Source organism: Castor canadensis, chromosome X (genome assembly GCF_047511655.1).
Source record: "Castor canadensis chromosome X, mCasCan1.hap1v2, whole genome shotgun sequence".
Taxonomy (NCBI): domain Eukaryota; kingdom Metazoa; phylum Chordata; class Mammalia; order Rodentia; family Castoridae; genus Castor; species Castor canadensis.
Window position 1 is genome coordinate 20,290,246 of NC_133405.1, and position 70,618 is coordinate 20,360,863.

At 43.0% G+C, this 70,618-nt stretch overlaps 3 protein-coding genes and 1 pseudogene across 3 annotated transcripts; 1 reads left to right on the forward strand and 3 right to left on the reverse strand.

Annotated features, from left to right (window-relative positions):
- Window positions 1-8,965: 8,965 nt before the first annotated feature.
- On the reverse strand, window positions 8,966-36,754 carry LOC109679919 (cancer/testis antigen 55-like). The gene is made up of 5 exons (XM_074062206.1): window positions 36,622-36,754; window positions 32,839-33,029; window positions 19,841-19,916; window positions 9,906-10,018; window positions 8,966-9,160 (listed from the first exon to the last, which is right to left on the reverse strand). The coding sequence occupies exons 1-5, from the start codon at window positions 36,752-36,754 to the stop codon at window positions 8,966-8,968; spliced, it is 708 nt and encodes a 235-aa protein (XP_073918307.1).
- On the reverse strand, window positions 25,542-26,065 carry LOC109674302 (calmodulin-alpha-like). The gene has a single exon (XM_020151296.2). It carries the CDS (start codon window positions 26,001-26,003, stop codon window positions 25,554-25,556), a length of 450 nt encoding a protein of 149 aa, XP_020006885.1. The 5' UTR covers window positions 26,004-26,065; the 3' UTR covers window positions 25,542-25,553.
- LOC141420084 (U6 spliceosomal RNA) lies at window positions 36,115-36,212 on the reverse strand (annotated as a pseudogene).
- Window positions 36,755-47,212: 10,458 nt separating the features above from the next.
- LOC109674303 (small integral membrane protein 10-like protein 2A) lies at window positions 47,213-50,994 on the forward strand. The gene is made up of 2 exons (XM_074062633.1): window positions 47,213-48,047; window positions 48,977-50,994. Exon 1 carries the CDS (start codon window positions 47,446-47,448, stop codon window positions 47,677-47,679), a length of 234 nt encoding a protein of 77 aa, XP_073918734.1. The 5' UTR covers window positions 47,213-47,445; the 3' UTR covers window positions 47,680-48,047; window positions 48,977-50,994.
- The last annotated feature ends 19,624 nt before the right edge of the window (window positions 50,995-70,618 follow it).

The following is a 70,618-nucleotide window of genomic DNA, read 5'->3' on the forward strand; positions in this document are numbered from 1 at the left end:
CACAGCAAGTCTGTGAAATAAAGGCAAAATCAGGTTCCTGTCCTCCAAAGGCCACTGTGCAGTCTTGGGCCAACAGCAGTTCAGCCAGGCGCACCTGCTGTTTCCTCATTTTAAGATCAAACACGACCTTAGGATCATGCATAGGATGGTTCGAGAACAGCATTTACACAAGCAAGGTGATCTGACTCAACACGTGGTTACACAAAGCACAACACTGGGTCCCACATGACTAAGGACTGTCCCTGTCATCAATCTCGAAGACCACAGGACACATTTGATAAAGACCATAGTACACACCATATACCTGCTTTGATCAAACATCACAGCACAAATCACCAATTAAAAGTTAAAATTAATTCCCCTTATAGGCATGTGATCACTGGAGGGTGAGGACGTTAGGATCCCACAACCATCTATGGAAGCCCAGAAGCACATCCACCCTATGATGAATATGATCACTTCAAGAGATTAAGCATCAACCTATAGCTCTTCCTCCAAACATTGTCATTGGAGGGTCTGAAATGATAGACAGGCAAACTGTCTACTCTCTCTAGGTCTAAAAGCTGTAACTCCACCCACATCTCAAAGCCCAGCTAAGTAATTCAACTTTGCACTTGGTAGTACTTATACCTATGCCCATCACTTAATGTCCAAATCTACTACCGAGTTTTGGAGTACCACACATAAATCTATGAGGTCAACATAATCAAACCCACCAGATACTGTTTGAAAAAGGAGCTGGGCGGCGGGGGGGGGGGTGAGCTAGAAGGAGATGCATGAAAATATAATGGAGGGGATGACCCTATTCAAAGTATATGGTATGCATCTATGAAATTGTCACAATGAAATCCCTTAGTATATTAAAATAGGATAATTCAAAAATAAAAACTGGGGCAAATGGGCTAAGAAAGAGTAATAGAGACAAGGTGAATTTGATCAAAGTACATGGTACACATGCATGTAATTATCACAGTGAAACTTCTGTACAATTAATTGATGTTAATAAATATTTTTTAAAAAGAGAATGAATGGAGAGGACTGATTTCTCATTTTAAGCAAACAACATAAAAGTTGTAAAGAAACAGAAAACTTCACTCAAATGCTAAGATACAGACATGTAAACAAGGCAGGTGCTGGTGGCTCACATCTGTAATTCTAGCTACACAGGAGGAAGAGGACAGGAGGATTGTGGTTCAGAGCCAGCACAAGCATACAGTTTGTAAGACCCTATCTCAAAAACACCCTTCACAAAAAAGGGCTGGTGAAGTGGCTCAAGGTATAGGCCCTGAGTTCAAACCCCAGTACCACACAAAAAAAACAAAAGAGATGGAAAGATTAGCAAGCCTTATTTGATCAGATGTTATCCCCACAAGTGGGAATATCATACCGAACCTGTAAATATGTACAATAATTGCATGCTATTAAAAAATGAACAATTCAAAAACAGAGGAAGTAATGAACAATATTAAACTCTTTTAGAAGCATAAACAGTTGACAAACTGATAAGGAAAGTAAATAAAAATAATTCTGAAACAAAAATCAGGAATGAACAAAGAAACAGTTTAATAGCTTGAGAAATTATATATACACATATATATAAAACAATACACATAATCCTATCAGAAATGGAAAGGCTCCTTTAAACATAAATTCTACAAAGAAAAGAGCATAAACACATATAAAGCCAAAATAGATCATTTATGATATGAATACAAATATTGAATCAGTAATCACAGAGCCTCCAGTAACGAACAGCCAGTGGCCAGAAGGCTTCACATATAAGTTACACCAAATATTCAAATTGGTGCCAAGGCTCACAAAACTCTTCATTTGGCAATGTCCCTTTCTCATTAACTTGGGGTCAGATATCCAGCCTGGGCAGCATGACTTCATTCTTTCTCCTCTGATTTGTCCTCCAAATGCTGAGGATGGTCCTTTGAAGGAGGTTCACAAACAATCCAGCCTAAGTACTTGTCTCAGAAAACCTACACAATATACTCTGACAAATTTACTGATAATGTTAAGTTGACTGTCCAAATATAAATTATAAAATAACCACGGCAAAAGAGAAACTATCCAAACATGACCTGAGCAATAAGGGCTGGATGTGTGGCTCAAGTGGAAAAGCCCCTACCTAGCAAGGGCTAAGCCCTGAGTTCAAACCCCAGTACTGGGGAAAAAAAGAAACAGAAAACTTCACTCAGAAGCAGCTACCAACCCACAGCACTGTGTGACTTTTCTCCTTTTCAAGCCCCAAATGATAGGGATATGGTCTCTGATAAGAAGTATCGTGAAAACAGCCAAGGCCAAGATTTAAACGAATACACATGGACAATGTTCACCCAACAAGTCTGTGAAATAAAGGCAAAATCAGGTCCCCGTCCACCAAAAGCCACTGTGCGGTCTTGGGCCGACAGCTGCTCAGCCAAGTGCACCTGCTGTTTCCTCATTTTAGGATCAAACACGACCTTAGGATCATGCATAGGATGGTTCAAGAACAACATTTACACAAACAAGATGAGCTGACTCACCACGTGGCGGTTACCCTGGACCCCACGTGACTAAGATCCGTCTCTGTCATCAATCCCGAAGTCCACGGGACACATCTGATAAAACCACAGAACACACCATACACCTGATTTGATCAAATATCACAGCAAAAAACACCAGTGAAGAGTCAAAATTGATTCACCTTACCCTTATGTGATTGCCGGAGGGCGGGGAGGTCAAGTTCCCACAATCCCCTACAGGAACCTTCTACGGAAGCCCTGATGCACAGTCCACAATATGAGGAATATGATCGCTCAAGTGGTAAAGCTTAAGCGCCAAGTTATAGCCCCGCCCTCAAATAGTGTCATTGGAGGGTCTGAAGTGGTTGACAGGCAAACTGTCCACTCTCGCCAGGTCTACAAGTAGAAACTCCACCCACATCTCAAAACCCAGCTGAGTAATTCAACTGTATGTGTCCTTCAGCTGTGCTTCACAGACCGTTCCTGTCCAATTCACCAGTCCTCCTAGGACAATGTCCCGGGCTTCAACCTGTCTGAGAGGAACTAGCCCTCACTACCAAGTCTACACTGTATGATGGCTTGTGGTTACAGATACGAATTGGAGCTATGGGGCTTGTAATCACTTCACAGCTCCTACCAGCTATGTAACTTTGGGTTTGTTAGGTTAGTTGGTTGGGTTTTATCTATCTATCTGTCTATCATTTACCTATCTTCATCTATCTATTTATTCTCATTTATTTTGCTTTTTGACACAAAGTATCGCCATGTAGCCCAAGTTGGCCCGGAACTTGCTATGTAGCTGAGATACTCTTTGAAATCTCCATTCTGCTGCCTAGGCCTCTTAAGTAGCTGGTGGTACATGCATGTCCCTCTAGGCCCAGCTTCATATCTTGTTTTTCATGTTCTGGGGATGGAACCGAGAGCCTTGCAAGTGTGCTAGGTAGGTGCTCTACCACTGAGCTACACCCCAAACCCCTGTTGCTATACAACTCTGGATGATTTACTGCCTCAGATTCTTCATCAGTTAAATAAGAGGGAAAATAAGAACCACCTCTGCACTGTCATAATACAGAGTGACTTAATACTTGGTTTCCCTTGTGCCTGGTACATACCAAGCATTCCTGTACTATTGTTACTTTGTTGTCAATTTCCTTTATATTCAGATCAAAACTTCCCTTTCCTGGAGATTTTCTGCACTATCAGAGACTGTATATACCTGCATTTTCCCATTCATTATCAACTTTTCATAACACATAATATGCATCAGATGAAGCAATGTACAATTTTTTTCCTTGACATTATCGTTTTTGTTGGTGGAGTGGCTCAAACGGTAGAGCACCTGCCTAGAAAACATAAGGCTCTAATTTCAAGCTCCAGTACCACCAAAAAAATTATCATTTTCATCTGTGATAAAGTCTCTTGCTCATTAATACATTATATTATGAATTTTCATATGTTTATGGACTTAATGTCTTATTACTCTTCTCCCAATTTACAAACATATTTTCACTGGACAGCTTAGCTGCTTCTTCTGGTGAAATGAAATAAATCTCAGTACATAGCATGACATTTTCAGGATTCAATAAGTGCATAAGCAAGTACTAAAACTAGACTTCTCATTTGAGAAGTCTCCAGAAATATCCTCCCTTCAGGAAGTCACAGTGTCTGTTGGTCCACTGACTGTCGTTGCCAGATCAGGCAGAATCTGTGTGGTAGAACAACCAGAAATTGGCAAAGGATTTTTGGAGGATGGCTTGGCTACTACTGTGAGAAAAGGAGGCACAGGACTGCCATGTGCAGTGCATGATGGTTGATGTAGGTCACAGGGGAGAGCAGGTACATTTAAGGACAAGGGAGCAACAGCACAAGCAGGAGTGGGAAACACATTGCCTCTCACAGAAGAATGCGTACTCTGGTCAGATTGCACAGGACAGTGAAAGGTGTCAGTATAAAGAGATGGCAGAGAAACCAGTCTAGGACAAAAACAACCCAAGTTTGATGCTGAAGATAAGTTGGAGGTTTAAGGGTTCCCATAGCATGATCAAATTGACTTATCAAAGCTGTCATTTTCACAAACAGTATGTTCTACTAAAGCATAGAGAGATAGTATAAAAAGGTGATTTAGCTAAAAGAAAGGCATTAGGGTCCAGTGGGTGCTAATGAATTCCTGAGTGCCTACAGCAGCAATGAAGTTGACCCTAAGCGGCCAAGTGAATCAAATTCCCAGCTGTTTGATCCTCACATTTCTACATTTCCAGAGTCTCTGTTTTGGAACAATGACATATTTATCATTTCCTGTTTAAATTGCTAACCCCATACACTGAATTTTGGTACCCAGTGTGACCAGCTTCCCTCTTAGACAATCCTTCCCCTGTTCTCTTCAAGATAGTTTTATAAAATGGCCATCCAGATTTCCACCCACTCAAAATCCTTTTCTGATTTATATCTGGAATTGCGCTGTATTCATTGATTAATTTAGAGAATAATGGAGACTGTTTCAAAGTTAGTCTTCCTTCCCAGTAAAATTGGTGTTTTAAAATATTATTTTAGTGTCCAAATTGGAAACTCATAGAAGTCTCATGAGTATTTTCCTTATATTTTGTTCATAATATTCATTGAGTTTTGTAATGTTTTGATCAGTGCCAGTAGGATTTTTATTGTCCTGCATCCTATAGTTATTAGAAGGGTATGCATTTTTATACATTTAACTTATATCAACCAAACTCTCCTGGCCTACTTTCTAGGTGATTGTCTCAGTGTTTGAGGAAAGGAAACAAAGCTGCAAGAAGAGAAAGACTACTAGCCACTTCCTGTTGTTAACTAAATACCCTACACTAAGTCATAATCCTTTTCCAATTTGTTTCAGATACTGAACACAACTGTCATGGCGCTTTTACATGCTTCTATGTGAGATAGGGAGCAACGCAAATGACTGGACCTTCCCTGCCTCTCATGAAAGGGAGTGTGTGACTTCGGTCCCTCTTGTACGGGCATCTATGTTTCAAATTCCTCAGTTGTTACATGAGATTGAGTGGGTACACCAGTGTGGGGGTACACCAGTGTGGCGATACACTGCATCTCCCCACAATGGCTATTTTGTTTCCCCAGTAGCACAGCACAATCAAAACTACAAAGCCCTATTCCCACCACTAACCATCAGACAGCTTGAAGTCCTGAGCTGCCTCTAGACTGTACCCACATGGGTCACACTTTAGTATTAACCACAAACTTCTATAGAAGAAACCTGAGAAGTACTATAGCTTGAAAAATACCACTATTCATAGACATCATTTACAAGAATTGTGTATTACAGCAGTAGCTTCAGACTCGTGACCAGGGCTGGATCCAGAGACACTGCAATAGTTTTGAGTTTGTTTGTCCTAGACTACCACACATTTATTAACTCACAGTTTCTGTGGGCCTGGAATTTGGGCATGGCTTAACTGGATCCTCTGCTCCTGGTCTAACAAGGCTGAAATCAAGTTTTTGGTCAAAATTAAGAAATCAAGATGTTTTTCTCTAGAAGCTCAACCACAGAAGAATCCACTTCTAAATTCACTTGGGTTGCTGAAAGAATGTTGGCCCTGACTTCTTGTTGGTTATTACCTGGAGATTTCCCTTTTCCCTTAAGAGTTTGCCTGAAGTTCCTATAGGCCACTTGCGTTCCTATCAAGGTAAGCTTTCCCTACGGTGAATTTCTTTTATCAAGCCAGTCAAGAGAGCCTCTTGAAGTCTGGTAGCAAGATGAAGTGTTACGTAACTCAATGTAGTCACAATTAGAAGTATGACATCTCATTATCTTTGCCATAATCTAGTGTTGAGGAGCAAGTCATAGGTCTCAGCACATTCAGGGGGGTAGGGATCACACAGAGGTGTGAAAACACAGCACAGCATTCAAAGGGGGCAACCTTAGAGTCTGCATTCCACAATAGGGAGAAGATATATGGCAATAGATGCTACCTACCTCTTGAGGGTGTCTGACTCATTGTGTCTCACCTGCAATGGCACTTTCCCCAGATCCTGGCCCCCTCCATACAAGCTGGACCCCTCTCACTACCACCATCTTTCTGAATAGATTAGGGTGCCAGGGTAAACTTGCCTTAAGTACTCTGTTTTTGGAAGATGATAACTCACAGAACTTCCAGTTTTATACCCTTCATATAAAATAGAGCTGAGCTGATAGAAGATACCACACACATGTGGTGTGCAGCTTTGCTCCGTCTGCATTTGACAAAGATGTGTCACTGGACAGTCATCACAAGCTTCAGAATGGCTGACCTAGTGCTGAGATGGGGTCAGGTTAACGGTAATACTCCAAATGTGAACGGTCATTGCTATTATCTGCTCACCTAAACAGCCTCATAAAAGCTCCCAAACACCCAAAATAGCAATTCAGAGAGTCCCTAAACAAAGGGGCACATATTACATAAGATATTATGCTGATTCAGCATATAGGTGAAAGCAGCTGTGTGGGAATGGTTCACCACCAAATATAGAAAACTCATTCTGTAATAAAAGGAATATGAAGAAATTTTCAGCCTGTACAGAACAAGATTAGTTCCACTCAAAAAGCCTCGTATGACTATTTTTCACTTAAATCTTTGACTAAACTTCTTCGATCCTCTGGAGTGACATCTTCTATTACTAGTTCAAGTCTCTATTTCACATTTAAATTTGCTTTTAGCCTGAAATAGGGTGGGATTTTCACAGGCAATGATGTATTTTTAAAACTATAGAGATGGAATTCTTAAAAAGAATGAACAGCATGAACAAGAATAAATCAATAGAAAAGTGACAATGCAACATTTGCATTGTTGCAAGGCCAGTTCACGTTCCCTTTGGATGAAGAATTTGGTGGTCCTAGTCATTAAAGCATAGCATAGAGTGAATCCAAGGTATGGGCCCAGACATGGAAGGTAAAAATTTGTTTTCAGACGGTTGAGTCTGACCCAAGATACACTGCAATAGGCAACTGGTTATGCATTTAAGGAACCTGAGCAGCACACCCAAATAGGAACGGAGATTTGACATTTGGATAGCAAATGACATCTGATGCCATTTTCACATTCATGTGTGAATAACTCAGTGTAGCAGTTCGCAATGAGGCAGGGCTTCAGAACCACTCAAAGAGCTGAATTTTAAAATATAGGCAAGGGAAGGAATGTGTTTCTAACTATCCAAATGATTAAATGTAGAATCTTCTTGATATTCCTGTTGCAGAATGTTTTGAAGTGGGAGTGAAAATGTTCTAAAAGTAAGATTGTAGTAATGATTGTATAACATGGAAAATATACTAAAAATACTGACTTGTGAAATTTAAATGGGTGAATTATATATAATGTGAATTACCTCTTAGTAAAACTGTTTTAAATAAGTAAACAGGCCAGATTTGGCCAAAAAGATGAACTTTGTCAACCCCTGGTCAAGCTTTTTGCCTTATTTCCTTTTTTATTTCATGTATCCTTAAATGAGCTGAGGACATTTATATAATCAGCCCTTCTATAACCCATTCATAGCAGTTGGAAACACAACAGCAAAACACTGGGATGCCAGAATCTTGTGGTGGCAGGAGGAACGACTTTCACAAGGGCCTGGTGCTGCCCCAGCTCCCACTTGCCCTTCTTCTCCTAGGAGCTACTGCTTCCTGGGTCAGGAAGAACAAGGGACATAAGAGAAGAAAAATTCAACTAGGGCCTGAAAATTTTTTTTAAATTTCAGTGCCTAGAACAACATCTGCCACATAAAATGGAACCGTGGTAAGAATTCATGGATTGAACCAAAGAGCAAAAGCCCAAACTCTGAAGCTATTCTTCTCTGCTAGTGTCCTTTATTATAAAGTGTGGCACTAAACACTGAGTGGTTGGCAAGGCTCACTGGACCTGTAAAGCAAGCTCAAACTCTAGGGAAAAGCCACTTCCCATTCCTGCAAGCAGCTCTGGGGTTGCCTCCTGATTCCAGTCTGAAGATGGGATGCACCTCTCCCACAAAGTGGCCCAAGGAGGCCTACGTACACTACATATGGCAACGTTTTTGTTTAAGGGTCATCTGAGGTCTTCATGGGATGATGGGACACTGAGCATTAGACTCATAGGAACTGAATGATGAATTGACCACAGGTAAGCTCTACTGATGCCCAGATAATTCATTTATTAAAGTTGGTAACATGTAATCTGCCCCTATATCTACCAGGCACTAGCCTAAGAGCTTGCTGATGGATTAATAAAACACATGAAAGACACACACACACACCTGAAAATACCCTATCTTTATGGCATTTAATTTCTAACATGGGACAAGAGTCATAGATAAACACTAGTGATAGGTGGAAAAATGCTATAGGTAAATAAACATTAGACATAGCATAAAGGAGACTCAAAACTGAAGGCAAGCTGTAACTTTAAATCATGCCTGTAGTGTCTATAGGACTAAAGACGAACAGTGAATACAAGGTTTGGCTACTGCGACATTTGCACTGGGGTCATGGAAACCGCTCTCCAGGTATAGCAGGACTGAGCGCTCTCCACTATGACCACATTGACAAGGTCATGTAATTGAGGAACGTATCCAGGAGGAAGTTTCAGAGAATCCAAAGTGAAAAAGATAGCATTGTCCACCACCCCATGTCTTCCATGTATGCTAGTAATGCAGACCTGCGATGAGAAAAGATGAAAATTATTGTAAGCAAGCATATCCATTGTAACAGGTCTCTCACTTCCTCACTCTGGCTCTAACCTGCAGATCGCGTCCCCCATCACTTATTCCCAACCTGCTTGGCACATTGCTAATGCCAGGGTTGCTTTGTAAACATGTTTGTGCCCAGATTCCACATCACACCAATTAAAACAAAATCTCTGGGAATGGGTCCTGGATCTCTGATAAGATATCTAGCTTTAAATATCACTCACAATGGCTATTAACCTCTAATTAGGGTTGAGAGGTATACTAATATTTTTCCTACTTCCTTGGTCATATTCCAGGCTCATTCCTTTGATTTTTTTATTGTACAAAATGCATTTAGTTTACCAACTCATATTCCGTTTCCACTACCAAAATCATACCAGCTATTACTGGTATCCTCAAATCCCACTTCACCATTTTTTCCCAACAATTCCCTGAAGCCCAAATGCTCTCTACTTTTGTTTCTCTTAGAACATTTAATACCTCCCAAATAAGCTTCATAATTTAGATCTTAATTATATTCATGTTCTACATTATTCTCTAATTATTTCTTTCAGAACTGCAGTCTTTTCAATGAGAAAATCAGTTCCCTTTTGGCAAATAACATATTTTATTTTAGGTTTACCAACACACCCAGTAGAATTCTGGGAATCAGAAATTATCACTAAAGAAGAATATGCAGAAACAAAGGACAAGTACAATGTGCAAACAAAATACCTCATTCACATGCTTGTGTGCCAGAGGCTTCACGGAGATGGCCTTTCTGTTCTGTGTGCCTGGCTGGATGGAAAATTCAACTTCTACCAGGTCACCATGATAAGGCTCAAAATCTAAATCAATCACGGAGAGAAATCAAATTGGAATAGGTTTTTTTGGTAATGTTCTATTTCATAAGTTACTTTGACATAATCCCTAAAATAGTTTCTACTACATCCTAGATACATTTTGAGTATCTTTTGTGGTACTGGGATTTGAACTCAGGACCTCACACTTTCTAGGTAAGTGCTCTACCATTTGAGCCACTTCCCCAGCTCATTTTGAACATTTTAAAGCAGTTAACTTATAAATTGTCCTGTCAGAAAAAGGAAGTTTGTAATCCTTTAGTCATTGATTCTTCTCTACTAATTTGACTAAGTCAAATGAGGAAAAGTGTCAACTGTGCATTACCAATGTCTTTAATGAGTAGCAAAGGGCTGATTAGACAATTGGTCATATATACAACTCCTTTTGGAGAGGCAGTCAAGTACATAGGTAAGAGCACAAGTTTGAACACGGCTTTCTGTTTCCAAATCTTGAAACTGCCACTTAGTTTGCAAACTTCATCAAGGTACTTAATCTCTCTTGACCCCAAAATGAGAAGCATAATACTAGTACTTACCATCTAGGTTTGCAGGGACAATTAATCAATACATATAAAACTCCCACAATGGTACCTGACACCTAATCAGTACCAAATAAATGTTGATTGCATTAGTAGTAACATTTGCAGTAGGACATGTTGCTACAGAAAGAAACAATTTCATCAGGTGTTTTGGATAAGTAATGAATACTACATATTGAATGTCTTACAGTTATAAACAAATATTTACATATTTTGTAATAGGTATCAGGAGAATTTGGAGCAAATGTAATTCTCTCAAACAATACTACTTAAAATGTAAATCGGTATGACCACATCAGAGAACTGGCAATATCTACCAAATTTAAACATTTCTGCACAACATGACACAGAATTTCCTAGTTCCTTCATAGTCTTTTCCTTGTTTCTGTTCAATTCCATTATGACTAAATTTTAGTGTCCTCCATTTTTGTGTTGGTACTGGCATTTGAATTCAGGTCTTCATGCCTGCTAGGCAGGCACTCTATTTCTTGAGCTAATCCTCCAGCCCATTTTATTTCTAAATTTTAGAATAACCTGTGACATGCATTGAACCTCCTCTCTCTTGCTCTTTTACATTTTTCTCTTCACATTCCTTTCCTGTGGCTTTCTGTGATATTCATAGGCTGAAAACTCCAAAATGTATGTACCTGAAGTTCTAATCAACCTCAGATTCATATTTCCAAATGCTTACCCAAATCATTATGCCCGAGGCTGAGTTCCTGCTATTCTACTCATGAACCTTACTTTGCTTCTCATGAACCTTACTTTGCTTCTCATGAACCTTATTTTGCACATCTGAAAACTGGGACCTCTTTCTTTACTGTGGTCCAAATTTTAAAAAACCTGAGGACTAACTCATGACTCCTCTTTCCTTCACGTGTATCAGTAGTTGAATGATGTCAAATTCACCATCCAATACTTTCACATCTACCTCTACCTCCAGGATCAAATCAGCCTTACCTTTTACTAACATTGTCTAAGTCTCCATCACTCTTTAGGACTATTGCAACAGAACCCTAACCTGTCTTCCAAATCTACAATCCACTTAATATCACAATGTTAAATTGAATTAAACTTGGCCTAAATCAGACTCCATACTTGGCTGGTAAATTATGGCCTAAAAAAAAGCCTCCTTAGTCAGTGAGCTGCAACATAGCTTGAGTTGTAATTTGTAACCTAACAAAACAGTATACCTTGGTAACCAAGCAATTGAGCCTCAGCCAATCATAGCATCTGAAACCTCAGCAAACCCAGGCTGAAGGTTGCCAAATTATACCCAGCTATGGTAAATACTGTATTTCACCAATCAGGCAATCTCTGTACTCATTTCTTACGTTGTTGGTTATAAATGTAGCTCATCATATCACAAATAGAGGCATTGTGAGCCATCTTTGTGTACAAAATTCTCATAGTTATAGAATCTTTTTCTTGCTAAAATAAGTGTTGTTAAATTTAACTGATCTTAGGATTTTTTTTTCAGCAACAGAATTGCTTACACCCTCTCTAAAAGCTAAATCCTTACAATGACCTATAAAGCCCTATGTGGCTCAGACATTTACTCTCTTTTTTCAGCTCTTTACTGAAATTTTACCTTTTCATAAAATCTTCAGTGGACACACTATCTAACATTTCAACCTCTAAACTCAACTATCTAAAAATTTCAATGGCTCCTTAGATTTGTATTTTTCCATGAGCTAAGACTCAGCAGTTTCAATTCCAGTCCTAAATACATTATCTATAATAATAAAACCAAAGGTCCACAGACAGACTTGTACAAAAATGTTCTTGGCCTCTTTCTTCATAATAGCCAAAAGCTACTAAACAGCCAACATGACCTTCAAGAGGAGAATGGAAAAACTGTAATACATTTGATATAATGAACGATAGACACATACAAAAACATATGCATCTAAAAATATTCTTCTTAAGAAAAAAAAACTCCTACATAAAAGATTATGTGTGTCTGATTCCATTATATAAAATTCTCAAAAGGACTAATTAAATCCATGGTAGGGAAAAATAGAACGTTTGTTTGCCTGGATGATGTGAACAGGGATTGAGTAGGGAAGGGCATGAGGGCAATGTTTCAGGGCATGCACTTGTCAAAACTAAAAAACACAAACAAACAAAACTGAACAAATATTTATCATAAGAATTTTTACACCCAGGCCTAACCTCTTGGGTCTCATTGGTCAGGTCTAGCCACTTGCCACAACATGCCAAACAAAGAGACAAGTAATGACAGAGAAAGATGTAATTAATGAGACACAGGCATACTGCGGGTAGAAGAAAGGTATGAATTTTGACCTATCTACCCTCATAGACATTTGCTTTAGGTTTAAATAGGAGAAAGAGCTGGGGTTAGAGGGAGAGATAGGCATATTTATTAATCAGTCCTAGTCACAGGTGTGTTCTAGTGGTCTTAGGTGGCTGTCACAAGTCGTCAAGCTCATTGTCTGAGGATTGGTCAGGTTGGGCCTTGTTACAATAAGTCATTGCGGACTGGTAGGTGATCTTTGTCCATTGTCCTGTCCTTTCTGGACTCCACGATGGCTGCAAAGTGACTGCAGGATAAAACGACTCAAGGCAAAGGGCACAGACACAAATGGAAGCTAGAATGCCAAGCTTTTATCTTGTTTTCAGTTAACTTATGGCCCAAGTAAGGAGTCAGTGCTTTTTAGCAAAAGCAGCTTTCAAGTACCTGTTATATACTGAACTTGAGTTGTTGATATAAAAATGAAACAAAGCAAGTTGACCTCATCATTTTGTCAAAACACAAACAAAAACAAAGCCCTTTAGGCACCTATAAAATACCCAATCATACAATTTCACCCACTTTGTGACAGCATTCAATTTAAACCTATTTCCCTCTTCCTTTGACCCTCCCCCAAATCACCCTACTACATCCCAAATCCTATAATAGGCTCTTTCTAATATGTTTTTACTGAGCTATAACAGGTTCCCTCACTGAAATAAGTAATAAACCTAACTTGATCTATTGTCTGGAGAGCATTCACAAAGTTAGGAAAGTTATTTCTAGCAGAGGTTAAATATCTCTGCCAGAAAATATGAATGCTATTGTAAATTCAGTTTTTTTTCCTTTTATTATTCATATGTGCATACAAGGCTTGGGTCATTTCTCCCCCCTGCCTCCACCCCCCTCCCTTACCACCCACTCCGCCCCCTCCCTCTCCCCCCAACCCCCTCAATACCCAGCAGAAACTATTTTGCCCTTATTTCTAATTTTGTTGTAGAGAGAGTATAAGCCATAATAGGAAAGAACAAGGGTTTTTGCTGGTTGAGATAAGGATGGCTATTCAGGGCATTGACTCACATTGATTTTCTGTGCATGTGTGTTACCTTCTAGGTTAATTCTTTTTGATCTCACCTTTTCTCTAGTTCCTGGTCCCCTTTTCCTATTGGCCTCAGTTGCTTTTAAGGTATCTGCTTTAGTTTCTCTGCGTTAAGGGCAACAAATGCTAGCTAGTTTTTTAGGTGTCTTACCTATCCTCACCCCTCCCTTGTGTGCTCTCGCTTTGAACATGTGCTCAAAGTCCAATCCCATTGTTGTGTTTGCCCTTGATCTAATGTCCACATATGAGGGAGAACATACGATTTTTGGTCTTTTGGGCCAGGCTCACCTCACTCAGAATGATGTTCTCCAATTCCATCCATTTACCAGCCAATGATAACATTTCGTTCTTCTTCATGGCTGCATAAAATTCCATTGTGTATAGATACCACATTTTCTTAATCCATTCGTCAGTGCTGGGGCATCTTGGCTGTTTCCATAACTTGGCTATTGTGAATAGTGCCACAATAAACATGGGTGTGCAGGTGCCTCTGGAGTAACCTGTGTCACAGTCTTTTGGGTATATCCCCAAGAGTGGTATTGCTGGATCAAATGGTAGATTAATGTCTAGCGTTTTAAGTAGCCTCCAAATTTTTTTCCAGAGTGGTTGTACTAGTTTACATTCCCACCGACAGCGTAAGAGGGTTCCTTTTTCCCCACATCCTTGCCAACACCTGTTGTTGGTGGTGTTGCTGATGATGGCTATTCTAACAGGGGTGAGGTGGAATCTTAGCGTGGTTTTAATTTGCATTTCCTTTATTGCTAGATGTAAATTCAGTTTTAAAGTCACACTCTGGAGATAAAATTATTTGTTTTGCAGTGCTAATACAAATATAAATTTGGAACAAAGCATCATTGTAAACATTCATCCTTAGAAATTAAGAAACCGATAGAGTAGACATGTTCTTGGGATTGGTTTGAGTGCAAATATAATTTATAACTGCATACAAATATGCTATTATATTCAATCAATTCAAGTTGAAGCTGTAATAATCATGATTTATAAGATGTGTATATGTACTTATTATTCAAAATCACCAAAAAATTCTAGGGATTGAATGCAAAAGAAATTCTGACTTACCATGACCACACTAGTTTTCTCTTTTCTTTGTCCTGTTGAAACAGATTTCAGGCATACCTGACCCTCTGAAGGACTACTGTGTAAATCAACCCAACTGCCCAAGCATGAGAGTGATTTTTTTGATGAAGTCTTTCAGTTTTTGTTACAGTTAGAAAATCAGTTGGAAATCTTTTTTTTTTTTTTTTTTGTGGAGTTTTACATCAAATGCAAGGCCTTGAGCAAGTTACACAAGCACAAGCATTCCTTTGGGTATATCCCCAGGAGATGGATTGCTGGATCATATGGCAGGTCTATATTTAGATTTTTAAGAAGTCTCCAAATTTTTTTCCAGAGTCTTTGTACTAGCTTGCATTCTCACCAGCAGAGGATTAGGGTTCCTTTTTCCCCACATCCTCACCAACACATGTTGGTGGTGGTGTTTTTGATGATAGCTGTTCTAACAGGGATGAGGTGGGATCTTAGTGTGGTTTTGATTTGCATTTCTTTTATGGCTAGAGATGGTGAGCATTTTTTCATGTGCTTTTTTGCCATTTGAATTTCTTTTTTTGAGAAAGTTCTATTAAGTTCAGTTGCCCATTTTTAATTGGTTCATTAACATTAGGAGAGTTTAGTTTCTTAAGTTCCCTGTATATTCTAGTTATTAGTCCTTTGTCTGATGTATAGCTGGCGAATATTTTCTCCCACTCTGTGGGTGGTCTCTTCACTTTAGAGACCATTTCTTTTGTTGTACAGAAGCTTTTTAATTTTATGAAGTCCCATTTGTCCATCCTTTCTCTTAGTTGCTGGGCTACTGGGGTTGTATTGAGGAAGTCCTAGCCTATAACTATTAGTTCCAGAGTGTTTCCTGCTCCTTCCTGTAGTAACTTCAGAGTTTCAGGTCTGATATTTAGGTCCTTGATCCATTTTGAGTTGATACTAGTACAGGGTGATAGACATGGCTCTAGTTTCAGTTTCTTGCAGATGGATAACCACTTTTCCCAGCAACACTTGTTGAAGAGGCTGTCTTTTATACATCATATGTTTTTGGCACCTTTGTCAAAAATGAGGTGGGTACAGTTGTGTGGTGAATAATACTATTTTAAAGTCCAACTATAAAGCCAATCTGTCAATATATAAATACTTCGAAACCAGGTTTAGAGTTGGGGGTATAGCTGAGAGGAATAGCACTTACCTACCTTGTGAGAGACCCTTGCTTCCATCTCTAGCACTACAGGTCAAAAAATGGATTTAATGTTAATCAGTTATAACATCCTCTTTAGTCTTAAGAAAGTCTTAGGCTAGACAATGGAAGATATGATTACTCCAAGTATAGCTTAAGCTACAGGAGAGTTTGCCCAAAAGAAGCTATGGTCTTTGGTAGAAGTGTAAAGACACAGCCAACCTGCAAGCCTGGCAATGAGATAGCTAGGGAATAAATATCTCAACATCTCCCCTCTCACCACAATGTTCTGCTTGTGCTTCTCATTATCTAAATTCAACCATCATAATGTTAGCAGCTAAAAACCAGTATCTTTAATGACTTTATTAGTCACTAAGAGGCATATTGAAACAGGGAAGCCATCTTAGACCGAGTAAGATGCTGCTATTGGTCAAGGCAAGACCCAAGAGTGTTGGATACCAGGCATGGACCTTGGGCTGGTAAATATTGGAAGATGCAAAGTCTCTCCAAAGTAGGAGCTTGCAAAGCTCTCCTATTCTCATTCTTCCCACATCTCCTTTGAAGAAAACAACCTGTTGTGACCACATACCAGCTCCCTGATGCAAACTAGATAAAGTACTAGAACTGTTTGGAGACTCCCTGATGCCAGATTAATCAATAGCTATAGATAAGGTGTCCTGTGTGCTCTGACAATCTCCAGACCAGATGTTTTCTAGTTAACCTTCAACAAGCCTGAAGAAAATAACCCACCAGACTCCATTCCTTTTACCTTTGATCAAAAGAATTGCTGACGTATATTTCACCTGATTCCTTCCCTTGCACTGACCTATAAAATAAACACTCTAGCTTGGTAGGCATTCACGTGTCCCACCAGGAATGTGCAGCCCTCCTGACCCCAGCTCTGTGTCTTTATGTCTGTGTGTCTTTATTTCTCATTCCACGTCGCTCCCAGTTGGGTTCAGCAGCTTAGCCACGCACAAGAGAAAGCCCACAAAGTGATAAGAAGGCTACATAAAGCTTCCTTTTAATTTTTCAAGTGAGTACTTGAAATAGTTTATTCTGAAAAGCAAAGAAATAACCTTATTTGTGGTCCCAGGCTTCTAACTCAGGATACACAGGCTGAGGCAGGAGGATAATAAACTTAAGGCCAGAATGGGTTACATTTCAAGTTCAAGACCAGCCTGGACTACATAACAATACTCTGTCTCAAAAAAATACATACTCAACCCTTCTATCTCACACATTCTACAAATACTCATCTACCCTTTATTCCTCAAATTACCTACAATTGCTTGTATTCGTTTATACCATTCCATTGGAACTGACCACACCAAGGTTCTTCGATAAAATTCAATCTGATAGTCTAAACTATATATTTAACACAGGATCAGATTCTACACCACCTGGATCCTACTGGCATTGACAATTATCTTCTCATACCATCCCTCGTTTGAGTCATACCACACATACTCAGCACACTGCAGCCATTCTGTCCTCCCTTCAATTTCTAGAACATGCCACAAGTTTTTCAAGACTGTTACATTGGCTCTTCCTGGTTTAGAATATTTTTCCCCAGCTGGCTCCTTATTATCCTTCAGGTCTCAGCTCAAGTGAGAGGCCTTCCCTGATCAGCTGTCTACAGTAAGCCCTACCCCCGCCCCAGTTTTCCTATCACTGTACCTTGTGCAATCCTGAAGAGCAGAGCTTTTGCAGGGGAGGGAAGCCTTACATGCTGATTGTCAATAATCTGCCATATTAGAATGCAAATGTTATGAAAACAGTACCAGTGCCTATAATCCTAGCACTTGCAAAGCAGAAGCAGGAGGATTCTGACTTGGAGGCCAGCCTGGGCTATGTAGCAAGTTCCTGACCAGTCTGGATTACATAGTCTCAAAAAAAAAAAAAGAAGAGATATGGCCCAAGTGGTAGAGCTCCTTCTTTGCAAGTGAGAAGCCCTGAGTTCAAACCCTAGTCTCACCAAAGAGAAAAAAAAAGGGAGGAAGGCTCAAAACAGTACATGGAACAGAGTGAGGTACTCAAATATCTGTCCAGTGAATAAGGAAACAACATATATTGATTCCCCATTATGTGAGACAAAATTAACATAATTTTTCCTGGTTTTCTTCTTTTAGTTTCCCTTTTTGAAAATGGAACTGTGGGTTTTTTTTTTTTTTTGCCATTTTCACAACCAGATTCATAATAGCTATTCTGACAATTCTATGTATGACAAGTTACTAGTTAAGAGCTCAAGACTTCTTGTACTTTTCCAGTGATGGGCATCAGCAGGACTTCCTTTTTTAGCCACCTCTCTCTCTTTTACTCTACAGAGAGCTATTACTCTGACTGACTCAGTTTATTTTGTATACATTAAAACTTTCACCTATGCCTGTGTTTCTATCCTCTCCCTATACATCAGGTACTTTTTCTATCAGTCCTTCCTGCTCTCTTCTGCCGCTTCATTCATACCTTTGTCATTATTAACCTGTCCAAGCATCCCCATTGTGAGAAGAAGGTTTCAGTAAGACTACCATTGATGGTGACTTTCTGTTGGCATGGTTACAGAGATTAGGAAATTACTTTGGAGTTTAGCATTCAACATACCTTTCCTCACAGAATTGAGGATTTATGATGAAACAGGTCATAAAATTCAATCATTTTGGGAGACTTCCTGGGATACCAACTAAGGTCAAGTTTTAGCTTTTACATCCAAGAAAAGTAAACTAGAGAGCCACTTTGTGTGGCTGAGACAATGTCTCCCTTTGTCCCTATGTTAAATGGCAGCTGATTAGGGTTGAACAGGTACAATTTTTTTTATTTCTATACATCTTTCAAAATCCAGCCTGGCATGGATTGCAAGGACATGGAGTACAGCTCGGTACCATACTCAGTCCAGGCAGCCTTCCCCAATTCTCCCCATATTGGTCAGTCATGCTCATTGCTTTGCTCAATAAGATTGTCCTCATCATGTCATTTTAATGTATTCACACGTCTGACTCTCACAATTAGACTATGAGGTCTTTACAGGCAAGGCTTAATAAAATCTTCCTTATTTTGTGTTACCCCTATCTAGAATTCTCCATTGTGCTGAGTTAAATTCAAATACAATTTTTAAATTAATGAATTATTGCTTTAGGCATAAAACAACAAAAATGTTATATCCAATAATCACAAATAGAATTCAGCAATGGGCACACACACACATGGAAAAGTACAAAGCTATCTCTAAGTCTTATTTTAAAGCATTTGAACAGGAAATAAATAGTATTCTTTCATACTCTTAATACCATTAGTTAGATTAGAAACCCAAAACCTACATGGACAAAAATTACAAAAATATTAGTAACTACATCCAATAGGTGCAAAAATAACAGCATACGTTTTAAAAACATCATGTATCTCTCTGTGTTGTACATTATTTTCAAGCTCCAAGGGTTCACCTCAAACATAGCAGGCAAGTATATTGCAGAAGTAGTTCTAGTACTAAAATTCTCTCATCAAATAAATCTGTTCCAAATTTAACCCTGGAGATGATGCTTTTAACCACCTCCAAATCTAATTGATTATATTGATAATATTTTTTAAAGAGTAAAACTGAATTTTAAATTTAAAAAAATGTAAATTGTACCTGTACAAATAACATTTAAAGAGAAGTAAGCTGCATGATTAGTGTGGTCAGTACCACCCACTGCAGAGGTAAGAGTGTCTGGAGATACATCCACTCTGGTGTCTGATGGTTCATCACAGAAAGCATCCACCTGGAAGATAAAGAAACAGTTACTTCATAACAAAAGTTTTAAAAAGCACAAATATTGAGATTGCTGATGTTCAAGAGTTTTGAGCAACTCTCATAAACATTGGTGAATATATTTCAGTTGACAAGCACATCTTGACATGAGTTGATAAAATAATGCCTGAGCTTCACAGCTTTTTTATTTATTTATTTATTTTTATTATTCATATGTGCATACAAGGCTTGGGTCATTTCTCCCCCCTGTCCCCACTCCCTCCCTTACCACCCACTCTGCCCCCTCCCTCTTCCCCACACCCCCTCAATACCCAGCAGAAACTATTTTGCCCTTATCTCTAATTTTGTTGAAGAGAGAGTATAAGCCATAATAGGAAGGAACAAGTGTTTTTGCTGGTTGAGACAAGGATAGCTATATAGGGAGTTGACTCACATTAATTTCCTGTGAGTGTGTGTTGTCTTCAAGGTTAATTCTTTTTGATCTCCTTTTCTCTAGTTCCTGGTCCCCTTTTCCTATTGGCCTCAGTCGCTTTTAAGGCATCTGCTTTAGTTTCTCTGCGTTAAGGGCAACAAATGCTACCTAATTTTTTGGGTGTCTTACCTATCCTCACCCCTCCCTTGTGTGCTCTCGCTTTTATCATGTGCTCAAAGTCCAATCCCATTGTTGTGTTTGCCCTTGATCTAATGTCCACATATGAGGGAGAACATATGATTTTTGGTCTTCTGGGCCAGGCTACCTCACTCAGGATAATGTTCTCCAGTACCATCCATTTACCTGCGAATGATAACATTTCATTCTTCTTCATGGATGCATAAAATTCCATTGTGTATAAATACCACATTTTCTTAATCCATTCGTCAGTAGTGGGGCATCTTGGAAGAACTGGCTAAAACAAGAGATGAGGGGATTTTGGGGGGTGGATGGAAATGAGTGGCATTTTGATTGTGGTGGTGGTTACATGGATGTACAGCTTTGTCAAAGCTCATTAAATCCTACATTTAAAACAACAACAACAAAACAGGGCCAGCCAGTATCAAATAAGCATAAACACTATATTTTCTACATGTTAAGATCCTGACCTGGGTACCAGTGGCTCATGCCCATAATCCTAGCTACTACTACTCAGGAGACAGAGATCAGGAGGACTGCAGTTCAAAGCTAGCCCAGGCAAATCAAATAGTTCACAAGATCGTATCTCAAAAAAGCCCATCACAAAAAATGGACTGGTGGAATGGCTCAAGGTGAAGGCCCTGAGTTAAAGCCCCAGTACCACACACACACACAGGGCCAGGGGTGTAGCCTAGTAGTAGAATTGCTTGCCTTGCAAGTATAAGACCCCAAGTTTGATTCCCAACACTGCAGAAAAATCATAAGACTATTCTACTTCTTATTACACATGTCAAAAATTTATAGCTTTGTTGATTTTTAAAGTTATAGTGGCAGCTTATAAAAGAATATTCACATGCATGTGTTTGTATAAATTAATACAATACTGATAAAAGGGAGCAGAGACATGCATAATATAAATTTAACCAAATTCCACATGTTTCATGATATTGGTAAGTCAACAAAAGGTATAAGAATATTGTGCATATTATTCTTGTGTTTATGAAAAGAGGGCTTCTATTTCTAAAAGTTAAAAGTGGGTTGGTGGAAAAGCTCAACTGGTAGAGTGCCTGCCTAGCAAGTATGAGGGCCTGAGTTCAAACCCCAGTACTACCCAAAACAATTTAAGGCCCATGTAGTGGTGTGCACCTATAGTCCCAGCCATTCAGGAAGCTAAGGAAGGAGTAATGCTTGAACCCAGAAGTTCTGAGCCAGTTTGGGCAACATAGTGATGCTTCATCTCAAATTAAATTTAATGTAAATTTAAATTATTTACAACTATAAAATAAAAATTAAAACAACAAAAAGGTGTCATGTCTGAGCAATGAAAGTTGTCCAGGAGTGCAGGAAGGGTGAATTTTGTTTTCCATGTTATCTCTTTCCTAGAATTTGAATTATTTATGTATGATTTTATACATATATGAAACATTTCAAATTTAAAGAATTCAAATGCAGTTGGCATTTACTATCTAAATAAAAATGATTACGTATGTCTCAATTGTTTAAGAAAGGCACATACTTTAAAGCAACTGAGGCCAATAGGAGAAGGGGACCAGGAATTAGAGAAAAGGTTAGTTCAAGAAGAATTAACTTAGAAGGTAACACACATGTACAGGAAATCAATGCGAGTGAACTCCCTGTATAGCTATCCTTATCTCAACTACAAAAACCCTTGGTTCTTCCTATTATTGCTTATAATCTCTCTTCAACAAAATTAGAGATAAGGGCAAAATAGTTTCTGCTGGGTAGCGGGGAGAGTGAGGGGGCAGGGGGGTAAGGGAGGGGGCAAGGGGAAGGGGGGAGAAATGAATGACCCAAACATTGTATGCACATATGAATAAAATAAAAATTTTTTTAAAAAGGCACAAAGAAGAGTTCTGTAAGTTTGCAATCTTCCATATTATATAAAAAATATCCACACTGTACTATATGGGAAGAAGAAATCAGTTTGAAAATACAATATATAAACATATTGAGAACAATATAAAACTACCCTAAAATTAAAAGCTCACTTTAAAAGTTAAACAAATAATTTGAATAAAATTGGTTGTTAATAGCAGAACAAGAATATTAAAAATTGGGGAAAAAGTAGAAAATATATAGAATCTGTTCAAAGAAAAGTATAAAACAATTCCAAAGCATATAAAAGGAGAGAGACATTCTTAGGGCCGGGATCTGTTATTATGTCTTTTCTCCTTAAATTAAATCTATAAATTTAAAGTTATCCCAACTTTAAATATCCCAATACATTTTTTGTTGGGATTTTTGTTGTTGTTGGGATTGGGAGAACAACATGGTGTTTTTCAAATTGACAAAGAAAACTCAATATGTCGGAATATGCACGAAAATTCTCAGAACGTAAATAGGAGTGTTCACAGAGAAGCCAGGCTACCAAACATTGAAATATGCTGTAACGTTTCAATAGTTCAAACCATTTGATCATACTTGCCAAAGATAACAATCTTGTGATATTAGGCTGCCCCCACAATTTCAAATGCTATGAGATTGTGTTGAATGACACAAGTGGCATTTGAACTCAGTAAGGGAAAAGTGGACCTTTGCATTAAACATATGGGGCAGTAAACTATTAGCGAAACAAGATCCGGATCCTTCTTTCTTTAAAAAGATTGTTTGTACATTTATTCACATGTGTATACATTGTTTGGGCCATCTCTCCCCGCTACCACCGGACCCTACCCCCTCGCTTCCAGGCAGAACCTGTTCTGCCCTCTTCTCCAATTTTGTTGAAGAGAAGAAATAAGCAATAATAAGAAAGATATGGCATTTTTGCTAGCTGAGATAAGGATACCTATACAGAGAGATTCCTAGCATTACTTCCATGCACAAGTGTTTTACAACCTGAATTGGTTCATCTCTACGAGACCTCTTCACTTCTTCCTGGTCACTTTCCCATATTGACCTCTGCCAGTTTAAGATTACTATATTCACTCCTCTACAGTGAGCACATCAACCACATTCAAGTTTTAGGTTTCCTTCCCTTTCCCTATTCCTCCTGTACTTGTTCTCCCCTTAGTGTGTGACCCATGTCCAATATTACTGCATTTGTTTTAGGTCTAAAGTCCGCATATGAGGGAGAACATACGATTTTTGGCCTTCTGAGCATGGCTAACTTCGCTTAAGATGATGTTCTCCAGTTCCATCCATTTACTTGTGAATGACAAAATTTCATTCTCCTTTGTGGCTAAAATTCCATTGTGTATAAATACCACATTTTCTTAATCCATTCATCAGTAGTTGGGCATCTTGGTTGTTTCCATAACTTGGCTATTGTGAATAGTGCTGCAATAAACATGGGTGTGCAAGTGCCTTTGGAGTAACCTTGTTGCATTCCTTTGGCTGTATCCCTAGGAGTGGTATTGCTGGACCATATGGAAGATCTATGCTTTTTTTTTTGGTGGGACTGGGATTTGAACTTGGGGCTTTGCACTTGCAAAGCAGGTACTCTATCGCTTGAGCCATGTCTCCAATCCCAATGTTTATTTTTTAAAGAAGCCTCCATATTGTTTTCCAGAGTGGTTGTACTAGTTTACATTCCCAGCAGCAGTGTATGAGGGTTCCTTTTTCCCTGCATCCTTGCGAACATTTGTTGTTGGTGGTGTTCTTGATGATAGCTATTCTAACAGGAGTGAGGTGGAATCTTAGCATGGTTTTGATTTGCATTTCCTTTATGGCCAGAGATGGTCATGTGTTTTTTGACCATTTGGATTTCTTCCTTTGAAAAAGTTCTGTTTAGTTCAGTTGCCCATTTCTTTATTGATTCATTGATTTTGGGGGAGTTTAGTTTTTTGAGCTCCCTATATATTCTGGTTATCAGTTCCTGTCTGATGTATAGCCAGCGAATATTTTCTACCACTCTGGGGTGGTCTCTTCAGTTTAGAGACCATTTCTTTTGTTGTACAGAAGCTTTTTAATTTCATGTAGTCCCATTCGTCCATCCTTTCCCTTAGTTGCTGGGCTGCTGGAGTTCTATTGAGGAATTCTTTGCTTATACCTATTGGTTCCAGAGTATTCCCTGCTCTTTCCTATACTAACTTCAGAGTTTTGGGTCTGATATTAAGATCTTTAATCCATTTTGAATTGAAACTAGTACAGGGTGATAGGCATGGATTTAGTTTCAGTTTTCTGCAAGCAGATAACCACTATTTCCAGCAACATTTGTTGAAGTGGCTGTCTTTTCTCCATCATATGTTTTTGGCACCTTTGTCAAAAATAAGGTGGACATAGCTGGGTGGATTCATATCCGGGTCCTCTATTCTGTTCCACTGGTCTTCATATCTGTTTTTGTGCCAGTACCATGCTGTTTTTATTGCTATTGCTTTGTAATATAGTTTGAAGTTGGGTATTGTGATATCTCCAGCATTGCTCTTTTTGCTGAGTATTGCCTTGGCTATTTGTGGTCCCTTGTTTTTTTTTAATTATCATTTTTTAATTGAAAAACAAATATACAACTTGGAATGGATTTGAGGCAAATTGTGCCAGAAGCAGATTTTAAGTGGCTAAAACAAAGTTTAAAAAGCAAGTAACAATAAAAGAAAATGTTTCTGGTACAAGACCAATAGTACAAAAACATAGTGTACAAGTACCTGGATAATACAGCCATTTTGCAATAGTGCAACTTTTAAGTACATGTTGTTGACTGTCCATAGTCCACGCAGAGTTACAACTCCACACTTCAACAACAACATGCTGACAGTTCCTAAAAGTACTTTAAAAAAAGGCATAACCCAGATGTTCCCTCATTTGAACAACTCCATCTAAGTTTAGATGTGCAGAAGGGCTTAGATATATCCAGAGTAAGCCACATGCAACATGTTACTTGATCAATTTTCTAAAATAAGGTTTCAGGACAATGACAGTAAAATAAGGGAAGAAAACATGGAGGAATGAAGTTCTAATTACTATACATGCATATTTTTTTGACAGTAGGGGAAACCTTTTACAGATAAGTTACAAAGAAAAGGCAAATAAACAATTTTGTACGAGAAATTTAAAACATTCTGTACATTCTGTACAGTGTCTTCACATTGCTGTCCTCATTTGTTCAAACTCTTCATAGTTTACTTGCCCATCACCATCAATATCTGCTTCCCTGATCATTTCATCAACCTCTTCATCTGTTAACTTCTCTCCAAGGTTTGTCACCACATGGCGAAGCTCTGCTGCACTAACATAGCCATTGCCATCCTTACCAAACACACGGAATGCTTCTCTAATTTCTTCTTCGCTGTCTGTGTCTTTCATTTTTCTTGCCATCATTGTCAGAAATCCAGGAAAGTCAATTGTTCCATTACCATCAGCATCTACTTCATTAATCACGTCCTGTAACTCTGCTTCTGTGGAATTCTGCCCAAGAGACCTCATTACAGTTCCCAATTCCTTTGTTGTTATAGTTAAATCACCATCCTTGTCAAATAGTGAAAAAGCTTCTTTGAATTCTGCAATCTGCTCTTCAGTCAGTTGGTCATCCATGCTGCAAGCGCTACCGGTTCCCGAGACGCGATCACACAACCACTCAGCTTGCCAGCTCCACTCGGACTCTTGAGGTCCCTTGTGCTTCCAAATGAACTTTAGGGTAGATTTTTCAATCTCTGTGATGAAAGTCATTGGGATTTTGATGGGAATTGCATTAAACATGTAGATTACTTTTGGGAGTATAGACATTTTTACTATGTTGATTCTACCAATCCATGAGCACGTGAGATCTCTCCACCTTCTGTAGTCTTCCTCAATCTCTTTCTTCAGGGGTTTGTAGTTCTCCTTGTAGAGGTCTTTCACATCATTTGTTAAGTTTACTCCTAGGTATTTGATTTTTTTTTAGGCTATTGTAAATGGAATTGTTTCTAGTATTCTTTCTCAGTTTGTTCATTATTGGTGTATAGAAAAGCTAAGGATTTTTGTAAGTTGATTTTGTATCCTGCCACCTTGCTGTAGCTGTTAATGGTGTCTAGGAGTTTTTGGGTAGACTTTTTTGGGTCTTTAAGGTATAGGATTGTATCGTCTGTAAATAGGGATATTTTAACAGTTTCTTTACCTATTTGTATTCCTTTTATTTCTTCTTCTTGCCTAACTGCTCTGGCTAGGAATTCCAGGACTATGTTGAATAGGAATGGGGCTAGTGGGCACCCTTGTCTTGTTCTTGATTTTCTTTGCTTCTGTTAATGTGGTTTATTACGTTTATTGATTTTCATATGTTGAACCACCCCTGCATTCCTGGGATAAAGTCAACTTGATCGTGTTGAATGATCTTTTTGATGTGTTGTTGAATTTGGTTTGCCATTATTTTCTTGAGGATTTTTGCATCAATGTTCATTAAGGAGATTGGCCTATAGTTCTCCTTTTTGGAGGTGTCTTTGCCTGGTTTTGGGATAAGTGTAATACTGGCTTCATAAAATGTGTTTGGCAGTTTTCCTTCCCTTTCTATTTCGTGGAACAGTTTAAGGAGGGTTAGTATCAGTTTTTCTTTAAAGGTCTGATAGAATTCAGCAGAGAATCCATCAGGTCCTGGACTTTTCTTTTTGGGGAGACTCTTGATTGCTGCTTCAATTTCATTTTGTGTTATAGATCTATTCAGGTGATTAATTTCCTCTTGGTTCAGTTTTGGATGGTCATATGTATCTAGAAATCTGTCTATTTCTTTAAGAATTTCAAATTTATTTGAATATAAGTTCTCAAAGTAGTTTCTGATGATTTCCTGGACTACATGGTGTTTGTTGTTATCTCCCCTTTTGCATTCCTGATTCTACTAATTTGGGTTTTTTCTCTCCTCATTTTAGTCAGGTTTGCCAGGGGTCTATCGATCTTGTTTATTTTTTCAAAGTACCAACTTTTTGTTTCATTAATTCTTTGTATGGTTTTTTTGGTTTCTATTTCGTTGATTTCAGCTCTTATTTTTATTATTTCTCTCCTTCTATTTGTTTTGGGATTTGCTTGTTCTTGTTTTTCTAGGAGTTTGAGATGTATCATTAGGTCATTGATTTGGGATCTTTCAGTCTTTTTAACATATGCACTCATGGCTATAAACTTTCCTCTCAGGACTGCCTTTGCTGTGTCCCATAGGTTCTGGTAGGTTGTGTTTTCATTTTCATTGACTTCCAGGAACTTTTAAATTTCCTCTTTTATTTCATCAATGACCCATTGTTCATTAAGTAATGAGTTATTCAGTTTCCAGCTGTTTGCATGTTTTTTGTCTTTACTTTTGTTATTGAGTTCTAGTTTTATTGCATTGTGATCAGATAGTATGCATGGTATAATTTCTATTTTCTTATATTTGCTGAGACTTGCTTTGTGTCCTAGTATATGATGTATTTTGGAGAAGGTTCAGTGGGCTGCTGAGAAGAATGTGTATTGTGTAGAAGTTGGATGAAATGTTCTGTAGACATCAGTAAGTCCATTTGATCTATTGTATATTTTAGATCTAGGATTTCTTTATTGATTTTTTGTTTGGATGACCTATCTACTGATGATAATGGGGTGTTAAAGTCTCCAACAACCACTGTGTTGGAGTTAATATATGCTTTTGGGTCCTTCAGGGTATGTCTGATGAAATTGGGTGAGTTGACATTGGGTGCATATAGGTTGATAATTATTTCCTTTTGGTCTATTTCCCCTTTTATTAGTATGGAATGTCCTTCTTTATCTCATTTGATCATTGTAGGTTTGAAGTCTACTTTGTCAGAGGTAAGTATTGCTACTCCTGCCTGTTTTTGGGGGCCATTGTCTTGGTAAATCTTCTTCCAGCCTTTCATCTTAAGCCTATGCTTATTTCTGTTGGTGAGATGGGTCTCCTGTAAGCAACAAATTGTTGGATCTTCCTTTTTAATCCACTTCATTAAATGGTGCCTTTTGATGGGTGAATTAAGTCCATTAATATTAAGTGTTAGTACTGATAGGTATGTGGTGATTCCTGTCATTTAGCTGTCTTAGTTGTTTGAAGGTTTGATTCTGTGTACCTAAGTTGAGGTTACACTCTACTTTCTTGCTTTTTCTTTTCCTGTAGTTTGGTACTGCCTGTCCTTTCATGATTATGTTGGGTTTCACTTTCTGTGTGCAGAATCACTTGAAGAATCTTTTGTAGTGGTGGATTTGTGGTCACATATTGTTTTAGTTTCTGCTTATCATGGAAGACTTATTGCTCCATCTATTTTGAATGATAGTTTTTCTGGATAGAGTATCCTGGGGTTGAAGTTATTTTCATTCAGTGCCTGGAAGATCTCGCCCCATGGTCTTCTTGCTTTTAATGTTTCTGTTGATAAATCTGCTATGATTTTGATGGGTTTACCTTTGCATGTTGTTTTTTCTCTCTTCCAGCCTTCAATATTCTTTCCCTAGTTTCTGAACTTGTTGTTTTAATGATGATATGTTGTGGGTTAGTTCTATTTTGATCTGGTCTGTTTGTTGTTCTGGAGGCCTCTTGCCTCTGTATGGGAATATCTTTCTCTAGATTTGGGAAATTTTCTGTTATTATTTTGTTGAATATATTATGCATTCCCTTTGCTTGCACCTCTTCTCCTTCTTTGAAGCCCATAGTTCTCAAGTTTGGTGTTTTGATGGAGTCATTGAGTTCTTGCATTTTCTTTTCATAGGTCTTGAGTTGTTTAATTTTTTTTCCTTTAATTACCATTTCATCTTCAAGTTCTAGATTCTGTCTTCTGTTTGTTCTATTCTGCTGGATTGGCCTTCTGTTTTGTTTTGCAATTCTGTTTCATTCTTTTTTCTGAGGTTTTCCATATCCTGGGTCATTTCCTCTTTAATGTTGTCTATTTTTGTCCTGAGTTCACCTATCTCTTTATTAATCATGTTCTCTGTTTCACTTTGGTGTTTATACAGTGCTTTTATGGTTTCCTTTATTTCTTCTTTTGCTTTTTCAAATTCTCTATTTTTCTTATCTTGGAATTTCTTGAGTGTCTCCTGTACATTTTGGTTGACCATATCCAGTATCATCTCTATAAAATTCTCATTGAGTACCTGTAGTATTTCTTCTTTTAGATTGTTCTGTGGGCTTCATTGGGTTCTTTGGCATGGTTTATCTTCATTTTGTTGGAGTCTGGATCTGAGTATCTATTTTCTTCATTCCCCTCTGGTTCCTGTACTAATTTTTTGCTGTGGGGAAACTGGTTTCCCTGTTTTTTCTGTCTTCCTGTCATTAGTGTTGTTATTTTCCCTGTACTGTGTGGGGTTAGGTATTTTCTGGCTTGTAATAATAGCACTAGTGATATTTAGAATGGAAGGATGAGAGGAGATGGAAAGCAAAGAAGTTAAAGGAAAAGGGAAAAACAAAGAAGTAGAAAAAACAGAACAAAGAAACAAACAAAAAAAGTTTCAAAGATAAAAACAGGGAGAGACAGTGTACTAATCAACTGTAAGCTAAAAAGGCATTAGAGCGATAGAGAGGATTGAAAATAAAAAATAAAAAGAATAAAAGTAAAAAATAAGTAAATGAAAGAATATATATATAAATAAAATAAAATAAAAAATAAATAATAAATTAAAAAAAATCTCCAAGTTCAAATGCAACAAAGTTTCAGTCTTAATAATTTTGGTGTTCATCCCTCAGCCTCCAATCCTGGAGATGGTGCCTCAGTTGTTGTTCTGTAGTTGTCTCATCAAAGGGGAAAAATAAAGTAGAACAAAACTGCAGAAAGCAAAAAAAAAAAGGAAAAAAAACCCGACAAAGTGTCCCATGTTCAAATGCAATACAGTTTCAGTAAGTTTTACAGCATGCAAGTGTAGTTTGGTTGTTTTCTCTTCAAAGGTAGGGAGAGAGAAAAAAAAGAGTCTGGAGACAGTTCTGTGACTGGCTATCTGCGGCTGTGGTTTGGCTGCCTGCTGCTCTCAGCCTGTTGCTGGAAGCTTTATTTATGCAGATCTCTGGGGTGAGCTTAGCACTCACCTGGCCCCCGCAGGCTTTGTTTACTCAGAGTTCTCCTGTGCACGAGCCTCTGCTACAAGCTTTCCCCTTTCCAAGCACACTGGAGGAGGTGACACTGCACCCACTTTCTCAGGCCTGCGTGTTTATTTACAGTTCATGTGGGAAGTGTGTCTTCCCCCCTCTCCTGTGGAGTTTTCCTTCCACCGCTGCTTTTACAAGCTTTCCCACTCCTGATTGCTGGGCGTGTGCTGCTGCTCCTGCTGGCCAGCATGTTTGTTTACAGCTCATGTGGGAAGTAGGTCTCCCCACTCTCCTGTGGAGTTTTCCTCCCTCTGCTACTCTCACAAGCTTTCCTGCTCCTGGTTGCTGGGTGCGCGCTGCCGCTCCCGCTGCCACTCCCACCCTCTCCAGCCAGGCCTGGCTTGTTTATTTACAGTTCTGGGAGGGATTCCCCTCCCCCACTTCAGTGTTCAGGGTGCCCCACACTCTTTGCAACATGTCTTTATTGTTCTTATTGCTTATTACTCAGTTTCTCTTTTTTTCCTGTTTGGGGGTCGGTCTATCCAGGGGGCTATGCTGATCTGGCCCAGGGTTGTCTGTGGGAGTACTGCGTACTGCTTAGCTCACCTTGTCCACGTCTTCCCAAGCCATCTGGGCTCGAGAATCTGGCGGTGGCCCGGGGGCCCTCCTGATTTCTCCATTCAAGGTGAAGTGGAGATGCTCTGTGCAGGCTGGAGGTGTGGAGGGGTCAAAGTTTTGCCTCTTCTCGGTGGCCTTGCCTGCAAGGTGTGTGTCCAGCATCTCTCCAAGATTTCACTTTAGGAGGCTCACTTTCTGCTTCCTCCCTCTAGCTGCCATCTTGGAATCTCCTGTTCATTGTTGATGTATAGAAAGGCTACCAATTTTTGTGAATTGATTTTGTATCCTGCCACATTGCTGAAGCTGTTTGTGGTGTCTAGGAGTTTTGGTGTAGAGGTTTTTGGGTCTTTGAGGTATAGGATCATGTCATCTGCAAACAGGGACACTTTGACAATTTCTTTACCTATTTGTATTCCTTTTATTACTTCTTCTTGCCTAATTGCTCTGGCTAGGAATTCCAGGACTATGTTGATTAGGAGTGGGGAGGGTGGGCACACTTGTCTCATTCCTGATTTTAGGGGAAATGGTTTCAGTTTTTCTACATTTAAGTATGATGTTGGCTATAGGTTTGCCAAATAGACTTTACAATGTTGAGGTACTTTTCTTCTATTCCTAGTTTTCTTAGAGCTTTTATCATGAAGGTGTTGAATCTTATCAAAGGCTTTTTCTGCATCTATTGAGATGATCAAGTGGTTTTTGGTTTTGCCTCTATTAATGTGCTGTATTACATTTATTGATTTGCATATGTGAACCACCCCTGCATCCCTGGGATGAAGTCAACTTGATCATAGTGAATGTGGATCCTTCTTTCAATTGCTTAACTTAAATCAATTCCAGAAAGACTGAATATTTAGATATAAACAAATAACTTTCAGAGTAAAAATCTAAGTGATATTTGTGTGAATTAGGAATTATTAAAGACCACTGTAAGAATTCTTATTGAACTCAAAAGCCATGTAGATTAGATGGATGTGTGTATAGCACATATAAATTAAACTCCATAAAACAAAGCTGAAAGGTGACCTTGGAAGAAATACTTACAAAACATTCATACCACAAATGTCCTAACAAAGCTCTAACTTTCCTAACAAATAGATCTAATGTCTCTGACAAATAATTAATTTTAAGAAAAGCTGCTCTACTCTCAACAACAAACTTAAAGAAATGCAAGTAAAATTATGAGGCTGCTTTTCACTTCTTAGATGGTCAGAGATTTTAAGGATTGATGGGTTTTCCATTCTTGCCAAAACTGACAAATAGGCAGTTTCATACACAGCTGATGACCAGGTCAATTAGCACAACAATAATAATAAGCATAATTTGAGTATACACATTAAAGTAGTAAATATTTGAACTGAGGTGCTGCCTGCACAACTCTGTAAATGTACTAAAATGTCATTGAGCTGTACTTTTAAAACTGCCTGTAGAAGGCAAATTACACCCCAATAAAGATATTTTTAAAAAATTATTAAATGCATGTCTGTTTATTTAACAGTTACACTCCAACAAATATAGAAATGCATTAATTGGGTGAAAAAAGCAAGTTACAGAATAATATAAAAGTCTAATAATTATCACTGTTAATTACATTTTAAATGCTGGAGAACAGATGATAGATATACAAGTCATACTTTTATCAACAGATAGCACTACAAAAATAAAAATGGATGTCTCATACATTCCCATAAGTTAGACTTTAAATTCCAATCCACATTCACTTTAACAGGTCACCTCAGAGAAGTTGAAAAGATAGGTTGAAAGAACCCAAGAATATAAACAGTCCCCAATTCACACAACTCTTACTTTAATTGCTGCCAATTCATGAGATGTTTCATCTTCTTCCACAACTGCAATAACTTTTTGTCCCACTTTCAGAGGCACCTTGCCAGTAACAATATTAATATTGAAGAAGATGGAGTCATCAATCCATCCATAATTACTGCAGGAGCTTGTCACAACTCCTTGCACAGTTTTTAACTTGCTATCATCTAAAAGATGAGTAAATAAAAGGTTATATTAATTATTTTTCAGTGTACTCACACAGTAAAAATAAGCAGTACCAGTGGAAATAAAGTGAGCTAGATTTGAGATACAGGTGGCAATGACAGTAGAGAAATAATGACTACATATGCAGGGTCTGGAGGCAGAGTGCCCAGGTTGAAATTCTGGTTACTTCATTACTCTGTACAGCATAGTGACTCCCTGCCCAAAGCAGCTGGGTGCTGAATTAAAGGGCCCTGGCTCTGGGGCAGGACTGCCTGGCTATAATCCAAAGCTCTTCCCCTTATCATCTTTGTAAGCACAAGCACACCTGTTAACCTCTCTGAACTTGTTATCATCTATAAAACCAGGACATTAACAATGTCTTCTTGGCTGAGGATGGAGCTCAGTTGTACAGTGCTTGCCTAGCATGTACAAGGCCCTAGGTTCCATCCCCAGACTGCAAAAAGAGGAGAAGGAAGAGGAGGAAGAGGAAGAAGAGGAGAAGGAGGAGGAGAAGTAGGAGGAAGAAGAAGAAGAAGAGGAGGAGGAGGAGAAGGAGGAGGAAGAAGAAGAAGAAGAAGAAGAAGAGGAGGAGCAGGAGAAAGAGAAAAGGAAAAAAAGAAGAAAGAAAAAAAGAAAGGAATAATGTGTGTTTAATGGGGTAATTAAAATATTAACTGTAAATGGCTTATAACTGTGAATGTCTCCCATGGGTTAGCATGTAAGCAGTAGTTGTTAGTCCCATCTGCATCTAGAAAACCTCTAAACAACTATTATTGTTATACAATTTCATCATTATCAGCATCCAAAGTAGCATCTGGAGATTTTTAAACATTTCACCAGATAAAGCACAAAACAAGATGTGGCAATTAAAGTCCAGCCCAAATGTGCACCCAGATCACTCTGGTTTATTTATTTATTACTAAACAAACACAGCTCAGTAGGGTTTTTTATGGTTGTTACATGTTTTTTTTTTGTTTGTTTTGTTTTTGTGGTGCTGGAAATGGAACCCAGGGCCTTATACATGTTAGGGAAGTGCTCTACAACTGAGCTAAACACCCAGCTGTTGGTTGTAATTTTTGACTGAACAAACAATACTCTCTGGGTATATGAACCTAGAGAGTCAGCCTGCATATCTTGGTGCTGTGAACTTCACAGTGAACTGCCTTAGTCACCTCCCCAAAGATCTGGGTAAATAGACAGGATGGCCAAGAGAAGTCTTTGTCATAATGGATTAAAGAATTAGAAGCCAAGAAAATGTTGAATATTTGAAAAAACATCAAATCAAATTTGTTAGCTGAAATCATGAATTACCACAAAATGGAAGGGACATAGGAGACAACTGCCACTCAGGCACATGAAAACTGCCCCAATTACATCCACATAATGAGAGGCAGCAGGAAATTCCTTAACTTCTCAACAGAATTAGCACTAGAAGGTATCAAGGATTTAAGTTTAGTCAAAAAATGCAGCCAAATCACTAGGGAGTTTGTTTTCATCTGAACAAGCATAAGTGGTATTTTGGGATCTGACCCCAGACAGTCAGACTGCAGAACTGAAGCGCTGAGCCTCAATGCCACAGCTACCTACTCAACAACTTGGGTAGACTGAAAGAATGACTGAAAAAGTCTTTATTAGATGATGAAAATAAAAATCAATAAAATCTGACAAATTGAAAAAATGCGTTAAATTTGTTGGTCGCCTTATATTACAAAAGAAAAGGGACATAAGAGACATCTGCCACTCCGTCAAGGAAACTTGACAGACTATGTTTCCCACCAGACAAAAGTACAGGTAATGCTGGATGCTGCTCTGGGAGGTTTCAGCTAAACACAAAGAACGGCCTTCTCCAGCAAACATTGCTAAGAGCCAGCCCCGCTCTACCCTGGGGGTCTACACTCCTCCAAAGAAGCCAGGAGATTCCAGTGCCAGGAAGGCAGGTCCCTGTTCTGGCTGAGAGTTCAGTGGTGACCAAAGGGGAGTCTCTTGTCCCTTCCCACTCCCCTCAGGAAGACACCGATTCTACTCTTGTGGAAGGCTGTTGGCTCTGAGTGTGGTGTGTGAACTCTGCTGAGTGGCAGACTAGCTGTGGGCCCTCTCTTTTCTGTTGGCCTCCCTGACTCAGCTGTGAATTGACACGACAACACTAGGACTTCTCTCCTTAGACTGTTCGTGGGTATTAATGACATGCAGGCCTTAAAATCCTTAGTACCGTGCCTGGCCCAGACAAGTGCTCAACACCTATTAGAATGAATATAATTCAGAGCAGGACACCTGCCCACCCAGCAAAGGTTGTCACGATTCTCACTAACAAAATGCAAGCCTTAAAAAAATTCCAATTCCCAAGCACTCAGTGCCAGATTCAGGACAAGTGTTTAGGACACAAAGTGAACAAGTTAAACGTGGTCCCTACCTTCATACTGTGGCAAATATATGACTCTTCACTTGGCTGCTGTTATGGTTTGGATCCTAAATGTTCCCCTCAAGTTAATGTGCTTAACGCTTGATCCCCAAGCAGAAGGGTTCAGGGATGAGGGCTCTAGGAGGTGATGATCATTGTGATGGCTCAGACCTCTTTGATGGACTAATTCATTTTCAGATTCATAGTTTAATAGATTTGGGGTGAGGGGTTTTTCATAAAGTGAGTTTTCTCTCTGCTTCCTGGCTGCCATGAGTTGAGCAGCTTTGTTTAGTACATGCTCCCTACCATAATTTTCTGCCTCACCACAGGTCCAGAAACAACTGCATTGAGTGACCACTGACTGAAACCTCTGAAACCATGTGCCAAAGTAAACCTTTCTTTCTTTAAGTTGTTTATCTCAGGTATTTTGTTATACTGACAGAAAGCTGACTAACATAGGCACAAACAAACATCTCCTTGGGAAACAAAATTCAACCTCAAATATGAATATCCACTACTGCTATAAATATAAAGAGGAATCTTGCTATAATCCCAGAACTCGGGAGGCTGAGGCAGGAGGAGTATGAGTTTTAGGCCACACTGTGGGGGGGGGGAAGCGGGACAGAGAGAATAAAAATAAATGATGAGAAAAGGAACCTACTGTACATTCACTTGACTTCTAATTTTTTTAAACTATGGAACACATCAAGCGTGTCATCCTTGCACAGGGGCCATGCTAATCTCTCTGTCGTTCCAATTTTAGTATATATACTGCTGCAGTGAGTGCTTCATTTGACTTCAAAACAAAGTAAGTTCCAAAGGTATCTGGAGAAATAAATGCTAGGGTGGGACACAGTCCCCCAGGAATCCTCTTTTTTGGTGTTTTGAGAGAGGGTCTTGCTTTGTAGCCCAAACCGACCTTAAATTTGAGGTTGCCCTAACTCCACCTCCCGAGTGCTGGCATTATAGGTATGTACCACCACGTGCAGCCCAGGGACCCTCTTTGCTTCTACTTCAACACATGAGTCTATACAAGTCCATCCATGGGGGGACGGGGGGGGGCTGGGAGCAGGGGGGCAGGCAGGGGGAGGAAACTTAAGGACTTTGAGATGGCCTACCACCACAAGGGGGCGCCACCTTAAGCATGCAGAGCCCTTCTAAATCCCGGAAACCACAAGACCTCAGGTGAGGCATACCTTTATGGGCCGGTTCCTTGGGGGAGGGGATAAGTGGGGTATCTTCCAAGAGTGTCCGATGCTGCTCCCTCTCTGCCTCCGAGTCCGCTCTCCTGCCAAAGAAGGCACGAGCTCTGGAAATGAGTCGATGCATAGCCCTGTCTTCGCTGCAGTCTGAGTACCGAGTAACTCGAGGCGTGAGGCCTTCTTCTGTGTAGCAGCGGCTCAGCCCAGCCTCTAGTCGGAGGCTCTCACACGACTGTCGGAGAAGGCTGCCACCGGTGGCGCTCTGCAGTGCCTGTCGCATCATCCAGCCAATGGGGGCGTTAGTTGATCAGTGGAGGCCCCTGAGAAGCAGGAGGCTAGTGGGCGGGACTTCCTGACTCCTCCCTCCACGGGGGAGGGCGGCAATCCATTGGCCAACCGCCAGTGCCCTTCACGGATAGGTACTGTGGGAACTTGCACTGAAGGCTTGTGCCTGGCCTGCAAGGTAGAGAGCAAACTTCCCTGACGATAGAGATGGGCTCCTAGGCTTGGGCTCTGAGATGTCCACCCTCCCCTCCTCACTGCTCTGGATCCTTTCTTTTGCCCTACCTCAAGCTCGAAACATCCCTACCTCCCCAAACTCACCCCACCCTACAGAGAGTTCAGCGGTGAATTCTAAGCTATGTTAAATGATACTATAGATATCATAGAACAGCGAAACTTTCACATATAATTGGTCTCCAAAACACAGATGAAGCAGCAGGTATGCTTGGGACCTGCCACTGACTGTGACACAGCAAAGCAGTTGTTATGGTCCTGAGAGACATGGTTATCATGTGTCATCAAGTAAATCTGATGAGGACAGCTAAGGGACCAGGATCAGGTGATGGAGCAGCCCATGAGGAGTTTACATTGTGTAAAATTATGTCCTGGGGAAGGGCTTTAATTTTGGGGATGCAGACCCAAATATCTCCAATGTGCCTAATGTAGGGAGATACTTTTACAGGCAGGGCATGCACTTCCCAAAGAACACCAATAGATAATAATGTAGTGAATATTATTCTTCCAGTACAACCTTGGCTAGTTGAGGGCTCCTGTGGTCTTGAAATCTAAAACAGAGGCCTAAATTAGCTTCCTTACTCTTCTTTTTCTCACCAGCACACATCTTGCATTATGATGTGGGGACCCATCAGTTCTGGTTACTGCAGTGAGCAGGCTACAGAGAACCAATAAAACAGGCAGGCACACCTGTAATCCTAATACTCAGGAGGCAGGGGTAGGATGCTCTAGAGTTTGAAGCCAGAGTGAGACCTGTATAGTGAAACCCTGTCTCAAAAATAATAAATAAGCAAATAAACAAACAAACACTAGACAGGCTGCTGCACTTCTTATGATAAGCAAGCAAGCAAAATACAGTAAGCTTTTGGAAAACTGCTTAAGACCAGTGACCACCAAGATGGTGAAGAATCTGACCAAGGACTATCTTTGAGCCTTATTATACTCTCATTGTAGTGCATTACCATAGTAAGATCTCCACCTAGGAGTGAGTTATAGCACACCAATAGCCACATTTTGAACCAGTGCAAAGTGCTGCATGCATACTAAAAGTCTCCTCCTTTTCCTGGAAAAATCATGAATATTCAAAAGCTTTCCCAGAAAAGGCATGGATACTGAAACACTTTCCCATAAAATGAACTGTAAGTCTTTGTTCATAGCTGCTCTGCCTAAACTTGGGATGGTCTGCTGCTGACTTCTCCATTCTCAGCTTCTTTGTCTATGGAGTAGCCTGCTGTACTTCTCTGTAATAAGCTTTGACCTTTCCTTCACTTAAGAGCTAGTCCAAAGATTTATTCCAACCTTGCAGGAAATAAAGGCTTTATTTGATATTAAAAAAAAAAGAACTAGTCCACGTCTGATTTCTATTCTACAGGAGAAGGACCCACCAAACAGTGACAATTATAGGCTACTGCCTAAGTCCAAGGTTCGTCTTCTGTACCTAAAGATCCCACCCCAGTGCTCTTCCTTGCTCCTGCATACCCACTCTCTGACACATCCTAGACCCTATCTCCAGAAAGCCCTGACCAGCCAGTCCCTCTGAACCTTAGGAGTTGTCTTATGGTGAGGGAGGGTGGAAGCATTTACTCACCACTAATTTGGTGGAATTGGGGTTTGAATCCAGGTCTTCACTCTTGCAAAGCAGGCACTCGAAAAGCAGGTGCTGTACTACCTGAGCCACACCTCCAGTCTAAAAGAATCTGCTCAAGGTTACACTTAACAAGTACAGCAGTAAATCCTTTTTTTTTTAATACCGGGGTTTGAACTCAGGGCCTCACACTTGCTAGGCAGGCACTCTACCATTTGAGCCACTCTGCCAGCCTACATTTACTCATCTCTGATCCCACTTTCTGAAGTACAGACCTGGCAGTTTCACTCCCCAGCCCCTTTCCAAACCTCCCTCATCATGGTGTCTTCCCAACCTCAGGAGAGAAGGTGGTGAGGAAGATGACCAAAGAGTTATAATTGAATACCATAGATTCTCATCTTAGTGGATGCAAAGCCAAAATAAGCATGGACAAAAAATAAGAGTAAAGAAATATTTATTACCTGCAAATAAGGAGACCTTGGGGCTTATTTCCAAGGCGATCCCTTCCTTGAACAAAGGAAGCATAAGGATTTTATTCAGGGAGCCCATATGGATTCCTACAGAAAAGCACTTTAGGGGTGGGCACATTCCTGAGCGTGGTCACTTAAGGTCATGGAGCATATGTTTGAAAGGTTACAATGGCAGACAGGAACACTTTTGTGCATGCTCAACTTTCATCACAAAGTTGTAACTGAAAAAAGAGTGTGTTGATGTAGTTGCCTGCCCCTAAAGGTTCTGTCTTGTTTAGTGTTTAACAGACTGTTCTTGATCCTCACTATACTTTTGTTACCAGAACTGGTGATGCTCCAGGGAACAGGTCTCCAAAATGAAGGAGACCTCTGCCTGATCCTTGAGAACTAAATTCATGATATTAAAAAAAGGAATTTAGGACATATTGAGGTAGAGACTAAGAAAGTTTATTAGTAAAGCAAAGGAAAGGAAAGATAGAAAGAAAACACACAACCCAGACATGGGTGTGGGCACATCTGATAATTATTTATGACGAAAAAGTAGGTTGGAGTTTTGGTTCGAATTCACCTTAGGATAAGTGCTCTCCTTTGTCCTGGACACCTGGTACATTTAATCATTCCTGCTGTTACACTGTTTTATCAATTGGGCCCAGAGATATCAAGGTTGGCCCATATATTAAATTTGTGTAATTATAACACAGTTATTGAGCATCTCTAAACAAAGGATGGATTCTGCCAGATGCTCCCTTCAAGGATTTATCTCATCCTTGAGATAAATACTTTTCTTTGCAAACACTTTTTTGTGTCCAGAGGAGCATTTTTCCTCAGGATAAATGCCTTTCTTAAATATATCTTTGCTCAGTTCCCACTGTGCACTAATTATCTTGGCAAGCAGGCAAGGTCAGAGGGAAAAAGCTGCTCTTTTTCTTCTTTTTTTTAAAAGTGAATGTTGCAACTTACTGAGGAAGGGTAAGACTTTAAACAAAAAAGTAGTGTCTGTGAGCTTTTAATCAAGTACCCATTAATACATTGTTTATTTCTGGATTTCTTGCTTCTGTTTCCCATGCCTGATTTCCCCTAATCTATATGGCCTCACTTTCATTGCAATATGTTAACATTGTAAGATCTCTGCCCACAGGGGAGTTATAACAGTAGTATAGGCACATTTTAAGCCAAGTAAAAAGTGGTGCATGCACAGTAAGTTTCTTCCTTTTCCCAGAAAAGGATGACTATCAAAAGCTTTGGGAAGAGACATGACTATTCAAACCCTTCCCCCAAAAATAAAATGTACATCTTTGCTTATTATTGCTCTGCCTGTATAGTCCCCTGCTGTACTTCTCATCTGTAATAAACTTTCACTTTTCACTTCTACTTCACTTCAGCACTGGTCAGTGCCTGATTTCTTTTTCTTTTCTTTTCTTCTTCTTTTTTTTGGCAGTACTAGAGTTTGAACCTAGGGCTTCTTGCTTGCTAGGCAGGTACTCTATCACTTGAGCCACATCTCCAGTCCATTTGCTCTGGTTATTTTGGGGGTGGAGTCTCACATACTATTTGCCGAGGTTGACCTTGAACTGCATCCTCCCAATCTCAGCCTCCCAAGTAGCTAGTATTGCAGGCTTGAACTACTGGTGCCCAGCAAGTTGGTTCATTTACATCAGATTTTCCTGGGACAACTGCAAAAATTTAAATCTAATTAAGACAAGAACAGTATAGGGACTGGGGATGTATCTCAATGGTAGAGCAAGTTCTTAGCATGTGCAAGGCTCTAGGTTCAATCCTCAGCACTGAAAAAAAAAAGAATAGGGAAGATGTGATGGTGCACAAAATAAGCCGAAATTAGCTGGTGAGTGTTGAAGATACACATAGATTTTAATTTAGAATTCTACCCCCAAGTGTATCAGTGTGAATGTGCATAAGCATGCCCTCACCAGCACTGCTTGTATTAGCAAAACACTAGAAATAACTCAAATGTTCGCCAATAGTCTGGCTTCTGGTATATTTCCATTTAAAGAATAAGATCATCGAATTCATGTTGCATTTCTAGCCTTTATCATTTTTGAAAATCAGCAGCTGTCCAGAAGGGTAATCATCTTCTAAAATCCAGTTGCTCAATGGGGAGGGGAATAAATAGCTGTGATTGTGCCATATTACCTGTACCCAAGGTGGAAGGGGCTTGTAAGGAAGTGGAAATATTTTAGGAGTTGGTAGAAATCTGACATCACCATAAGCATCATGCCTTCCTAGTGTGCCAACCATCATGAGACCTGCAGAAGATAAATGAGACTACTACAATTTCTTTAAATCTAATACTTAATTCCTCCCACAGACTAATCTTCCTGTCAGAGATGGCTGCAAATAGGGAATTGAATTTGTAAAAACCTGCAGAATTTGGATCATGAGCAACCTGGTGAGCAAAAACTTTTTTGCATTTACAAAACTATTTCTAGAAACTAAAAAGAGGAGGGCCTTTTTCTTACCCCCAACAGAATATTAGAGACACATGAGGAATTAGGAATATAATTCAGTGGCAGAGTGCTTGCCTAGCATGAGCAATGCCCTGGGTACCATCCGCAGCAACACACACACACACACACACACACACACACGTATGCAATGACGTACCCAATCTCCTCAAATGGATAGTGTTGGCCACACGTGAGGTTCAGGTTACTCTTGGGATGGAAAAAAGTCGTTAGTGCTGGAAAAGCAATGAAAGTTCAACAGATTCTGCCAGAATTCTGGTATTTGAGAAAGGCCACTGCAAACTGAGGGAAGGGAAATGTAGGTGAGGCAGTAAGGGATGATGTTCCTGCTAAATTTTAATAATGAGAAGAAAGTCAGAGAGCTCTATTTGTAAAGCACAAGTCTTGTCCTGGACACTGAGTGCTCCTCATGTCTAGTAGGCAGGCTAAGTGTAAGTCCTAGGTACTCCCAGCACAGCTGCTGGGAGCCCTGGCTGAAATAAAAAATACTGACCCATGAAGAGTCAATATCTAGTTGGTTTTGAAGTAAGGGCATTTTCTGTCTCCAGCTGCAATGCCCTATTGCTGAAGACCATGGAATGCTATGTAGAATGCAGGGACATAGGAGGATTGGGTTGAATTTTTGTTGGTGGGGCCATGTTGGGGTGCAACTATTCCAGCTAGAGCTCCCATTTCACTAAAGTCTCCTAAAACAAATCTGTACTGCAACAGTGGAGTAAGTTTAGGGATCTCAGTGCAAGGGCAAAAGATAGGACTGTGAGGAGGAAGCAGCACGCCACAAGCTTTATTTGGGTGACACTTGAACAAGATTGCATGTAAGCAGAAGTCTCTGATTGTGTGAGATCTTCCAGAGGCTAAAGTGAGGGGAGGTATAATCTGGTTTTTCTTCAGCTCACATAAATCTTTCACTCTTTGCTAAAGCAAGGGGAAAGGTACAGTGTGCACTCACTGTGAAAAGCAGCTTTGTTGTTCTTCTAACAAATGTACAATTGCTATGTGACCCACCAATTCCCTTATGAGGTATATGCTCAAAAGAATGAAAAAAAAGCCTTCAAACAAATATGTATGCACAATGTTCATTGCAGCACTATTCACAATAGTCAAAAGGATGAAAATATGCAAATGTCTTTCAATGGATGAATGGATAAGCAAAGTTTAGCATATCTATACAATGGAATATTATTCAGCCATAAAAAGAAATTAAGCACCAATACATCCTACAACATGAATGAACTTCAAAAAACAATATGGTAAGTGAAATAAGCCAGTCTCAAAGGCCACAAATTGTATGTTTTAATTTGTATGAAATATCCACAATAGGCAAATCTATAGAGACATAAAGTAGATTAGTGGTTATCATGGGCCAAGAGAGGGAAAGAATTGTAATGGGTACAGAGTCTTCATTTGGTGTGACGAAAAGCTCTGGAACTACATAGTGGTAATGATTTCATATTATTGTGAATGTATTTAACACTATTAATTATATGCATGAAAATGGCTAAAATGCTGAGTGTGATGTATATCTATACAACTGCACTTTAATAAAAATCAGCAAATGATCTGAATAAAAATTTCTCCAGAGATGGCCAATAACAACATGCCCAATGTCATTGGTCATTAGGAAAATCAAAATCAAAATCACCATGAGGTGCTACTTCACATCTACTAGGACATGTATAATTAAAAAGACAGGCAATAACAAGTGTTGGCAAGGATATAGAGAAATTAAAACCCTCATACATTGTGGTTGGCATTGTTGAATGGTGCAACTACTTTGGTAAACTCCTCCCTAAAGCTGTTCCTCAGAAAGTTAAACATAGACTTACCATATGACCCAGTGACTCCACTGCTAGATATATACCCAAGAGAACTGAAAACATATATCCACACAAAAAGTGGTTCATGATTGTTCCTAGCAGTGTTATTCATAGTAGCCAAAAATGGAAACCATTTGAACATTCATAAACTGATAAATGAATGAACAAAAATTGTTCTGTCCATAAAATGGCAGAATATTAATTGGGCGTAAAAATGAAATACTGATACATTCTGCATAATCAACCTTGTGAACTTTATGAAAATACTACAGATTATTAACTCCGTTTATATGAAACATCCAACATAGGAAAATCAGAGAAATAGAAAATACATTAGTGGTTGCCAGGGACTGGAGAGAGGGGTTTCTCTGTGGTGAGAAAATGTTCTAAAATTAGAGAGTGGCTATGGTTGCACAACTTTCAAATCTACTAAAAACTACTGAATTGCACATTTTTAAAGGATGGATTTTATTTGAATTATATCTCAATACAATTGTTATTTAACAAAAGAAATACTGGTGTGCTTGTTAGCATATTCTTAATCAGAAACTTTCTGAGGCCAAATGTCTACACAAAAACAACAAAACCAGTAACTACCATATGTAGTATAATACTACATTGTAGATACTTCATTTTAAGAGAAACCTTGATAAAGTGGAGTCTCCAGAGGAAATGCAGGTGATAGAGGAACAGATCTCATGAAGAACAACTGAAAGTATGTTTAGATAATGAATACTTAGTAGGGCATACAAATGTTTCTTCAACAATCTGGAACTCTAGCATGCTAAAGGATTAATCTACTGTTTTCCAAAATCCAGTGAATTAAACTGTCTTTGTACAACATAAAGAATGCATTGTCTTGAGAACCAATAGAGTTGCTCTTACCAGCTGGAAATTCATCACTGGTCAGAGATATTGTTACAATAAGTTGGTGGAAACATTAAACTGAATGGCCTGAATGATCCTTTCTTATTCCAGGAGTTGGTGCTTCTGTGATCAATTTTTAAAATTTATTGTCATTATAAAAATTAAATATAGTCCTTGGGAAAAATTGTTTGCTTATAGGAAGCATAATATCACCAATAAGAATAAATAAATCTTTAAAGTTACCAAATAAAATTTGAAGTGAGTTTCTTGTAGACAGGATATAATTGGATCTTGCTTTTGGTCTTTTTGTTTGTTTGTTGTTTTCCTGGAAAGCTATTTTGGGTGTGTATGTATTTATTTTTAATTGGCATATGTTAAATTGTACATAGTAAGGGGTTTTATCATGACATTTCCATATATGCATAGAATGTGCTTTGATCATATTCACCCCATCTACTTCTCTTTTTTATCCCCCTCTTCTTTTCCCCTTTTCCCTTCCCCTTCTGTCTTCCTAGTATTCCCCCTTTTATTTTCATGACCTAGATTGTTTGTTTCTCTTTTGCTTCTACAAATGAAAGAAATGATACAGTAGTTGTCTTTGTGGGACTGGCTTATTTCATTTAACAGGTTGATCTCCAGTTCTACCCTTTTTTTTTAAGGTGGAACTGGGGTTTGAACTCAGGGCTTTGCACTTGTAAAGCAGGCACTCTACCCAGTTCTATCCTTAAATCCACTCTTACATCTTGCACCCCACACAAGTTTGTCCTAGATACATGACTGAGGGTGACGGGAGATGCAGAAAAAGACAACAGACAGAAGACCAAACATGCATAAAGCTGGGGCCAGGTAGGCTGGGCACTCGGATGGAGACACACTAGCACCCTCCACCTCAGCAAGTTTATTATATACAGTGGCAAAACGAGGTGGAGAGGCAGTTCTTGGGGAAGGGGTTGTGACACTGTAATTCTAGGGAACAGGAGGAACCTGTGAGCACTTCTCTCTGAATGTAAACATCTTAGGCAAAAACAGCTGTACTGCATTTTGCCCACTTCTGCAGCCGAGGCTGTGCCAACTCAAACATGCAATTTATTGGGCATAACTATGTTTGCTCCCTTCTGCAGTTTGGGGCTGTGCCAAACTCATAGTTTATTAGTTTGCTCTCCAAACTTACATTCTCTTTTAATTGGCATATTTAGACCACTTACATTGAAGGTGATTACTGATATTTTAGGACTTGAGTATGATGTTTCATTTCATTATGTTTTCTGTCTGTTAATTCTGTTTTTTCTTCTGCTTCCTATATTTTTCCCTTCCTGTGGGTTACTTGAAAATTCATCTGTAATGCACTTAATATGTCTTTGTATAGTTAATTTTAGTGCTTACTCTAGGTATTACAATATACATCTTAACTTACCACAATCTATTGGCATTGACATTTTAAACTATTTTCAGTAGTGTAGAAAGCTTACTTCTATTTAGATCTGTTTAACCTCCTCACTTTTAAATACAAATATTTTAAGTATTTCAGCTACATACATTGAGCATCATACCAGATGACATATTTTTGCTGCTTCAATGATTAAACATAATTTTTAGAACTCTTATCTATCATATTTACCCCTACTTTTACTCATTCCAACTGTTCGATTGTTTTTCCTTTGTGAAGTATCATCATACTTCATTTATCATTTCCTTTTTGCTTGGGGAAATTCCTTTTCTCATCCTTTCAGATTAGGACTGCTGTTCACAAATTTTCTTAATTTTCCTTTTTCTGAAAATGTCAAAATTTTCCTTAATTTTAAAGGATGTATTAATTAATATAGAATTTGTTTTGAGCAGCTAATGGGAAAGTAAACTACAGATCAATCCTGCTCCATACCATCTCTTTCAGTTTTTTTGATGCTTCAGTTTTGCTTTTTTTTAAATAAAAAAAAAAAACCTGACAGTTTAGGTAGGACAACTGCTCAAGTGTATGTGATTTTGCTAGGGTCCTTAAATTCCTTAAGTGGTTGTATAGGATGGCATAGTGTGATGGTGAACAGGCATTTTGAGAGGGCCTAAATATTCAGGTTAGTCCTCTTTGCAAAACCTGTGTGTGTGTGCGGGGGACGGGGGGGGGGATGTGGGGGGGTTTGACTTATTTTCCGCAAATGACAAATGAACATTTAAACACAGCACCAGAAAAAAATAAAAAGGCATAAATGAGGGCAAATGTAAACGCAACACAACCTTGTTCAGCAGCCATGGCAAACAGGACATTAGAAGGAGTGCTCAGAAAGTGCTCATTAGAAATGAGCACAGTGAGCGAAATATGCAGTGAGCGAATGCAGCAGAAAAGGAACAAATACGTGCGTGCGTGCGTGTGGATTTAGTGCTGCTCCATGGTAGTTACTGCACTATTAAAGAAAGATACCATGGATTGGCTAGGCGGGTTTCCTGGAGAGAACCCTGGAGAATGGTGGCCGTGTGCATGGGTGTGGCCTTTTGGATGCGGTTTTGTACAGAACCAGCATAGCAAGGAGTCCACACCCGCCAGACATCCAGTCTCACTGCATGCTAGAGGATTCCCCAAAAGCAACCCTGGCAGCAGTGCCTTCCAATTCGCCCAGGCCTCAGGCTACCTTTGCACCAAGGCACTGGTGGGAAGAGGCGGGGCTGAGTAAGTGGGACGGGCTGGTGGGGAGGCGGGGCTTCGCGGAGGGGCGGGTCGTGTGGGCGGGGCTATGTAAATGCGGCGGGCCCGTGAGCCCAGCGGACCTAGCGAGCCGGGCCTGGGCGGCAGGTGCCACTGTGCAGCTCCTGGCCGGGGGCGGGGCCATGATGGGGGCGGGCTTGCGGTGGGGGCGTCGCCCCTGAGGAGGCGGTGAGGGGCGGAGCTGTGCAGGCAGCGGGTCCCGCGGGGGAGCACGGGCAGAGGTAGCGGCCACCAAGGCAGCCTGAGCCGGCGAGGGCAGGAGGAGCCCGCGGGCGGGGCTGCGGGTGGCCGGCGACGCTTCCAAGCCTGGCATCGGGCTGCCCTCCAGGCTCGCGCTGCAGCCAGTCCGTCGGAGGTCGGCGGGGCCTACGGCGGCCCGGGCCCCATGGCGGCGTCCGCGGCTCTGTCGGCGGCGGCGGCGGCGGCCCTGTCTGGCCTGGCGGTGCGGCTGTCGCGCTCGGCCGCGGTCCGAGGCTCCTATGGCGCCTTCTGCAAGGGGCTCACGCGCACGCTGCTCACCTTCTTCGACCTGGCCTGGCGGCTGCGCATGAACTTCCCTTACTTCTACGTGGTGGCCTCGGTGATGCTCAACGTCCGCCTGCAGGTGCGGATCGAGTGAGCGCCCGCGGCGCTGGCGCTGGCGCTGGCGCTGGCGGTGGCGGTGGCGGTGGCGGTGGCGGCCCGGCCGAGAGTCGCCCGCGCACCCGCTCCTGGCCGGGACGCCGCCTGAAGGACAGCGGGGAGGCCCAGTGTCCACCGGACACGGCAGGGGACGGAGGTGGGGCGGCCCGGGCCCCAACACCCTACACCTCCGCGGCCAGGGGCCCCATCCCAGACCGCAAAGAAACTCACGCAACGGGGCCTTTCCAATGGGATCGAGAAAATTAGAGTCTGGCCGACCTGTTGCTTCCCACTGGCAAAAGGGGGAGAACCAGAAAGAAGGAATTCTACTGCGGCGACTTGATTTGCCAGGCCCTGAGCTGAAAGGTAGGAGGCGACAGGTTGGAATGGGGATTGGGAGACCCTTTATTATGACATCTGTCTAGATGTCCAGGTGCCCTGGTGCTTTGGGGGAAATAGGAAAGACAGCCAGACACACCAGCCCGAAAGGCTGCCCAGCCGAGTTGGGGAACAGAATGGCAGGTGCGGGTCCCCATGCTCCCTGGTGTTCCGACATGGGGTGAGGGCGGCGGCCTCCATCTGGAGGTTCAGTCCATCGCCAACAACCTACCCCAACCCCTTCTCGCCCACGCCCAGTCCCCCCCCTTTACGCAGAGGCCTGGATGGCATGGTGTCACTGAACCCAGGGAAATGGAGGAGACGGGTGTGGAAAGTCCCTGAGAAGAGCCTAGAGGAGAAAAGAGGCGCCCACCCTTCTCCCCCACCTGTCTTGAGTGTGCAGTCAGGAAGGTTGGCTCTCTTCTGATGCAAACCCCGTCTGTCCCCTTTTCAGCCCTCAGGCCCCTAGGGTTCTCTGCAGCTCCACGCAGCCCTTCCCAAAACTGCCTCCTAAGCTGTGTGTGTGGCCAGAGGACTGGTGTCTGCCTGCTGCTGCTCTCCCTCTTGATCCCCAGCCCCATCTGAGGGCCTCCTAGGAAGACAGGCTCCTCCCATCCGTCCTGCCACAGTCTTGCTCTTTGGCCATGTCAGCCCCAGCACCTTTCAGAGCCTAAGGCGACCCTCCCAGGGCCAAGGAAGCTCTCTGCCAGCTGTGGACAGCCTGGGAAGCCCACTGTGTGCCCAAGGGATCTGGGAAAGTGGGAAGGGCTCCATGAGCAGGCAGCAGCTCTCAGGCTGGAGTGTGGAGGACAGAGGGCTTAGTGGGTAACAGATGAGGCCTTGTGGTGGAGGTGGGGGCAAGGAGACCTCTCTGGGTGGCCAGGCAACTCTGAGGTCTCCATCTCTTTCTTTTTCAGGTACTGGTGTTTGTAGCTGGTGGCACACCCCTTCTTTGGCCTTGTCAAGAGTCAGATCCCTACCTGGAGGTGCCCTGTTCCAGCAGCTGCCTGGGAAGCAGCTGAAGGAAGGGCCTGCCCAGAAGAGGGAGGGCCTTTATGGTAGAGGCCCAGAGGGGTGGAGCGGCCCAGGGATCAGCGGCTTAGGAAAGAGACCCCTGTTCCCAGGGCACTGAGATCTCCTAGCAACACTGTGAAAGAGATGTGTTCTCCAGGCTAATGGGCCCAGTGGGGCTCTGAGAAGGGACTGGGATTTGCCTTTGTCACACAGATAGGAGGGGTGGAGCTCAGTTTGCCCCTGGGCCTGCACTCCTCCACCCCCAACCCAGTCTTCTCCAAGCCTAAAGGGTGGTGGGATGGTGAGGGTACACAGAGCTCCCAAGGGACCTAGGGAGAGAGGTGACACGGGTAGGGAATCTGGGGATCTGGCTTTCTTTGGAGGGATTTGGAAGGTCACAGGGAAGAAAGAAGAAGAGTGAGCAGAGATGGGGCAAGACAGATGGGTCCCAGAACCCCTGGGGAGCCAAGCCCTTACCAACGGCCAAGCCTCCCTATTCCACTGGAAGTTGACCAGGCACCTCAACAGTTGTGTGGCACGAGCCTCTCAGTTTGGTGGTAGAGTGTGCATGTTTGGGGAGTTGTTGATAGTGGTGATGTGTCTCCTGGCGACATGAAGTAGTCAGGAGGATGAAGGAATAAACCCAAAGAGGAATGGGGCTGGGATCCATCTCTCTGTCCCCAGGCTTGGGCCCCATCCCCAGGATCACACAGGAGAACCTCATTAGAGGGACTGAGATTGGTCCAGGAGGCCCCAGGTTTGCTACTATTGCTGTCATAAAGCAGCCAGGAGAGGCCACGGTTGCCCTCACCACCCATCCCTATCTCTGCTCCCCTCTGCTCCCCTGGTGCTGGTAGCTCCAGGCCCATATACTCAGTTCCTGGGACAGAAACCTGCAGCAGTATGGCCACCCCTGGGGACACAATAGCCCAGCCTCACCTACTCCCCTGCCCACTGGAGCCAGGGACCCCAATGAAGATCTCAGTCTGTCTTACCCTGAGGACACAGGCTGGAAGGGGCTGCCACTTGCCCCCTGTGGTTTCCCACAGCTCAGGACTGATGGCTTCCTTCCTTTTGCCAAGTCTCCTGGAACCTTGATCTTGCTGGACCCTCTCATCCACTCTAGCCCTGTCCACCCAGGACCACCTCTGGGGGCCTGTTATCCACAGGGGGCCACATGTGAGGGACAATATCCACACTGGGCTGGAGAAGCAGAAGCCAGAGGCACACCCAGTACCCTTTCAAATTGTGGTGTCAGCCTCTGGGCAGCAGGACCCCCAGCTGAAGCCTCTAACTGGGCCAGCCAGGAAGGAAGGATGGACGAAGGCCCTTTATAGACTGCATGTTTGAGCATGTGGGGATGTGCATGTGTGAGTGAGTGGTTGTATGAAGTGGAGTATGTTGGGGGTAGAGCTGTCGATCAAGAGGAGATGCTGGGACCCTCCCTGTGCAAGGAACTTGGCCTACAGTGTGTGTAGGGGTGGTGTGTGCAGAGCCTAGAGCCCTTACTGTGTGGGAAGCCCCACCCCTGCCCAGAACCACTGACATTGGCATTGGGCTGTGGCTGTCTGTGCCCAGAGGCATTGACCAGGAGAGATGCAGGGACCAGGCCTCAGCCTATCTTCCTGCCATGCACTGGCCTTTAGTTTAGCAAGCTTCTGCTTTCCTAACTCCCGTGTCTTCCCTCCACGGGGCCTTGCTGCGCGATCGGGTCTCGATGCACTTTCTCTTTTGCAGTCTGTGTTCCAGGCAGCAGCGCTTCAATAAATTCAGAGACACAACCTCGGTGACTTAATGTTTCTGTGTGTGATGAACTGCACTGCCAGCACTGGCTGATCTCGGACCCAGTCTTGCTTCTGGTGTTGTCACATCTTGCTGTCTCCCAAAGTTTAAAGAAATCACTTGTGTTAAGTACACTAAACACTGACTGGAGGCCTTCTGTTTGTGCTGGGTGTCATGCAGTAGCCCAGGGGAGGGTGGGGACAATGAGGTCCTGAGGTCAAGGACTAGGGATCTTCAGAGCGTCTGCCAGGGCTATGCAGGGAGGAAACCGTCTGCTCCTTCAGAAGCTGCTCCAAGACCCTATTGCATAGACCACTGTGTTGCCCCTGCCTCTCCACTCCAGAATGGACAGATGCAGAGCTTAGCTCAAAAGGGGCCTTCTGGCCCCACTCACCCACTTTGGTGAGACGACCTGAAACACAAGTCTTTCCTTCTATCTATAGCCGTGTGTCAAAGTGCTCAGTTCACTTGCCCTCAAGAGTAAGGGGAAGTGAAACAGATTGTCTGGGGTCCATTTGTGCAGCCCAGAGACCCCTGTGCAGCAGCAGGTGGCATAGTCCCCACTGCCTTCCTACAGGCAGGTGGCTGAGGGCTCTGAGAGAAGGTCAACTTCCCACAGGCCCTGGACCTGGATGTCTGTTTCCCCTGACCTTAGACCCAAACTCTGTCCCCTCAGAACCCCACCCCACTGGCTCCATAGAAAAGCCAGGGACCTTAGGGCCTAGGTGTGGGTTAGCAAGAGCCTAAGTCTGAGGAGGAGGGTGTGAGGCTGTGAGGGGCAGGAGGGCAGGAGGTGGGAGGAAGGCTGAAGGCTCCACCAAGAGGTGGAGGCAGGGCAAGAGACTAGGGGAGGGCAGGTGGATGGGAGGAGGATGGGAGAGTGTGAGAAAGTAGGAGGCTGAGGAGGAGAGTAGAAAGCTGGGGAGGAGGACAAGAGGATATAAAGGAGGACAGGAGCCAGGGGAGGAGGCTGAGGGGGAGGGTAGGAAACTGGAAGAGTAGAAGGCTGGGAGGAGGGCAGGAGACCCCTGGGGAGGGTGTAGGAGGGCAGGAGGCTGGAGGAGAGCAGAGGGCTGGAGAGGACAGGGGCCTGGGGGAAGGCAAAAGGCTGAAAGGAATGTAGGAGGCTGAGGGGGAGGGTAGGAGGCTTGGGAAGAGAACAGCAGGCTCAGGGGGAGGACAGAAGGCATGAGGAGAGGAATGAGGACATGGGAGCATGTGGGAGGAAGGGCTGAGGAGGCAGGCATCCTGGGGACACAGGCTTAGGAGTGTAGCCTGGGGTTAGGGGTCCTGGTGACATATACTGTTATCAAGGGCTCCCTACGGGTCAGAGCACCCTGGTAAGAACAACCCTCCCAGCAGCACCACATGAGAAATTGCCCCCAGGCCCAAGCTTGGGTCCTCCTATCCAGATCCTTTTGTCACTTATGGGTCCACCCCCAGTCTAGGATCACATCATCCCGCAAGCCAAGATGGGAAGTGCTCAACCCAGAGCCTGGTTGCAGGCATGGAGGTGAGAGAAGACCATCTGTACTACAGAGGAAGCCAGCAGACTTGGCCTCCAGTGGTGATGGGCAGTGAGCAGAAGACCTTGAGCCCAGCTTCCACTTAGTTCTGCAGGACCCCTGGCATGCTGTGCTCATTCCCATGATTTTAGTAAGGTCCCTCAGGTGCCCCTGGGCATTGAAGGGGATGACACTAATGTAGCAGAGAGGATCAAAAGAAAACTGCCTAGGTTTGAGTCCTGAGATAGTAGCAGGGAGGTAGTGATGGCATAGCAGAGAGAGAAAACCTGAGAAATCTGAACACGATGAATGAAGGTCATGTAGCACCGGGGAGGGGAAACTCACATAGCACTAGGATAAAGTAGTCAATAAAATTAAATATAACCATATATGGATTAGACTTTGCTTTCTGCTTCTGTAACCGCTTGCAAGGGTATATAAGGTGAGACCGCTTTGTTCTCGGGGCTCAGCCTTTGGACATGAGTCTGCTGAGCCTGTGCTGGCACAATAAAACATTGCTTCCTGCAAATTCCTCAAGAGTCCCACATCTCAGCTAGCAAACTCCTGCAACATTTCTTGGGGGCTCGTTATCCGGGATTGTGGAGATGGTGAGTTATCATCTCCCTTGTCACCGGGGTGCATCTACTGGACAGCCAGGAGGAGATTCCACCAGTTGCCAATGGACAGCTTGATCCAGAGGGGGATTCCTCCTCCCGGCGAGTTGGTGTCAGGGCCTTAGATGCACAAAGGATCCCAGTGAGGTGCAGGAACGAGTGAGGGGAGGGGAGCACCGCTCATCAGACTGGTAAGAACCCGGGTTCAAATTCAGTCCTGCCCAAGAAGGCAGAAGGGGAGCATGATCACCTCCAGATGGGACACCCTAGTAACTGCCATTTGGGGGTAAAACCGTGTCTCTCAGGTTCAGGGAGCAGTATGTGCTGTGTGAGAGTATATAAAAATGAGAGCTGAGACGCAGTAGGCTCCCACTTGCCCTTCCTCCCCTAGGACCTACAGTTTCCCAGGTAAGGAAGACCAGGGGACAGTAACAGAAGCCAAGTTCCATTAAGGCCTTGAATATTGCTGTTTGAGTTTAGTTCCAGTGTCTGCAACAATTCCTGACACTTAGGTGGCAAAATTGAACGCGTGGAGTGAAACAATGAGCAAAGGCCCAAACTTGCGAGGTCACCCCTCCTCTGGCTTCCTTTATTATAAAGTGGTGCACTAAACACTGGGTGATTGGGAAGTACCCCCAAGATCGCTAAAGCAAACTGAAAACTCAGCTCAGTTGACTTGGGACCTGGAGCTTATGGCAGACTTAGGAATCCAAGGCCTGCCGCTGAGCTCACAGCCAGGTTCCGGGGACGCCAACAGCTCCAAAACCAGACACGGCTCCCTGGTTCAATGCTCTGTTAAGGGAAAGCAAGCAGTTTCATGGAGTCCGTGTGTGGGGCGTTGGTAAGCTCCTTCCCCATGGGCAGGCAACTTCCCCTTCCTGCAAGGGGCTCTGGGTTTGCCCCGTGATTCGGGTCTGCAGACAGGCTGCACCTCTTCCACAAGGGGGGTCCATGGAGGCTTAAGTACCCCACATGTGGCGGTGCTTCTCTTTAAGGGTCAACTGAGGACTTCGTGGGAGGCTGACCCATTGACTCATAGGGATGGAATGATGAATTAACGACAGGTACGCTACTGATGCTCACATAATCCATTTATTGAACTTGTTTAACATGTAACCTGCCTTAGGCGCTACCAGGCACGATCCTAAGTGCTTGCTGGTGGAGTAACGAACGCCACTTGCCCCCACATTCACACAAACCTGAAAGCACCCTATCTTACGGCACTTACATGGTAACATGGGAGGAAGGGTCACAAGTAAATGGTAAATAACAAACCGAGTAGGTGACAGATGTCAAAGGCCGTGGGCAATTGGACACCGCACACACAGCCTAAGGGGGACTCAAAACCGCAGGCACGCTGCAACTTTAAATCAGGCCGTGAACATGCGGGGCCCGTGACTCAATTTAGCCGCTTTGTCCCTGCAGGTTTACTTCCTGGGCAACCCAGGCCACCGCCAGCACATAATGCACAACCGGCCATGGGAAACAAGGAGTTTAACCCAATGGCAGTGTCGTTTCCAATGGATAAGTGATAGCGACGATCATCAAATAATTCTGTGATAAATTACTAGTAGGGTCTATAAAGGGAGTCCTAGTACAAAAGACAGGTACTCAACGTCCCTAAAATGTGATCCGCCCACAGGACGCCATAAGAGCCCTCCTGAAGAGTAGTGAGCACCCACCGTGTGGCTGGTCCTCATGCTGAGCATCATGCTGGAGTTTTGTTTATACAGCCTGGGGCAGGCTCTGCCACACCTCCCAACCCAGACCTCTGCTTTCCCAGAAAATCCCCAACGCCCACCCCCCCAAAAAAAACAGCCTGAGCACACCAGGGGTTCATTCCCCAAGCCATTTTCTAGAGACCTTGCTGTTGATGCCCTCAGCTTTGATGGGAGGAGCTATATTTCCCTGCCTGTATCTCTTATTGGCCATAGGTGACCACGTGAGCACTGGTCAGAGGAAAGGGGCAGCCTGTGCCCTGCCTCTCAGGAGAGGGCACTTAAGGTTAATGGGGGAAGTCCTGTGAGGTGCTCCTAGCTGTCTGGTCCCAAGTCCCTTCTCAGAGGGACTCAGGAAGAGCTGCAGACAGACTGGTGGATCCAAACAGGCTGGGGTCCATGACCTGAGGGCGTTTAGACAGCAGGGGCCTTGTGCTTCAGCTGCAAGGGCACAGGTGCCAGCACCATGCTGAGGCTCCTGAGCCGGGTTCTAGCCTTCTTCCAGAGGAGGAAAAGGTGGGACTCCAGTGAAGGGCAGCAGACTCTACTGCAAGGTACAACCCGGTGAGTTGCCTTGTCCTCCATGCTTAGGAGCCTCCTCAGAAGGGCTCTGCTCCCCTCACCCGTGCTCCAGACTGCAGGGACTGGTAGGGAGGGTGCAGTCATTTTGCTGTGGGGGAAGGGTCTCTGAGTCCCTAAGAGTAAGGCTACTATCCATCCATGCCACAAACTCTGTTGGTCCAAATCAGGAAGCCATTCCTGCCAACACACGGAAGTTAGATGCAAAAAGCCTTGTGGTCTGTATCACCCTGCCTTTGCCCTTGTGAGAGGCCTTTTTCTACTTCTGGGAGACGCAAAACCCCCTAATTTGAGGTTGAATTTGGTCTTGTACTGTTAGGAACGGGAATCCTATTCCCCTGAGAGACAGAGAGCCAGGCATGAATGCAATCAACAAAGCAGAGTTTATTGGGCTGGCTAGCCAGGGTCGAGCTCCCACACGGACACGCAGGACCGGTTAGGAAAACACGACCCTGAGCCTCTTTAGGGGAAATCTTATATAGACCACTACCTGCCGTTACAGCAAAAGCCCGCGCAGCACTTAACCAATGATTTTGTAACACAGAGTAAAAGGTCAGCAGTTGCACACATATTTTCGTTATCAACATTGAGCAAGCAGGCACAGCACATCTTGCACGTACATCCCGTCACCTTTCGCAACCTTCTCACATTCCTCACATTCTATATCCCCGAGCCGAGCCCTGCTGCCCTGCTTATCTTATCTACATGGGGCATCTGGTACCGGTTTCTCCAACAAGGGGGTGGGGTCCGTTGAGACATCTCATTCCTTCTTATCCCTTTCATTCCCCCCTTTTCTTATGGCCTAAATTGAGGAATCATTCTCAAGGGGATGAAGAGCCTGATATTGTTGGCGGAGGACCAGAAGTTGGATAGTATTAATTTGACCTTTGACAAAAGTCATAAGTCGGTTTAGAATCCAGGGTCCTATGGTAACAAGTAATAGGAAGATTATTATTGGCCCTGCCAGTGCAGATAAAAGGGTAGCTAACCACGGGGACTGGTTAAACCAAGACTCGAACCAGCTTTCCCCGGCCTCTTTTTCTCGTTTTCTTTGTTCCAGGCTCTTTCGAAGTTTAGACATGGAGTCACGAACAACTCCGGTATGGTCAGCGTAAAAACAACATTCTTCCCCTAGAGCAACACATAGTCCCCCCTTTTGGAGGAACAACAAGTCCAGACCTCGTCGGTTTTGAAGTACTACCTCAGACAGAGAAGTGAGGGATTTTTCTAGGTGGCTAATGGAGGTTTCTATTCTCTCTATATCTTCGTCTATGGCTGCGCGCAGCGAAGACATCCCTTTCTGCTGGGTGGCCAAAGAAGCTATGCCGGTTCCTGCTCCCGCTAACCCTAGGCTGAGTAGGGTAGCAATAGTTACTGCGGAAATAGGTTCTCTCTTTTTCCTTTTTTCAACCATTTTTGTATTCTAGTATGAATATAGACTCTCTTCCGAATGATAGAGGATGCGGGGCAGCACAGCCACTATAACACAGAATTCTTTAGAGCTGTTAAACACCTTAGTTGATAGGCACGGGGTGAGTCCAGACCGCGAGCATAGCCACCACCCATTGTCCTTTGGAATTACCCATTTAATAGCATTTTCCCAGGTAGAACTGGCGTTAATAACAGTACATAAGTTTCGTCTATTCTTTGGCACTTTTCCTAAGCAGGTTCCTTGGCCGCTTACCTGTTGTATGGTCAGACCTCTCTTACGGTCTCCCCAGGAACACTGAGTGGGGTTTTCCTCAGATGAGGTATTGTGAGTGGTGTTTAGCCCTATTGCCTCATAGAATGGGGGCCTCACATCATAACATAACCAACAGGAGTTAGTCATGTTAGGGTTGGTGTGGTTTAACGTCAGGAAGGCAGCGCCCACTAGGTCCCAGAGGGGGTCTTTAGATCCGGTCATGAGACTGGGCCTCACCAGGGGAGGGCTGGTTCCTGATGGTCTTGGAGTTGTAACATTAGCCCGGGCTATGGTTGAGGGAAGGTGGTGAGTTGTGGAAGGTCAGGGAGGTGGCTTTACATAGGGTGGCCTAAGTACCTTATTAGGGCCTACTGCTGTGGACGGTGGCCCCGTGGGCTCAGTTTTCAATCTGACTACTATGGTCGAGCCAGAGTGTCCACCATATTTATAAAATACAATTCCCCATGCCCTTCCTTGTATCCATCCTGGGGTGTCCTCTTTGCCAGCTTCAGTGAAAGTGACTTTGATTCTATCTAGATCTGCGGGCCGGCACTCGCGGGTGATATGCGGAAGGCGCAGGCCCCCTCCCCCCCATCTGCTTCCCCATGGTACCCCATTTACAAAGGCAAATTTGAGCAGGTCTGGTTTTGATACTCCCCATTTCCATTCACCATCGTTAGATGTGACGCATGCCCATGACTTACAGAAAGAGTATTGTATCCCCCCACAGTCTTTGCTCTTTTGGTGGCCCGGGCAAGCATAAAAACCATAGCGTCGAGCTGAGTCCGGGGCAGTGGCCCCGTAGGCAGGATTGATGTCTCTGAAGCAGAATTGTAGTTCCGGCCACCAAGTTCCCAATGGGGCAGTGTGAGTAGTCTCGTTGAGGGTGGTATGTGTCTCCCCATCGGTGAGTATCCAGGTTTGTTTATAAGGCTGGTGAGGGTTGGTTTCAGCAAGGCTCCTGCTCCGGGCAGTGAGCAGGATCAGGAAGATCATCCAACTCATTCGTGACGGCTCCTGAAGACTCTGCATGTTTTTGGGGCCGCAAGAGCTTTAGCTTTAATGGGTTGTCTGGGTGCCGCCGTACGGTCCACTCTTTAGCCCCTTTTTGTTTTTGATGATTGGCTCGACGCACGTGGGAGTAATGGATCCAAGGTCCGATGCCGTCAACCTTGAGGGTGGTAGGGGTAGTAAACAGTACAACATAAGGTCCTTTCCATCTAGGCTCTAGGGTTTTGGACTGATGCCTTTTAACCCATACCATATCCCCCGGGACTATGCCATGTTCTGTGTTCGGGGTCCTCTCAGCAGTATGGTACACTTGAATTAGGGGCCATATTTGTTGTTGTACTTTAGCTAAAGCCTGTAGCATAATCAGATAATTTGGGGCCAGATCATCTAGTCTTGGGCCTAAGGTCCTTTGAATGATGGGGGGTGGAGCCCCATACAGGATCTCAAAGGGAGTTAGCCCATGGACATACGGGGAGTTCTGGACTCGGAAGATGGCCAAGGGAAGGAGTGTCACCCAATCACCGCCAGTCTCCAGGGCCAATTTGGCTAAAGTCTCCTTTAGTGTCCTATTCATCCTTTCTACTTGCCCTGAGCTCTGGGGGTTATATTCACAATGTAACTTCCAATTTGCCCCCATAGCTTGGGCTAGTCCCTGCAGGACTTTACTAACGAAAGCCGGACCATTATCTGACCCAATTGCCTCGGGCACCCCATATCTGGGTATGATTTCCTCTAGCAAGGCCTTTGCCACTACCTGACTCGTCTCCTTTGTAGGAAAAGCCTCCACCCAGCCCGAAAAGGTATCTATGAATACCAGCAAATATTTGTACCCAAACTTTCCTGGTTTTACCTCAGTAAAATCCACTTCCCAACTTCTTCCCGGAGCCCTCCCCCATTCCCGAGTACCTGTATGGTGCCCCTCCCTTCGTCCTGGTTTCATGACTGTGCAGCTGGCACAATCTTCCACAATTTGGCGGACTGCCACGGTCTGGTTCGGAAATCGGAGCTGCGCGGATGTCAGCAGGTCTAGCAATTTTCTCCGCCCCAAATGGGTGGACTTATGTAAGTTAATCAACAGGAATCGTCCGAGTTTTTCGGGCAGAATTAACTTGCCTTCCAAGTCGCTTCTCCATCCGTTTTCCCCTTCTCTAATGGGGGAGTGGGCTGTCATCCAGGTGAAATCCTCCGTGGAGTATTCTGGTCGGGGGGGTAGCGAAGGGAGCTCTGGGACAGGCACGTCTACAGCCGCGACCATGGAAGGACTCACCATTGCTGCTCTCTTTGCTTCTTGATCTGCTCTGTTGTTACCGACAGCTTCCGGTGTCTTGGCAGACTGGTGGCCTGGGACATACATCACTGCCACTGCCTTCAGTTTTTCCACTGCCATTAACAGACGCTGGACCTCGGCCAGGTTCTTTAGATTTTTCCCTTCTGCTGTGTGGAATCCCCGTTCGCGATAGATGGCCCCGTGGACATGGATGGTACCGAAAGCATAGCGACTATCGGTGTAGATATTGACTCGCTTTCCTTTTGCCCTCTCCAGGGCCTCTGCCAAGGCAATTAATTCCGCTTTTTGGGCTGAGGTTCCGGGTGGGAGAGCGCTGCTCCATACCGTATTTCCTTCTTGGTCGACTACAGCTGCCCCTGCCCTTCGGACTCCATCTCGGACAAAGCTGCTTCCATCCGTGTAGTGTACCAGTTTAATTTGCAGCCGGACAGGGGGGTATCCTTTAGGTCAGCCCATACCTGTGTAACTTCGGAGAGGAATTCTTTGCAGTCATGGACAGGTGTCTGTAGTTCCGGGTTAGGCAACAGGGTGGCAGGGTTCAGGGTTACGGGATCTGTGAATGTGATTCGAGGGGAATCCAACAAGAGCCCCTGGTAGTGGGTGAGCCTGGCATTTGTCATCCATTTCCCGGGGGGTTGTTTAAGGATTCCCTCCACCGGGTGAGGGGCCGTTACCCAAAGGGCCTGTCCAAAAGTTAATTTATCGGCTTCTCTCACTAGCATGGCAATGGCCGCTATGATGCGGAGGCAGGGGGGCCATCCCGCTGCTACTGCATCTAATTTCTTGGAAAGGTATGCCACAGGTCTCTTCCAGGGGCCTAGTTGTTGGGTCAGGACTCCTTTGGCTACCCCCTTTTTTTCATCTACAAATAGAGTGAATGGTCTTGTAGGATCTGGCAAGGCTAAGGCAGGGGCCTGTAAAAGAGCATCCTTTAGCTGGTCAAAGGCCTGTTGTTCTCTTTCCCCCCATCTCCAATCTGGAGCCTCTTTGGTGACCTCATATAAGGGTCTGGCTATCTCTGCAAATCCCGGAATCCAGAGTCTACAGAATCCTGCGGAGCCCAGGAACTCTCTCACTCCCCTAGTGGATGTGGGGGATGGGATAGCCAAAATAGTCTGTTTCATGGCATCAGTCAGCCATCTTGCCCCGTCTGCGATCCGATAACCCAGATATGTCACTGACCTTTTACAGATGTGGGTTTTCTTGGCACTTGCCCGATATCCCAGCTCACCTAATTCCGTTAGCAGGTGTTCGATAGCCTCGTTGCATTCCTCTCGGGTTTCTGCCGCTAACAGTAAATCATCAACATACTGTAATAGAGTGACTCGCGGGTGGCTCCGGCGAAAGGGTTCCAGGTCCTGGCTCAGGGCCTCGTTAAACAGGGTGGGAGAATTTTTAAATCCTTGCGGCAGTCTGGTCCAAGTAAGCTGTCCAGATTGGCCCCCATGCTCGTGCCACTCGAAAGCAAATAGCGGCTGGCTAATTTCTGACAATGGAATGCTGAAGAAAGCATCTTTCAAATCAAGGGTTGTATACCACACTTGCGAGGGGGGTAGGTGGCTGAGCAAGGTATAGGAATTCGGAACGGTGGGATGAATGTCCTCCATCCACTCATTTACCTTTCGCAGGTCTTGCACAGGCCTATAGTCCTTGCTTCCTGGCTTTTGGACAGGGAGCAGAGGTGTATTCCAGGCAGACCGACAAGGCCGCAGTACTCCTTCCTTTAATAGCCTGCGGATATGAGGGGCTATGCCTCTTTGAGCCTCCTCGGGCATAGGATACTGTTTCACCCGAATGGGAAGAGTGGAAGCCTTCAATTGTATAACTACGGGAGGGAGGTGTTTGGCGAGCCCAATTCCCGCAGTCTCTGCCCAGGCTGTGGGAAATCTTTTTACCCATTGGGCCATGTCCCCTCCTGGCTCCTGTTGACTCTCAAACAGATGATGTTCGTCAACCAATGATAGGGACAGGACATGTATCGGGCTCCCCTCTCGATCAGTCACAATTATTCCATCTGGCTCAAAATGGATATGGGCCCCTATTTTGGTGAGTAGGTCCCATCCGAGCAGGGGAGCAGGGCTCTCAGGAACAACCAGGAAGGAGTGTGTGACCTGGTGTTTTCCTAAGTTTACCCTTCTTTTGGTAGTCCATGTACATAACTGTGTACCGGTGGCCCCCTGAACGACACTTGTTCGTTCCTTGTTCAAAGGTCCATGTGCCTTGTTTAAGACCGAATACTGGGCGCCGGTATCCACCATGAACCCCATCGGCTTCCCCTCCACATGTACTGTTACCCAAGACTCGGGGAGGGGGTCAGAGCCCCGTCTCCTTCAGTCCTCTTCTCCGGCTAGGAGGACTCTGGCCTGCTCTACTGCTCGTTCCCTTTCCCTTTTATCCCCTGGTCTCCTTCCAAACCCTCTTCTTCCCTTTAACTTAGGGCATTCTCTCTTCCAATGCCCAGTTTCCTTACAGTAAAAACAGTGTTCCTTATCCGGGGTCCTGGCGTGGCTCCCTCCCCTGGGTTGGTCCCGGACACCCGCTAGGAAGATACGGGCCATTTCTCTTTGTTGCTTTCGGTTTTCCTTAGCCTGGAACTCCCTGTCCTCCTTTCTCAATTTCTCCTGGGCCTCCCTGTCTTCCTTTCTCCGCCTTTCCTCCCTTCCTTCTGGAGTTTCCCTAGCGGTAAAGACCTTCTCTGCTATTTGTAGCATTTCCCTAATGGTCATTTCCCCTAAGTTTTCCTGTTTATTGAGTTTTCTCCTAATGTCTGGAGCTGCCTGATTAATGAATGAGAGCATCACAGCAGACCGGTGGAGCTCCTCCTCAGGGTCAATAGGGGTGTACTGACGGTATGCCTCGTAGAGGCGCTCTAAGAAACCAGCCGGGCTTTCGTTTTCCCCTTGGACGACTGCTTTTACTTTTGCAAAGTTGGTGGGCTTTCTAGCGGCCACTTGGAGACCGGCCATAAGAGTCTGGCAGTAGATTCGGAGACGCTCCCTACCTTCTGTGGTCCCGAAATCCCAATCAGGGCTGCGTAGGGGGAAGGCCTCGTCTATGGCTGGTTGGAGAGTTGTGGGTCTCCCATTATCCCCCAAGACGTTTTTTCTTGCTTCGTTGAGGATGCGCTCTCGTTCCTCCATCGTAAAAAGAGTATTGAGCAGCTGATGACAGTCATCCCAAGTGGGACGGTGTGTATGCATGATGGACTCCAAGAGATCTATGAGACACTTAGGGTCTTCCGAAAAGGGCGGGTTCTGCGTCCTCCAGTTATATAGATCACTGGAGGAGAATGGCCAGTACTGAAACTGTTGCCCCCCTCCCGGTCCCCCTTGGCCTACCATCCGGACTGGAAGTGTAGGGACAGTTTCCTCCCCCTGGGTTGATGAGGAGGGCCCGTCTTCCCCCTCCCTTTCCCAAACCCCTCAGGGGCAAAGTCTTCGACCCATTCCTCCTCCTGCTGCCAGTCCTGTTGAGGAGGATGAGGAAATTTCCTCCTCTGGGGCACTGGCTTGGCCAGGGGGAGTCACATATGGAGGCGGCCGATCTTCTTCTGCCCCTGTGAGAGATGGGTAAAGGGGGGAACTCTCTGGTAAGACGGAAGATGGTAAGGGAGGTGCCCTATTCTGAGGACCGGTCAGGGTGGGAAGAGGAAGTTTCTCCTCCTCCTTTATGACCAAGGCGGGCGTGACTGGGGTTTTAGACCCGGGAGCCGAACTGGAGGGGTGGGTCAGAAAAACTGTTAACCAAGGGGGAGGGTTCCTCACCAGATCCTCCCAAACCAAAATGTAAGGAACTTGGTCTGGATGGCCTCGATTGCCTGGCCGAAAAATGACTGCTTTAACCTTAGTGATCATGTCTAGGGAGAGGGAACCTTGAATGGGCCACCCGACTCCGAAGGTGGGCCACTCTGCGGAACAAAAGGTGTTGAACTTACCTTTCTTGATGACCAGACCCGCATTTAAGGCCCTTTCTTTAACTTCTGAAAAGTGAGAAAGGATCAAAGACTTTGGGGTTGTTTGTCCCTGTCCCATTGTGGAAGGAGAATCAAACACCAAGAGAGATAGAACAAAAAGGGTAAAGGCAACAATAATTCCACACACACACAACACTCTCCAGCACTCGCTCGGACCGGTCCTTCTCTCACACTGGTGCACACCCCATTCAACCTCCTCACCGTCCGACTTGGATATCAGGCCGAAAGGCATCCACTTGATGGGTGGTTGGTCGACTAGCTCAATTAGTTCTTCACCTGGCGCCAGGATTCCTAAAATGCTCGAGCCCAAATGAGAGGAGAACCTCTCCCGGCAGGACCCTGCGGTCCTCCTAATGAAATTCTCAGAATAGAACTCCCTGGGGATTGGCCGAATCCCCACCACGGCCCAAATGGAACACTCAAGTTCCTCCAAATGAGGGTCTTGGATCCCCTCCCAACGCCTAGGACTTGGGATCACCCCTGCTTTCTCGCGGGCAAGTTCTGTCTCTTGAGAAAATGGAATCTCGGTGGGACCTCCAAATGTTAGGAATGGGAATCCTATTCCCCCGAGAGACAGAGAGCCAGGCATGAATGCAATCAACAAAGCAGAGTTTATTGGGCTGGCTAGCCAGGGTCGAGCTCCCATATGGACACGCAGGACCGGTTAGGAAAACACGACCCTGAGCCTCTTTAGGGGAAATCTTATATAGACCACTACCTGCCGTTACAGCAAAAGCCCGCGCAGCACTTAACCAATGATTTTGTAACACAGAGTAAAAGGTCAGCAGTTGCGCACATATTTTCGTTATCAACATTGAGCAAGCAGGCACAGCACATCTTACACGTACATCCCGTCACCTTTCGCAACCTTCTCACATTCCTCACATTCTATATCACCGAGCCGAGCCCTGCTGCCCTGCTTATCTTATCTACACGGGGCATCTGGTACCGGTTTCTCCAACAAGGGGGTGGGGTCCGTTGAGACATCTCATTTCTTCTTATCCCTTTCAGTACCTCAAACAGGCCTGTAGTTGAAGCCAGTGGACAAGTCATATGTCTGGTCCTAGAGGAAGGGAGGGGAACCTTTGTGCAGGCAGCCTGCTGAGGTCACATCCCAAATTTTCCTCACCATCTATTCTTATGCAGAAAAGAGTGACTATCTGTCCTACATGGGAGAGCAGGAGACATATTTAACTGGCTCACTGTTTCTTGGAACCCTGCCCCAGGTCTGGCTCTCTGGGGACCCACAGAGATGGGAGAAGGTGAAGACCTGCACATGGTGGGTTGGAGGCCAATGAAACATGAAATGTTTTGCTGAGTGGGTGGTATCTGTGTGCTGAATTATAATAATTCTAATGTGTGTTGATTGCTTGTCTGGGCCAGGCATGGTACTAAGGGCTTTAAGGCGTGTATGCCGCTAGTACCCACAAACAGTGCAAGGAGGGAGGTGCTAGTATTGTTGTGCCAATGTATAACCCAGGCAGGGAGACCAACAAGAAAGAGAGGGCAAATAGCTAGTCATCTGTATCTAAAACCAGAACCACTCGATTTCTAGAGTTAAGTGGCTATCTACCATATGTTCCTCTGGTAGGACTTACTTGTAGTGCTGTTTGCTTTGAAATTAATTGGTGGAACTGTGGCAGACTAGCAAAAGGGATTTTGGGACTCTGGCTGGTGCCAGGAATCTTTTTCTCAGCGCAATTCATGCTAAACTCTTTACCTCAGCCCAATGCTACCCTTTGCAGTTGCAAATTTCTTTTCAATTGTGAGTCCTTTGCAGTTGTAAATTGTAAGCAGGGAAGCCTTAAGGATATTCTGCCCACAGTTACCTCAGGCAAAAGCCTTAGGCTTAAAACATGAATACTGATTGCACCTCACACATGTAATTAAAATACCTGAGAGCTAGCTTAAGTGCATGCACAGAGTGCTGCAGGGTGTATGGCAAGACCTTGTCAATCAAACCTGTCAATCACCATAGCCCATCCTGCAAAACGAACCAAAATTTTCCCACCATTTGCCTTTCAATTTATAAAGGCTTCTATCCCACCTGGCCAGGGCCCACAGCTACCTTTTCTTGCAGTGCCTTCCCTTCACCTTCAATAAACTTTACTATCGCTTTCTCTGCATTTTCACATCTTGCCTGAATTCTTCTCTTGAAGGATGCACAAGCCTAGAAGTTTTCTTACCAGATCCTTCAAAGCCTACCCACCTGGCAACATTTTGGGAAAGCCAGCCAAGAGATAACCAGGAGGTAAGCCCCCATATTTAAAACTGCCACCTCTACTGTCTTCTTTCTTCTTTTGCCTCACTTTCTTCATGCTATGACTGCCCACAGGAGGTAACTCCCTCATCCCCAACCTACATGCAGCATGAGCATTATGCCCCAATGGGCAACTGAAGGGAAAGGAGACTGGAGACCCATTCTCCCAATGCAGACCAATGGGAAAACTCAGACTGGTTTAGGAGAAAACAGTGGAGCCTCACCCTCCCTCCTCTCTCCCTTGGGAATTGACTATAACTTCTTTTTATTTGTTTATTTGTTTCCATTTATTAACCACATTTATTCAAATATTAATTTCATGAGTCTGTTCAACTTGAATATAACTTCTTGAATGTCTATGCTGTGCTCTGTTCTGGTGAAGCTCACTGCTTCTGCAGTGAGACAGAAGGACTGACTGTCAGCTTTGACAAATGGGGAAGCAGCTCCTTCCCTGCAGACCTTGGAGGCAAGGGCAGGCCCCTCTTGGCCACTTCCCCCACAAGCCCCATCTCTCCAGATGCCAGTCAAGTCCTTTGAAGCCCCTCTTCCAGTCCTATGAAATGACTGTGATGGAAACTTTGGGAAAAAGTTGAGGATTCCCTGTGGGATTCCAAGACTCAACCCTAAAACAATTCCTGTCTCTTTTCTTGAGAAAACTTGCTAAGTGCCTAATTTCACCTTAGTTTGAATTGGTCAATCGACACATTTCTCTGACCTTATTTACCAGACATCTTGGATCAAGAAAAAAAAAATATCGGCTTAGTGCACAGAACTGAGCACTTTGCCCCAGGACCTCTCACACAGGGGTTTAGACACAACCATTCAAGGAAGACGAAAGAAAAAGTGATGTTGACACCCAAGCCAGAGCCAAAGGTGTCTTGCCTTAGTCAGGGTCAATTCATAGGAAAGTCCTCCAGACACCAGGATTCCTTGAATACCTAAGGAGATGCCCAAAGATTCAGGAATTCACATACCTCCAGGGGAGTCCCCCTCCCTGTCTCCCTTTCTCTTTTCCAGTATGGGGGAAGCTAAGAACAAAAAATGCCTTGTCTTGTACTGTGATGTAGCCTGGCCCCAGTGTAAAATGTCCAGAGAATGGAAGAATGGAAGCTTAAGAGATTCATTTTACAAGAGAAAAGGAAAATGGTTTTGAGGTGCCATATGTCCAAGCCTATATGGCCTTATATCAAGACTCTTCCTTTAGGGGCTCAAGTGGTAGAGGGCCTGCCTACCAAGTGTGAAGCCCTAGGTTCAAGCCCCAATACCATCAAGAATGAAAAGAAGAGAAAAGAAAAATACCCTTCCCTTTATAGGAGACCACCAGACCCCAAATGAGAAAATAATCCCCTGCTATAAGGAGTGACATCTGCCTCTAGGGGAATATGCATTCTATTCCTGCAGATCCATTCTTTGTAATGTGACATGGCCAACTTAGAACATATCAAGAAATCTGACACTCTTTCTTAATCTTTTCTTTTGTAATCTCTCTAAATGTTCTGAGGTTCTGAAGTTCCATATGTCCAAACCTTCAGATTCCTCTTGCAGGATCCAGACTTGCAGGAAGGATACCAGATGTCTCCAGCTTCTCCAGGAAATTCTAGATGATCCCTATCTCTTCTCTTCCACACTGCTGTATATTCTCCTGGACTTTCTTCCCTCCCTCTATCACTGTCCACGTGGTGTGGTTTCTCCCACCCACTACTCAAAAAGTGACTCATGATCTGTTTCTATGGAGACCTCAAGGTTTAAAACTCCACAAAGGGCTAATGGGCCCTCTCCTGGCTCTCTGATATATTTCCTAAGAAATTAAACCCCATTCCTTGTCTTCTTGACCTTGCTATTCTGCCCTCTGCCCTAAAGACAGCTGTTTACTTAGACTTTTTTTCCTTTTCGTGTTGTTAGTTAAAGGTCAGGAAGATTCACAAGTCTTCCATTTGTCCTTATCTCACTCCCCAGGCTATCAGGAATTGGAGCAAAGGTCCCTAATTTGAGAAAGCCTCTTAATTTTTGGTTCCACTGCCTTTGCTCTCTGGGAACCCAAACAAAACAAAAATTTCAAATTATTGTGTATTTGTGCTTATCATATTGTGTGTAACATGACTTTGTGTTCCATCTAAAAGCACTTTTGAAAAACACTGTGGTTGTAAGAAATGCCACCACCATGATGGGGCCACTGTGCCTCCTCCAGTAGCCCAACTCCACAGCAACCATCTTTGCCATGATGTTGGGATGGCAGACACATGGTCTGCACCATCTTGTTATCCCCTAGGGAGAACTGTAATTGACATATGGCTAAAGGATCTGAGAGCACTCTAAATTAATATCGTTTTTATATGTGTTGCTTTGAAAGCATTAGCTTATCAAGGATTGGACAAAAACTTCCTTTGCCCCTGAAATCCCAGAAAACAAGTGGCTGATTTGTGTGCTTTGGGTGCTAGTCACTCACAGTCAGTCAACCCTAGGCTGAGGAATGATGGAATTGGTTCCCCACAGCTACTGGAATTACGTTTGTTCCTGGGACCCTTTCTTATCTTTACACTTTGGCCAACATTGGGTGTTGGTAAGGCAGAAAAAACAAACCTCTGGGCTGTAGGGACCCTGCAGTATGACCTTGGTGAGCTCTCCCTTATGGGAGTGTCTGGAGGCTCTTATGGGCCATTTGTGGTGCATCTGATTTGGGCTTTTGCCATTTTTCTGACAAGGAGATTTGGATGAGAGGATTTTCTGAGCATTTGTGTTCATTTGAAAACTTTCTGCTGGCAGTTAGCAGGAAAGTGATATAAGATACACAGAGAAATAGGGTGTTTATGTTGGAAATCTATTGTGAACTATTTAAGAATAAAAAGTGCTAGGTCTAGTTTGCCCCCTAGGAATAATTCTAGCTGACTACTGTGCTACTACAAAAAAAAAAGAATTGACAAAAAGATGATTTTTTCTGAGTGCATGCTGAAGTAATATAATTGTTTTTGTGTCTCATGTGTATTTTATGGATGTGTATTAGTCTATATCTTTGATGATTGGCTTGATAAAGGCTAAAATTCAACATCCTTATTACAGACTGAGACTGACTACACATTTTCGTAACATTGCCTCTTGCTTTAGCTATCAAGCCTCCCAAAATGAGTCTTAAAAGAACAATCTGCTCTATAATTCCTAAAAATAACTGATCAATGTACTTGTGGCCGTTAAGGTAAATGTTTGAATTTTCCTGAGCTCATTCATGCACTTGCATTGACATTTTCCCATGCCTAAATTAGAAGATATCTGTGTGAATGTAAATGTCTTCAGGATGTTTCTTAAACTATTATAAAGTTAATATATAAAATTATTGTCTCTTCAAAACATTATCTAATGTTCTTATCTCAATTAGGTCTAACTAAAATGCAGACATTCAAAAATTATCCTCTGCCTTAAGACTAAAGACAAAGGATTTTATCCTTGAAGATATTAACCTTAATCTGTTTCATTTTGCTTCAAGTGTAATTTGCATTCAATTTTCTTTAATAATTGGATCTATTAACAAATGTGTTTTTGTAGATTGCTATTATATACAAAAAAGATTATATAAAAAAAGATTGCTTTTCTTCTCAGGTCTTCATTTAAAATATAAGACTACTAAGAATATTTTATTTCATTGGAAAAACATTGTCTACATTCAAAATCTTTAAAAATTACTTCAAGATACAAATTAGAAAGATTTTAAAATTTAGCAAAAGCTTATGTGTGTGATTAAGTTGTCTATAATTTAAAAATTACCAAAAGATTTTTCTTCTTTTCATTTTTATTAGCATATTTTGATTGTATGGGGAGGATTCATTGTGGCAATTCCCAATAGCTTTTCATTGTACTCTAGTTAGATTGCCCCTGCCATCTCTCTCCTTCAATCCCCTCACCACCCCACTTAAAGCAATTGCAAGAGGTTTCATCTTTATGTTTCATGTATGTATGTGAAGCCCATCAATCATTTTACCTCATCTTCATCTCCTTCCTCTCATTCACCCCCCGCAAGTACTCCCCCAAACTGTACCTATTTCATAGTCCCATCTTTTATTTTTATTTCCAAAGTCAATGTTCAAAGGGGCCCTAAAGAATTTTCTAAAGTCAAAATATAAGGTCAAAATTTAGTATACTGATTTAAAACTAGAACCTAATTTTCTCTATCTAAAGGAAAGGTTTTTATATTCTCAAGATAACTGTCAGGTATTTTTGGTGCTATGGGTTGGTAAAAAAGAATTTACCAAGACAAGGAAGAAGAATGTTTATTAAGACACAGAAAAGCAGCAGGCAGGTGAGCACAGGTAATCCTCATGGAGATGAGGGATATAACAAATTTATTTATGTAAAACAAAGTGCAGGCAAAGTAAAAGTGCACCCTCTGATGGGAGAATGGGTGGACTCAAAAGGGAGTACTGCACAGGGGGTCCTGAGAACTCAAGCATTTATTGGGGGCTGTAGAGAAAGGGATGGTTAGTCCTAAAAGTCTGGCTTTTATTAACTCTTAATGACTGAGGATGTTACTGTTTGGATTCCAGGAGCTACATGCAGGTCATTAAGATTTTGTTAATGTCAACAGTCTAGATGTGATTTCTTATCAACACCTAAGCTATGGCTCTCAGCCATCAGGTTTCCTAAGTCCATGCTTCGTCCTCATCAATAACTGCTTATGTTCTCTATTGATTTTTGTCAGGATTTTGACTCCCGAGGAAATCAAGTCTAAACTGACTGAAAGTTCTTTTAAGAGTCTGTTTTTATAAATGAGCACTTCATAACTGTGGTTAAACAATTATTCTTTTAAGTGATTATAATACAGTTAGTTCCTTATATGTGTTTGTGACTAAAGCTATACAGGGCTATATATTTACAATATCTAAATGTGCATACATTTGCAGAATTAAAAGTGTATAAGTTTAGTACATATAAACTAAACAGCTGATGCAGTCTTGTTCAAGTTGCATTGTAGATACCCCCTACATATAAAAATGGTCAATAGGACCTTTGGCATTTCTGCTATTTATGGTTAATGCTAAGAGGCCTGCCTTTCAGGCAGCTCTGCTATATGGAACCTGGACTATATCTGTTTGTCTTGGCTGGATAAAAATTATTTTACATATGTATATATATATATATATTG

Bases quoted from the DNA above. Each gene is read 5' to 3' on its own strand.
- LOC109674302 (XM_020151296.2), bottom strand. From the start codon at position 26,003: ATGGATGACCAACTGACTGAAGAGCAGATTGCAGAATTCAAAGAAGCT.
- LOC109679919 (XM_074062206.1), bottom strand. From the start codon at position 36,754: ATGCATCGACTCATTTCCAGAGCTCGTGCCTTCTTTGGCAGGAGAGCG. The intron at 33,030-36,621 runs GTATGCCTCACC...CTCATCTTTTAG, and splicing joins CAAGGAACCGGCCCATAAAG to ATGATAGCAAGTTAAAAACT. The intron at 10,019-19,840 runs GTACTGACCACA...TGATTGATTTAG, and splicing joins TCTTACCTCTGCAGTGGGTG to ATTTTGAGCCTTATCATGGT.
- LOC109674303 (XM_074062633.1), top strand. From the start codon at position 47,446: ATGGCGGCGTCCGCGGCTCTGTCGGCGGCGGCGGCGGCGGCCCTGTCT.